At 41.2% G+C, this 60,948-nt stretch overlaps 3 protein-coding genes across 5 annotated transcripts; 1 reads left to right on the plus strand and 2 right to left on the minus strand.

Moving 5' to 3' along the window:
- Positions 1–5,359: 5,359 nt before the first annotated feature.
- prkd3 (protein kinase D3) lies at positions 5,360–45,686 on the minus strand. 2 transcript variants are annotated; one of them, XM_065966225.1, is made up of 19 exons: positions 44,705–45,686; positions 43,165–43,797; positions 23,126–23,264; positions 19,520–19,651; positions 18,941–19,098; positions 17,887–18,079; positions 17,726–17,803; positions 17,449–17,635; positions 16,979–17,102; positions 16,625–16,702; positions 12,434–12,710; positions 11,126–11,175; positions 10,631–10,703; positions 10,398–10,504; positions 10,062–10,223; positions 8,703–8,801; positions 8,348–8,615; positions 7,721–7,806; positions 5,360–7,071 (listed from the first exon to the last, which is right to left on the minus strand). In XM_065966225.1, exons 2-19 carry the CDS (start codon positions 43,435–43,437, stop codon positions 6,898–6,900), a joined length of 2,658 nt encoding a protein of 885 aa, XP_065822297.1. In that variant the 5' UTR covers positions 43,438–43,797; positions 44,705–45,686; the 3' UTR covers positions 5,360–6,897. The 2 variants fall into 2 exon arrangements, with proteins under 2 accessions (XP_065822297.1, XP_020500646.2); XM_020644990.3 differs by having other exon boundaries at positions 11,126–11,178.
- Positions 45,687–45,827: 141 nt separating this feature from the next.
- mocs3 (molybdenum cofactor synthesis 3) lies at positions 45,828–51,740 on the minus strand. 2 transcript variants are annotated; one of them, XM_065966227.1, is made up of 13 exons: positions 51,478–51,740; positions 50,510–50,642; positions 50,302–50,394; positions 49,699–49,819; positions 48,925–49,003; positions 48,673–48,786; positions 48,450–48,558; positions 48,308–48,370; positions 47,605–47,768; positions 47,400–47,447; positions 46,728–46,824; positions 46,528–46,617; positions 45,828–46,026 (listed from the first exon to the last, which is right to left on the minus strand). In XM_065966227.1, the coding sequence occupies exons 1-13, from the start codon at positions 51,568–51,570 to the stop codon at positions 45,869–45,871; spliced, it is 1,362 nt and encodes a 453-aa protein (XP_065822299.1). In that variant the 5' UTR covers positions 51,571–51,740; the 3' UTR covers positions 45,828–45,868. The 2 variants fall into 2 exon arrangements, with proteins under 2 accessions (XP_065822299.1, XP_065822298.1); XM_065966226.1 differs by having other exon boundaries at positions 46,510–46,617; positions 51,478–51,738.
- Positions 51,741–52,045: 305 nt separating this feature from the next.
- On the plus strand, positions 52,046–60,119 carry qpct (glutaminyl-peptide cyclotransferase). Its single transcript, XM_020645019.3, has 7 exons — positions 52,046–52,326; positions 54,251–54,397; positions 55,466–55,747; positions 57,130–57,297; positions 57,827–57,926; positions 58,701–58,817; positions 58,914–60,119. The coding sequence occupies exons 1-7, from the start codon at positions 52,195–52,197 to the stop codon at positions 59,093–59,095; spliced, it is 1,128 nt and encodes a 375-aa protein (XP_020500675.1). The 5' UTR covers positions 52,046–52,194; the 3' UTR covers positions 59,096–60,119.
- Positions 60,120–60,948: the final 829 nt, after the last annotated feature.

Genomic DNA, 60,948 nt, shown 5'->3' on the forward strand with positions numbered 1-60,948 from the left:
TTATTAAGGATATGTAGCATTAGGGTTGCAAGGTTGCGAAAATGACTTGAAAATGCATGAAATCCGTTTCATTAAAAATGATCAACACGCAAAAGTGCAAACTTGTGAATTTGAAATTGAGAAACACCTGGATGCATTTTGATAACCTTCATTTGAAGCTGTTTTATTTGCAGGCAGGATATCATACAGAAGTGGTGACCAATTGGATGCACTTTGAGAAACATTTCACTCGTTGTGGATACTTAGTTCTATATTTAACAGCTGGATTAAAAAAATGCAGATTTAAAGACAATTTAAAAGAGGTTCTATGATGAATAAATGAAGTCAAAATAAAAGCTTCTCATAGTTCATGCGGATTGTGACATGTACTTAACCAACTTTAAATTCTGACATGGATTTGGTCAGATGCCGTGGCTCGTCGTAATGTCTGAACTTTCCAAGCAACGTGGCTGGGATGTGTATTAGGGCCAAAAGATTTAATATCACCAAATCAGCACATTGTTATTCATTAGTGGACCAACTGCAGAGTCAATACACATTTAATCACAGACTGAAGGCAATTAAAACGGGAGGGGGGCCACTAGTGCTATGTTAATTAAAGTGCCGGGCTCCCATGGGAAGCTCTGAGTCTAAATATCACTACCATCAAGCCCACGCCATAATCCACGATGAGCTATTGGCGTTCACACCCGCTTGATGTGCTGTCAGATCTGCGTCAGGCTGGGCGAGAGGGCAAACCTGGCCTGCTGATTAAAAAGTTCTGTTTCTGTGTGATGGTCTTTCTAATCCTATAACTGACTCAAGAAACATGGACGCAACCTTTGAGCATTCTGTCCATGACACTCAAATAAACTGATCAACTTTTTAAATCTGATTTTGAATCAATGTGATATTAATTAATGGGTTTATAATACGGATATTGTAGAAATCTTTTATACAAATTTCCCTTTGAGCACCAAAATCAACCATTTCTTCACATCCCTGACAGACCTCATGAGAAAATACACACACATATAAATATATATATATACATCTCAGCTCTACATCTGAGAGAGCTCGGCTTTCCCCACATTTCCCTTTCCCATCAGTCTCTCACTCAGTCAGTGAGTGCGCCTCATATCTGCTCCTGTTTTATCTGTATTCCAGGCTGATGGGAAAATTCAAGTTTGGGATTACCTCTGACTGCTGACCCGAACCCATCTCACACAACTGGCCTGGCCTGCACTTTCATTATCCCCATGCTTCAAAGCGCCGTACAACAAAATCTCACACTCTCTTGAGCAGGCACACGTATCTGAAATCCCTCTGGCTGAATGTGCGATCCTTGTTTTGTATGCATGAGGGTAGAAATTAAAAAACGGCTGATAGTGGAGAATGTATATCTGGTCTACAGTGGAGGGGAGCCTATATCTTCTCCCTTCCACCGGGCGGTTGTCTCCTTCCTGTATGAGCTGAGGGCCCATCCATATGCAGATGGCTAATTTGTAGTGTTTACAGAGGAGCAAAGAGGGGGCGACAGCTCATGAAGAGGGCTGAAAAGAGGCTGCCTACGTGTCACCCCAGGAGCCCGGTGGTAAAGCCTGTCCTACCAGAGCAACAACATAAGTGTCCAATCTGTGTTTGCTTACCCGTGGACACCGATGACTGTGTCCTGGCCGGGGGCCTGTAAATTGTGCTTTTTTTACAGGCCCTGACAGCTAACAGGCTATTGGGAACAGGCGCCCAATGACACAGCCACTCAACAGATTAGCACCTCATCAGCCTCCTGCAGCTACGAACAAATACAGTCCCTGCCTCCTTAAAGACACAAAGGGGTTGCCACCGCTAAACAGCCCCCCGCCAACAGAGCCCCCACCCTCCTGTAGCCACAAAACTTCCTGGTCTGGTCTTTCTCTGAGGCCACAGCTGCATCAAGGGATCCATCCCTAGTCCCTGAGCCCACCCCGACCCCAATTGGAAAGATGTGTGTATTTCAGGTGAGCAAATATTGCCACTTGCCTGTGAGTTCAATGGCCAGCCCTTTCAGGAGGGGGGGGGGGTTGCGTATTGCATAGGGTACATGTGGCCTCACACAGCAACCAGTGCACAGGATGGGTCAGGGGAATTCTCTAGGCACAGCTGGAGTCAGCAAATCAAACATACCTATGTAGCTCATCTGCATTTTCCCAGACAGGGAAACCATTTCCAGCTTTCATTTCCTCTCTACTCCACTTTTACAACAAAACAATGTCCCCACACACACAGCGTTGACCTTTTCATCTGAAATACACAACTTACAGAGACATCCGAGGTATAGAGACATCCATTACCTCACCTATCGTCTCTTCAACAAAACTAAAATGAACATGACTGCACTGATGAAGGCTGTTAATATTATAATAAAAATGCAGGGTAGCTCAACACTTATTTTGTCAACCACATGCCATGTTTCTATTTCTCCAATACAATACATTCAAATATATAAATGGTCAAATACGGCTCAACGATTTGTTCAATAACACAATGTGAAATATTGATTCTAAACTGGGTATCATGGTTTTTCACAGCACATCCTGTGCAATGTCTCCACTGTTTTTTTGTGCACATTGCTATATTTATTCAATGATCTGCAATATTTGTAAATAGCTCTACTTCAAAACTCTACACTTTTGGATCAATTTCTGTATTTCTTAAATATATTTATTATGTCATTCATATTTATATTTACATTCGTTTATTTTCCTACTGCTATGTTGAGTAAGAGAACAGCTGTAACATCAAAATTTCCCCCTGGGGAGTACTTCTAATTGATGATTTCTGATCTACTGTAAAAAAAAAAAAAAAAAAAAAAGATTTGAGATGGCAGATTAAAGTCATCAAATAAACCCCTTTATTTGCTGGTCATGATTGAGGGACAGCATTGAAAGGATTAAAGGCCAGCAGCTGAATGCCACACCAACAGGCTCCTCAGGTAAAGAATCCAGGGCCAGCTTAGGTAAAGGCCACAGGCCCATGTCCGCAGCCAGCTGTGTATTGGGTCGGAAAGGTGATGTGTCAGCGAAGAGGACCACCTTGATCCTCCCCCCTGGAAGTCAAACAGAAGTGTGGGTCGCCGTGTCCTGGGAGGCCCTCTTTGCCATCACAGTGAAATGGAACAGGCCCAGAAAGCAAACAAGATCTCTCCCCATCTCTCTCCCCTCACAAGCCCAGGCCGAGCTTGTCTGGGTGATGGGTTTTTCTGTTGTTCTGTTTGTTTGCTTGTTTGGTCTGGAACCCATGGATACCCAGCGTGGAGTAGAGAGGAGAAGCAGAGGAATGGAGGACATAGAAGAGAGGAGAGGAAAGGTGGGAATGATGTGGAGGAGAAGGTGTGTGTGTGTGTGTGTGGGCGGGGGGGGGGCAGGATGTGTGACACACAGACCTCCCCTTGAGGTGATGAGAGACCTGCAGTGATGCTACCGGTCAAAGCTGCTTGACAAATACACACAGACTGCAGGATCAGGGCAACAAAGATAGATCGCTGTCTCTGATCCTTCACCAGATGTTATTTCTGACGTGCTTCTGACACCACAGGCTTTGATTACTTCAATTCTAGAAGGATCTTTATAAGCTCACAATATATTGGATTTATATCACTTGTTTCCACTTGTTAGGAGTGAACCCCTTTGTTTAAAGCTGTTTGTATTAGAAACTTCTATAAAATGAATCATTTTCCAGATCAAAAATGATTCCCCACCTATCCTGTGTCAAAAGTTTCTCCACATAACTATTTCACCAGTTAATCTCACAGACAGTGACACCTCCTGGCAGCACAGAGAACTGCTTTTTTTTTTTACTGGATGAAGATAAAGGATAGGTACACTTTGTCCCCATATGACATTATAGGAACATCAACATGTACACAGCGCCCTTTGTCAATCATTCAAATTCTAAGAATAATATTTACTGTCTTGCAGAGCCTGAAAGTTTTCCTTGTCCTAACATTCAAAGTATCTTAGCATATTTTTAAACATATGCAGAAAATGTTTACGTTTCTTAAAATGTTGTATTTTTGTGCAAAAATTTATTTTCTAAGTTGGCTACAAACCTTCTGTGTCCTACTTCAGTAACAAGTCTGTCATAACTGGCAACAATTGGCTTTTTTGTCAGTCATTGCACTGTAAAAACAAAAAAAGTCATGGTAACTTCACAGTCAATTTAACTAGAAGTTAGTGTTAATGTGATAATTCAATTTTGTGTTTATCTCATCTCAACTAATGAGAAGATGATCCAATTGAAATTAATAATTGATATGAGGCAAAAGGATATATTAAGTTGACCAAATGTAAATCTATAATTAAGAACACATGACAGCAAGTGGCTGCAAAGAGCAGAGGTTACCGCCGTTCACTGACATAGATGGTCCCTGGTTAACACAGCGGTTGGAAACATTGTGTGGTCAGCATGTAGTCTTGTAACTTTTATACCTCAGTGCAGCCAGATGAGGGAGACATTGCACTTATTTTGCCTCTGCAGCTTTGCTAAAATCTCCTTCCTTTGAACTGACTGTAGCTTCTCTTCTTTCTACATGACGTACAGTGTTTAAGAGCTGCGTTCCAATAAGAGACAAATTATGTTGAGTAATGAAGTTTTATTTGTTCTCTGCTGCATGTGTGGGGACCAACTCAGTGAACTCCTTGATCGTGCTGTTGTATTTAAGTCTGTTCAGTTTCTACATGGCTCCCCTGCAGGAGAGGTTAATGGGGTCATCTGGCCTGCAGAAAGGATTCACATCTTGAAACCATTCAAACAAGCAGATACACGAGAGCGCTATTGAGTACCATTTAGAGGAAAGGGGATATCTTCAACTTCACATCTGTGGCCATTTGATAATAGCATAGCAATAATGCTAGTCATGACTGCTAGCAGTGGTCAGCAACATGGGCGAAGGGAATGTACATGAAAGATTTTGGGGAAATTTAAGGCAGCTGACCTTTTATACTATCTCAAACAATAGGCCCATTCTGAAGCACAGTCCAGGAATTAGACTTTATTCATGTTTAATGCTAATCACACACTTGGTACTTGAAGAGATTCTATGATAGAATTTTGATCTTAGACAATTTCAAAGTCTTCCACAAACCCCCCACATCAACACCACCCTCTTTAACTACGCCATTACTCTGTTGTGGTGAGCGACTGGCTCTGCGAGCTGCATGGTGTGGTGCAACAATCACATCCAGCTGCTGAAAAATGGGACCTGACATGCCAAACCACAACACACACACTCACTCAGTCACACATCGTGATGCAACACACACACACACACACACACACACACACACACACAGTCTATGTGCTGCATTCAAGCTGAGAAAATAATATCGTTAAAGTCATTAAGTGAAGGAGAAAACTTTTGTTTTTATTTAAGAAGTTGACTTTTAATTCCATTGGCATGTACTGAAATATACAAAACACTGACACCTGCCAATCCAGCGGCAACAAAGACAGAGGAAGGACAACAGGGAACAGAACGTACTCCCAAAACACACCAATAGAAAAACTACAAATCTGTAGTACTTTAAACTCCCAGGTAACCAAAACGTCTTCATACTGAGTTTTTTCTTTGTCTACTGTCTCGACAATCGGGTTGTTGAAAAAGTCCAGACAACACAATAATCAAGACATAAAAAATGATTTGTTCAATGTATCCAAAGTTCAGTCTCTGTGGGTGTTGTAGCACTTCAGAGAAGTGAAGAGCAACATTATTCCAGAACTGGAAAAAATCACATTACTTCAAGAAAAACATGAGAAAGATACAAAGAAACATAATGCTCCAACATTGAGTCCTTGCTTGTTCAGCTTCACGATGAACAGAGGAAAAATTGGCTCCATTATTGCTTGTACTGAAGGATGAGAGATTTGGTCTCGCAGCGTGTCCAGCATGTTCATTCAGAAAAAAAAGTAAAAACATTTCAAAAACAAAAAGTGTGGGTGAACAAAATCAGTAAAAGTCTGTAGGTCACTTTGTTGAACGGGAAATGTACACAAATTGCGCACTACTAGCATGATACCCAAGACACATGTTGATTAGAAATAATTGTTTGGGGTTTTGTTAACACTGCGTAACATTGCATGAAATTCACTCTCTCTGCTGAATATCACTGGTTGAAATTTTGCCCCTTCACTTGACACTAAAAGTGTTCTCTCTCTGTAGCAGCCAATAGTGTCTCAATTCAATTGCTGTTGTTTAATGGTAATATAGTGCAAAGATCTACCACATTCACAAAAATACAATACAATACAAATGTGTGTGTGTGTGTGTGTGTGTGTGTGTGTGTGTGTGTGTGTGTGTGTGTGTGTGTGTGTGTGTGTGTGTGTGTGATAGTTCCAGTTTCATGTCAAAGGACAGTCTCACAAATGTTTCAGAAATGAGATTCAAACTCATTGTTGAACTTCTCAGGCTGAATATCCCTTGTGAAAAGTGCCCTTTACTCCTTCACTAAGCTCTCTCTCTCTCTGACCCCTCTCTCTAAATTAAAGAAAAGAGTCATATCATAACCACATTTGTGCACACCATATCTGATCTATTAAGTTTGCTTTGCATATTTTGGTTTGGGATTGTTCTTAAAAATGAACCAAACTTAAGCAAATCCATGGAATGTTTTGATATTGTGCAAAAAAAGAAGATGATGAACACTCTTCTCCACTGACAGTTTCTCAATCTATCTCCACCTGCGTGCTGCTTGTAGCAGTGGATCATGCTACAATCTCTGTCTGGTTTCTCTCCTTTTAAAGCCTTCAGAGAGTCATTGACCTGATCGGCTTCCCTCTCTGTTTCTAAAACAAACAGTCCGGGATGGAACATCCTCAGCTCTCGAAAGCTTCAGTGACAGTTCACGTCTTAAATACATGTGGTGTTGTTAGAACCCTGTGCCACTAGGGGTCCTCTTCCATGTCGTCCAGGTTGGGAGCCATGATGAAGTGTTTGGGGTAAAGGAGACTGTGCTCGTCTGCGAACTCCTCCCAGCGCGCGTCGTCGCTTTCATGTGTGATGTAGCGCTCGCCTCGCCGTGTCTCAAACTCCCTGAGGTCCAACCATGTCTGATAGTCCTGAAATAGACATGAGCACTGTCAGTACATTCTTCTTATCAGATGGGAGGTGTTTACGACATACAGTTATTGAATTGGTTCAGCCTTTTATGCTTGTCAGCTTGTGTATATAAAACCTAAATATAATTTTTTCTAAGATGGAAATTCTATTCATTTTGAGTTTACATAAAAAGCTTTGTTTTGCAATTTGTTATGCTTTGAGTCTGCATGTTCACAGGTTTTCAATAACACCTTCATATGCAATTGTTTAGTGAGGAAAGTGTTCGTTACCGAGTGATACAAGAACTTTGTAGGACATTCTAAGATCATCTATCATCAAAAAATGTACTGCAGCTAAATCTAAATTTGAATGGACTGGGGCACATTCATATACCTTGAAATGAGCATGAAAAGGAAATGTATTTTATGTCTTGTTTTGTTTGCCTTGTTTGGTTTCCCTTTTGTCTTTATGTGTTATTGGTATGATTTTTTTTAGTGGTTGATTTGAGTCCTTGTACATGTTTTGTAATTGTTATATACTGCTTGAAAGTTTCAATAAAATAGTTTTTGAAAAAAAAAAAAAGTACTGCAAACAGTAAGACAATATCCAAATCCTTTATTTACACTGATCAAGTCAACTGTGTCAAAGGTACAAAGAGAATAAGTTCACCTGTAACCACGGATGGCTGAGACACTTGTCCACGCTGTACCTTTTCCTCATCTTGACTTGGAGAAGGTTGTTGATCAGATCTGTGGCTGTAAAAACACAACATTCACTTCATTAATAAAGTGAATTCTAAAGACAGATCATCTCAAACATCATACTAAAGGATGTGACTCCTCTATTGCTGCAAGACTCTCTCAGCCAATCATAGTAAGATGAAGATCGTCAGCGTATAACAAGAGGAACACTGCTTCCTGTAGCCTTTCAGAGGAGTGGGAGGAGCTGCAGTTTGGGCAGTTCTGAAAGTGATTCATCTCAACCACAGACACAGAAAAGTCAAAGCAAAGCTCAGACGACCCAGACGAGTAGGTGGGGGGGACGCGTCAGGGGCTACAGGTCTGAGTATCAGTTTGAAAACAAGCTACAACAGCAACCGGCACTAAAGATCTGCCAGATAAGATCCAGTGTTGGTGATAATCTTCACATTGATTCATGTTGTAAAAATATTTCTTCCTAGTTTAATATTCCATCTTTATTGCTTGCACACAAAAGCAAAGTTAACTAGAGTGAATGTCCTTGTATGTGCACACAAACCTGGACAATAAAACTGAGTCTGATTCCTAGTCTTCTTACCCTCTGCAGAGATGTCCTTCCAGGGCGTAGGGGGGTACATGAAGGCAGCGTTCTGGATTTGGTCGTTAATGTCCTCGTCCTCATTGAAAGGAAATGTCCCACTCAGGCTTACGTACACGATGACTCCCACTGACCACATGTCTAAGGAGCGGTTGTAGCCTTTACTTCGCAGCACTTCTGGAGCCAAGTAAGCCGGGGTGCCCACTACAGACCGACGGAATGACTTCTCGCCGATGATGCGAGCAAAGCCAAAGTCACACAGCTTTACCTGGAGGAAGAAAAACATGATTATTTTACAAACAAACACTAAAGCAAAACGTATATGTTGACGTACGCAAACATGACTGCTGTTTACCTGAGGAAACGGTTCTGCAGAAGCCAGTAGAACATTCTCAGGCTTTAAGTCACAGTGAACAATGTTTTTGAAGTGCAGATGTCTCAAGGCCACCAGGATCTAGTGGAAGAGGAAAACAAAAAGCCCAGCGTTAGCCCAAAAAATCCAGATGAAATTGCTTTAATTTCCAGCGTCTAAATGCTTTATTGTTAGCAGTGTATGGTATAAACAGGATAATGTTTGTATAATCTAGGCAGTAGAATTTATGGAAAATGACAGCAATAATATAAGCATGCAAATGCCCTTAAATACTTCCATCCTGACCAGCACCTTTACATAAAGAAATATGATCTCATCTCATCATCCCATCTATATTCACGAGGCTTGTGGCATAAGCTTGCGCTGTACGCATGTCTGCCTATGGCCCTGAACCAAAACCACTGTGCGCCTGGCTCTCCTACCCTGACCCTGACTTTGACAGAAGTCCTCCGGGCCACATCAGAGCCAGGCCTGCCGCAGCTAATGGGGCTCTTGTTAATGGCCCCGCTCCTGTTTGGGATGGAGGGGGGGGGGGGGGGGGGGGAGGAGGGGCTCAGAGTCCTGCTGCTCTTTCTAATCAAGCCACAAAGCCACCAGCACACTGCAGGCTGTAATCCACTGCCAGGGAGGAGGCTGTGATGCCATGCAGACGGTTCCAGTAAACAATTCCCCCCAATCAGCTGACCACAAGAATAAACAGGCCCTGGAGCTGGAAAAGAGGCGCATGCACACCCCACAAAAAAAGAGGAGGGAGGACAAGGGGGGGAAGGAAAGCTACTTTTTTTTTTTTTTACATCAAGCATTTTTTTAAAGGTCATTTAAAATAAATGTATGTCCCCAATGAAAAACATTCAAAGCTGATTCAAAGTGAAAGTTAAGAGTTCACAGTCACCAACCGAAAAAGACGTGATGGGCGGAGGTAGATTCCATCCCATGGTGTCTACATATATAAAGCTCACTGCTTACCACCATCAGCCACCAAGAACTCTTCCAAACTGTTTGCCATCAACTCAGTCAGCACCCAGGGGTCTTTCTGTCTTTGAAGTCAGGACTACCCCGTGTATCAGTGCCTGCACAAACGTGGTTCTCCTTTCTTTTTCCTCTTGAAAATGCTCCCTTTGCAAACTCTCTGCACTATCTTGTGAATATCCCACAGCCCATGAGGAACCTAATGACTGATTTTTTAATATAAAATTGCTTAAAATTACATTTACAATGCTTACTGAAAGGTGAAGTGATGCTTGCATACACGCTGATGTTATTAGCATATTTTAGCAGATTAAAAGTGGTAGAAAAAGATGTCTTGGATGGACTGGAGGGAAGAGTGTCTGCAACACCAACCTGTGTGACTAAGAACTTGGTGATCCGTTCGGGTAGTTTGCTCTTCTCGCTGGACAGAATCATCTCCAGCATGTCGCCGTGCAGCTTCTCCATGACAACAAACACCCGCTCCGGCGTCTCGAACATACACTCCAAGTTAACGATACCTGGGTGATGCAGATTCTGTAGAGAATAGTACCATCAAAACACAACAAGGAATAGTGAGACAGGTGCTGACATGTTTGTTCAAAAGCAGTGAAACATCCTGTAGGACGTGCAACCTCTCAAACAGAAAGCCCATGCTCTCATTTGGAACATATTATTTAAGGGATATGATGAAGAGATTCAGTTCATTACCTGTAAAATAGCTACTTCGTTCCTTAGCTGGCTCTCCTGCTTTGTAGGAAATCTCATTTTATCAATAACCTTGATGGCCACATCTCTGCCACTTTTTCTGTGTTTCCCTGGAACATCAAGGGGCACAAGAAAGTGAATAACATTTCGTTAACTGTAACAAATTGAATACAATCCACAGTAAAGTTTTTGTTATATGAAATATAAGTGGTTCCATATGCATGAGCCAAACATACCTCCATACACGATGCCAAACTGGCCCGATCCCAGAACCTCATCAGAGAATATTTGGTAAACTGAGGCAATATCCTGCACAGAGATAATGTGCGCTGTTACTGTCGTGTTTAACTTTTACTGCTGTAACATTTGTGGAATTTTTCCATGTTGGCATTGGCAATAGATTGATATTTACAACATCAAAACCACAGAAAGAATAGTCCTCTCGCTAAATGTTTTCTGCTATTGCAAAAGGTTTCTTTATATTTAACTTTCCCTCAATGCAGAAATGAAAGCGAGACAAACATCCCTTGACCCGAAAGAAATGGGTCTGCAGCTTCCCCATTTTTTTGCAGCATGAAAGCTTCCACTGGGGTTTTTTGGTAAAGAAACAGTAGGATACGTGTCAGACCTAACCACCACAGGTTCTTTAATAGCTCATGAATGCATGCAATTTGAAGACCATTCTGGGAATTGATGCTAGCTTCTATTAGAAGAAATAAAGTCCCACTCACCACGTTCTCCTGTATCTGGCTGTTGGACACAGATATGCTGATGGACAGCTCTGCTAAAGAGAAAAACACGCTTCAACATTCAGCAAGTGGACAAACGACACTTAACCAATGCATTTCATAGCCAGTAAAACTTATTAGTGCAAGAGTATTACTTAAATACAATTTTTTTTTTTTTTACACAACCTTCTGGTTTTTCCCAGCTGCATGTAATAAGTCACAGCCCCAATAATGAAGCATCTCATTACACAATCATCTGGCTATAAATTTGATCAGGGGAGCTATGCATGACTGAATAGTGCAAGTATTTAATGCATTTCATAACTGGAAACTGGGGCAGCCACTTGGGCCAATTCTGCATAGCCAACGGAGAAGAAAGCCAGAGATAAAAGGAAATAGCATGATGGGGTGATCAATGATGTAATGCTACACACAACAATGTCCTTTTCATCTTGGGTGAAAAAGAACAACAGCGCAATGATAATTAACCGCAAAATTGCCCCAAGTGTTTGTGGACTACATTATTAATTAACGATTGGTTATCAATCAACCAAAATAAAATCATTTATGAGTTCAGATGTCAAAATGACGAGGATTATTGTGAACAGCTTATTGGCATCTATGAGTGACAAACGAGTTTCAAAGGTGATGTAATAAGTCATGTCTTTCAGTTTCATGTCCTCTGTTGTGACCACTTGTGTGATCATGCAAACGACAAGTTATGATTTGTCGCAAGCAAGCATGACTCTCATGTGGAACTCGGATCTTTGAAACGATTAATTACCAAATAAAAGCCGACAGCTTCCAAATTTATTGCCTCTTCTTTGCTGTTCAGGGCCATAAAAGAAAGATAATATCACTTCTGTCCTGATACTGTGAGTTAGTCTCAGTTTGTTCCACAGTCAGGTCCGTTCATTTGTGGTCCCTGCTTCACAGCTTCACTTCTGTCGACCCATAATCAAGAACACAAGATTTTTATTTTTTTCACTTTATCAAAATTTGGCTGGCTGACAAACTGCTGTTTTTTGTTTTTTTTAACCATGTGAGCCAAGAGAAGAGAAGGCTTTTCTTTCTATTCAAGCAAACCCCAAACGTATAAGCCCACATAATAAAGGTTTCCATGGTTATATTTGTTTATTCTATTTGCTTTTAAAAGGTTGGGGCCTAAGTTGATAACAATTTAGTCCTGTGTTGTGTTAGGAAAATCTCTGTTATATCACAAGTCATTACCGTCAGGGGAAACCCAAACTCAGTGCCCGTCACAAAACTGATGTTTAATGCAGAATTACTTGAGTAATTGTTTTTACTCACTATGATCTTTGCCCTGTCCAGCAGCACTGGCCACGCTGGGCTGAGGGGTGACGGGCATCAGGGCCTGTCTGATGGCCTTCTCCCAGCCCTGAGCCACCTCCATGCCCACTCCTGAGGCAGCCAGAGCCGGGCTGTGGTAGTGACTGCAGTTGTTCTCTCCTACATAGTACACCATGGTGGCAGTGATGATCTCAAAGCAGTGTGGGTTGCTGCCCTGGGCGAGATTGCTGTAGTCTCTGGACTGTTCCACCTGGAGGATCTCGGACAGAGGGATTTCCTGTGGGAGGAGTCAAAGAAAGGGATTACAACCATTACCAAAATATAAAGAACATCTCTGGGTTTCTAAAACAGAGATTCAGGAGATATTCATCATATGGGTGAAAGGGTTTTCTGCATTGTCAACCAAATTCACAAGAGGGTTCACCAATAACCAAAACTTCTGAACAAAGCACAGGACGTTTATCTGTCCAACAGTGGGCCGGACAAAAACATACAGTACATGTACCCATTTCTACAAGCATGCATTATTTATTAGATCAATCCTCAAATCTTAAAATGATACATAAGGAAAATAAAACAGAGAAAAAAATACAGAAATATTATTGATGAAGAAATAGTTAAACTATGCCTAGAAAAAAGGAGGTAAAAAAATACACAAAAAAATAAATAAAAAATTCTCTCTACAAATTCAACAAGTTTCCTTTTCCACTGAAAAATTGCCTATTTTTTAAAATTGTTGATCTTATCTAAAGACATGAAAACAGAAACACATGACACTTTGCATGAGGATAAACTGCACCGTCTAAAAAATATCATGACAAAAAAGACAGACACAAGTGGTAACACTCACACTCTAAAAGTCTCCTCGCTGGTTTGAAATCACAGAGATGATTAAATAGTCCAAAATCTAACTTTCTCTTCTACTCTTCTCTCTCTTGTGAGCACGCACAGAGAGGACAGTCTGAGCACACTTTAAAAACCCCCTTCTCCTTTACACTTACTGTCAAATCAAAGAGAGGAGGGAGGGTCGAACAATTTGAAAACACAAAGAAGTTCCAGCCAATGGGGGCTCACAGAGGCACACGCTGTCCCTTCCACGGGGCTCACCACAAGAGTATCAGATGAAGTGCTTGTGGTTAGCGGGGCCGGGTCACGTGAGCGGGTCCTGCGGCAGCTCAAGTGCTCCGGTTCCCTGATTACAAGGCAGGGCCAGCCAGAGGCCCCATCTGAGCACGAGCCGCTGGCGCTACCGCCAGCCACTGAGAAGAAAGACACGGCAACTGCCGTTCCCCCGTAGGGTAGCAGTGTGTGTGCATGTGTGTGTCTGTGGGTGCAACGTTTGAGTGTGACAGGACTCAATCTGGAGGAGACAGAGAGAAGCCCCTTCACCCCATAAAAGGGTCTTCAGAGAAAGCCACAAGTACAGGGGTCTTGTCTTCAAACGAGCAGCAGTTATGGCTTCCAAATGGTGAAAATGGCTGCCATGCCTGGCAAGCGGGCCACCACGCGACCACCACTAATCAGATTGGAGGTATAAAGAAAAAAGGCGAGGGGAGGACAGTGGCCACACACTGATGAGCAGCAGGCAAGAAATAAAAGAAACATGCCCAAGACAGACAGTTTCCCGGATACAGATTGCACATATGGAGAATCTGTGGTTTTGGAGAAGAAACCCCTCTGAAGGAACCCTTTTCTACAGGAAACCATCCACAGTTCTCTATCATGGATAGAAATGTGCAACTATGAAGCAACAGGCATGGGGCAAAAAACTCTGTATATTGAAAAGAAAGGCATTTACAGCCAGCCTTCAATTAGCCCTCTGAACGTCTTAACTGAGCCGAGTGCCAAGTTGATAATAAAGAACCACATAAAGCTGCCAGTAAACACACCCTGAGGAGTCGGTCCCTGCTGAGGTTTCTTTTGCAAGGCTTTAGTGGCAGGACATGCAGGGTGTGACAGAATAATTGGGAGAGAAAAGTGAGTGCATTAAGTCTTTTTTAAGATTGTGTAACAAGCAGCATAAAGAGAGAAGGTAAAAACAAAGGGGTTAAACAAAGAGCAGAGAAACCACCTGTTTGACACACACACACACACACACACACACACACTCTCAGATGCAGTCTGGAAACTCTGCTCCATCCTACACACCATCCCACTGCAGCACAACTCTGACCACAGCTCGAGGAGGTGTCAAAGTCTCAAAACACACACAGCGACATGAACAATAAAAAGAATGATATCCCCCACCCTGCACACACAAACACACAACCGAGCGAAAAAAACATGTGGAAGTCTTTACCTTGCAGGCTGTAGTTCCTTCCCTCTGTCCCCACTGTGTAATTACTGTGCTATTAAGCCCCTGCGGCAGTGTAATGACTGAGCACGATGCTGGAACTGAGGGGAAAGTGTCACACTCTCCAAAACGTATTTTACAAAACGAGCTCAAAGAAAATACACACTACTAAAGGAATTTCAAGTGAAACATGTGAATAATTCCATTCAAATTTGAGAATTGCGCACCTCATTGGCAACTACTCCTTTTGATTCCCTTCAAATCCCCCTAAAAAGTCCGATCTGATCAACAATCGTTTAGGAAAGTGAGACAATCCTTTCACTTCAGAAACGGAAGAGGCACAGATCGAGGGTAAAGAAACAACGCCGGGGAACTTTCAGTGGACTGAACTGACCTCAGCGCAAGTTTACAGTTGCAACACGGCAGCCCTCAGGCTGAGTCACACAGCTACTACTGGTTCAAGATGATTTACATACCTCTCATAAATGTGTCAGACAACCTGGATATGAAAATGACTTTGGCATCAACACTTTGTAACCATAACCAGGTAATGCAACAGTAATTTTTGATACTAAGGAGCTATTAGTACATATTAGTTATTGTACATATTACTCTTCGCTTAATGTGTTTATTGTTCATATTTAATGTTATACTTGTACATAAGACAGCACAATTCACTGAAGTTAAATTCCTTGTGTGTGTAAGCATACCTGGCCAATAAAGCTGATTCTGATTACGGGAGCCTTGGACACTTATGAATCAAAATACATGAAGCCGCTCACTTTTCTGACAATCGTCAACGACGTCTGTGGATAACTCCTGTAGTAATTTGGTGTTATAAGTGTGTTGTGCAAACTTGCTCAGTGTGTCATTCCTGATAGGTGAAGCAGTACTATTGTATTGTGGTTTTATTTACTTTTCATCTGATAAAATGATACCTGCACATTACTGTGGAGTGTTGGTGTTTATGCTCAGTGCAGCTAGCCACAAACCAGTATATATTTCACCAAAGTGAAATATGTATGTTGACAAGGTCTCTTCCTGATTAGAATGGTCAGGAAAATCACAAGAGTGTAACATCTTTCGAATCTTTAAACAGTAAAAAGATTTTATAGGTCAAAGCTGGCAACAGAACTTTCTGACCTAGTAGCTACTTAAAAATATGGATGTTATACGGCTGAGATTAAGCGCAAAATGACAGAGCGTGTGAAAGCAAAGCGAAGCTTAGAGGAAAAGTCCAAAAGTATGGTATGGAATACTGTGCGGCGACCTCCAACCCCTCTCCCCTCCTTCTAAACACCAAGGAGTCGAATGGAACGCACGGTAATTAAGTACCAATAAGCGCAAGCGGCGAACACAATTGTCCTTTGCTCGAGCTGCTATTGCCTGTGGCCAGCATTGTTGTGATAGCAGGCTAATGTTAGCACACTTTAGCTAGCTCGAAGCTTCACATTGCGTATAAATTGACACAGAATGATCGTGATCTAAAAAACGCTTTCATTCCAATAAGCAGTGAGTATGTTTTTCTTCTTTTATCTAGACCTGGACTCAAACAGCTTTTGTACACAAGGGGAGAAGCCGGCTGTACGCTCCATGTAAAGATGATGTAAACACAACAACACAGCCAGCAGGACTCGCTCATTGCTCATCTCCCTCATTGTAGACAGTCATGACTTAAATCCCTTGGTTAGGGTCTGTGTCAGTGCTGCTCTTCAAACAGACACTGACTGATTGCCATCTCCTTTAAGAAACATACTGTCTTTTGATTTTTACCTGAAACAACCCCACTTCAAAAGAAAGACAAACAATTCCTCTCTTAATAAAAGTGCTACTACGTATTTGATTGCTGAGGACAAAAAGATGATTTCCCTTCAGGAAGGCAGAGATGATTTGCTTACTTTATAGAACTTTGCCCCGGTGTCGTTCTGGAACAGACTCAGACTCTTGCTGTCCAGTCTCCAGTAATGTCTTTTCCGCTGTTAAACAAGGAAACAAACAAACAAACAAGTTTGTCCAAATGATAGAGCTTGCAGGACCCAAAAAAAAATAATATAATATATATAATATATATAATATATATATATATATATCACCACACTTTAAAGTTTAGTTTCATGAGGAAAATACCTTCTGTGCTGAATTCAACACATGTGAACAGCTTTGGAGAAGGAGTTTTCCCCTGCATACAGGCTAAGCACTGCCCATTTCTGACTGGGCTCCTCTGTTGGACTTTTTGGGGTTATCAGTCTTACCAGGTTGTCCCTGCTCGTATAATGAACCATCCAGCCCTCCTTCACCACAGTGGAGCTCCGCCTCTTGGTGTGTTTGATGGACTGGACCACCCGCATCAGAGGGATGTTGCTGCTAGTGGAAGGACTAAGCACACACAGAAGATAAATACATCGATTATTAAGACAATTTGTAACTCCTTTCGAAAAAAAAATAATGTAATGAAACAGACTCCATTCACCGACAGTGAACTTGTGAGATTTGCTTTCCCACCAACCTAGTTACTTTCAGAAATCCTGCACATGGCTTTCGTAGAATTTGGTAGCAACTTTCAGCAGGGAAGTGCTGGTGCTAGAGTAAACAGTGCCCCCTACACCTCAAAACTGTAAATCTGCAGCAGCACAGTACCAGCTATGAAACAAAAACAGCTGGAACTGGAACCAGAAATGAAAAGTGGAAACTGGATAACATTATTAAGCAAACATCCTCACACCTGATAGTCTTGATGGGCTCTTCATCTTTCTCTCTGTCCAACAAAGGGGAATCCATGTCGAACATCCTCTCGTCAGGGGTCGAGGATTCTTCTGAATCGTCCAGCCCTCTGCCTCCATCCATATCATTACTGTCCACCTCCATGGTATCCATGGTAGTGTCAGAGTCAGGGCCAGGGCTGGCTGGCTCTACAACAAGTGCATTTAACATATTGTAGGTTTATTTTAAATTGCGAGCGACAGAGATTAAGCACGGTGAGTTGGGATGGCAGAACCTACCTCCATTAAAGTCCACCTCGCCCAAACAGTCTCTAGGTACCTTCGACGCACATCGCTTATGGCAGTTGAATCTGCAATCTAGAAGATGGAATTGAAAAGATGATGCAAACTTTACAGAATAATGATAATTTCATATTCTGTATTGAACCCCAATCACCTACCTTTACACTGCATGCCTTGGCGAAAGAGCCCTTTGAGCAGACGCTTGCAGTACTGGCAGATCGTTGGACGAGTGTAGGTGTGAATGGCGAAGGTGTGTGGCACCTTGACCCGCCCCAGCACCATCTTCTCCATCCAGATGGGCCTACCGCTCCAGGACAGGATCCTCTTCCCTGCCTCCTGGTGAGACCTCTGCTGCAGGGGGTGGTAAAACAAAAAGAGAAGAATTAAAAAAGACAAAAAGTGGGAAAACAGCCCTGAAAGGAAGTCATTTACCAGATAGGGAAAGGCAGAGGGAATAATGACAAAGCAATAGACAGAGAGAATGGAGGTAATAAGAAATCTGTCGTATAGAGTTAGATCAACAAGTGGTCAAAAAAACGCTTATTGGATTTGTCACATTTGACCACACATGAGCATTAAGCTCTGGTTTAATTTCAATCACTCAGGCAGTCTGGAAGCTCCTGAAAGGATCGAGAAGGAAGAATGTTCCATATTTTTTCTCCCAAAAAAAACGTGAGTAGCAGATACATAAACTTGGACGTTCAATGTCATTAACATAATTACATTTTCCTGATGACCTTTGGTGGGGACCCAGACAAGAGAGGAATATTCCAGCACGGGCTTATGCAAAAAGTGTTTCATAAGAGTCGCCGAGGGTCTCTCCACAGAGCAATGTGCCGCTCAATTCAATTTTCTGCATCAGTGCTATTCGACAACAGGGCCCAGGAGATTCAGCCGTGGAAAAGAGCCAAATATGATAAGTTTAGACACGTTTAGCTGTTGAGACAAAGCTTGTGAGCAGCATATAATTGACTGCCTCACATTCTTGGCAAATTCATCTTGCTTTAGTCTGAATTCTGACGACGTCTCAAACTCCAGCAAGCCCACTTTATCCATGAGGATAAGAAAAGTCATAACTTTATCCCCCTTCATTCAGAGGATAAGCTGATTCTGATGCCTTTCCTGCCTTTGACTGGTTACTTTGCATGCCGCGGTTTTCTTCATTTCTGTCCGGGGGAAAAAACCTTCGAGCCTCGACCAATCAGAACTCACCTCATCCAGGACCACCACAGCATTTTCTGCAGGTGCCGGTCGAGGGACAGAGAGGGAGGGTCCGGGCAGGGAGACATTGGACAGTCGCCTCTTCCTCACACCGGTACAGTTATTTGGGATCTTAAAGGCACAGCGCTTGTGGTAGTTTAACCCACATCCTGAAAGCATGAAATCACAAACATCATCAGTTAAAGGCATTCAAAATAATTGAAGCTATAGCTATGAATGATTCATTGATAAATAATCAAATAGTTGAGCTGAATCAAAAGTAAGAGAGGAATTCACTTGACAATGACATGAGGATGAAATTAGTATAATTCAAATCTGACCCAGCAGGGACGGAAGAAAGGCAAGCTGACAGGCCATAATTCCATTGCAATCGGATTGTCAAGCCTTTTACTCGCTACAGCCCTCAGACAAATGTCCCACTGTGATTGTGTATGGGCACGGCAGGAAAAAAGCTGGATTTCATTACTAAAGTTCAATAAGTAGGTGGTAATGACACACATGTTTCTTTACTAGTCTACAAAGTGTGTGAGTGTGTGTGAGTGTGTGTGTGTGTGTGTGTGTGCATCAGACCTTCACATTTGAGCCCTTGCCGGACGAGACCCCACAGCATCTCCCCACAGTAGTCACAGAAGGTGGGGGCCTTGTACGAGTGGACATAAAGGGCATGGGGTCGGATCTGGAAGTCTTCAACGGTGGCTTGAGCTAAAAGAAAAACACAAGGGGTAGAAGTTAAACTCAGTAAAAGCAACACAAATGAAGAAAGGCGGTAAAAAAAAGAAAGAAAGAAGAAAATGATGAGCAAAGATGACAAAGGGAACAAAAACAAAAGAAGAGAGCAGCCATTCTTCAAATTTTTGGCAACTATTGCACTAATGTGTATGTAATTAAGAAAAAAACTGTGATTCTATCTGGGGTGCAAACAAATGCATGTATGACTTTATGTAAGAGCTATGTCTGGATCACTACAGTAGAGGGCGCCAAATCTGCAGAAACAATGTCTTTAATCAGTCTCAAAGTGACCGGGCACACCCAAAAACACGATAGAGAAATTCAGAATGATGCTGTAATATCACTTAATTGTATTAATATCACAAACATGGCATCAAAAGAGGATTCAGCTGTGCACGATCTTTTTTCCATTTCTCTCTTCTTGTTTCCAACATGGCTCTGTTGTTTTGAATCAAACGGACACAGTGAGCTCATTGTTGGAAGCCAGAGTTGGTTAATCACGGCTGTGAGTCACCAGAAGACGTGAAGATGAGTAAGATATGGGTATGATTGCCAGATCTGAGGCTCCTCGTCTCTGATTTGCATTGGAAGTGTGTCCCCTGTGTGTGCAATCATTTATGCGGCCACAGTGACCGACAAGAGAAATTGGTTAATCTTCACATCGGAGGTTAAGCAACAAAACCTGTGTGTCGCCGATGGTAATGTCATAGTGTGTGTGTTACTGCGTATTCTATGAAGCGATCCAATCATCAAACACGTTCTTTTCTTTTGGATTACCGAGGACATTCTCAGCTGTTGTGGCTGTGATGAGATACAGAACCATCAATATAACAAAAGCACATTCCCTCTCCGTCTCCCATCTTCACATGCTCCTTATAAAGAAATATGAAAACATCCTTAAAGCATGACAACATCAGATTTTTTCATTTAGATTTCACAGGACTACTAACATTCAATTAAAAAAAGCCTGTCTGAATCTATTTGGTGTTATAGTACTGGAAGCAGAAAATCTATTTTCCCTATTATTTGGACACTTACTGGGAAAACTGCTGCTAAATCCTCGGAAGGTATTCATATCATTTCAGACCACACTCAGGCAACTCCCCCCCCCCCTCCATTTCAGAGAAATAGATAGCTTCGTTGATCAGTGTTTGGGTTTGAGAATAAAGAACTCAAAGCAGGTCACATGTCACAGAGTGAACATAGCTCCCTGGCAGCTACATATGAAAGGCAGCATTCAGGAGTTTTTGCACACACGTCTGCATAACAACTGGCTGCTTCTTAGCAGTCATAAGAGTTATGTAAGGCTTGCCGTGCTAATTAACTTCAAACAACACCAAACATTAAGCTGGAAGGGATGTTCTTCATAGGCACTTCACACGAGCAGAGGGGAGCTCGCATGAATGCAGTATCTGTTTCAAAGGTGGTGAGTTTCCATTTCAAGGCCACAAGTTTCCATCCGACTCCAACATATTTATGACAAACAGAAGGTGAAATATCAATTTCCCTGAGCTTGTGACAGTGGGTGGGAATTTCAGGGAGTGAAAAACAGAACAAAGGGACAACCAGTCAGGTCAAACATCAAACCTCCTGGGCCGAGATGGCCCGCACTGTGTTCCCTGTGTCCAGGGCCGCCCTGCACATCAGAGCGTGTTTACACTCCACGGGTTCTACTACAATCACTTACTGCAGGAAAAACAAGCTGACTTCTTTGAGTCAGCGGCCAAGAAAAAGCCACTTCTGCCTCCTTCTCGCAGCAAGACAGAAATTCAGAATCTTCTCTCTTCCACAGCCACAGAATCCAACAACAGGTTGGTTAAGGAAAAACTGAGGGGAAGATGATAGGAGACAAATTGCCGGGGACGGAATAGCTTCATATTTTTTCAGCACCAAATGAAAGGCTTGGGAAGGTTGATCTTTCAGCTCATGTTTCTCAAAACAGTCATCAAGAGTCTGACATGCAAAGCTCACCTCAAGAAGAAGGCCAAGTTTATTGAGTGTGCGATGAAGGAAAAGAGACTGCATGTGCTACACATGTAGCAAATCTAAGATCCTACTCTTCTTCTTTCTTGAGAGTATATCTCGGGCAGTAAACTGTCAGGCTTCACTGCTGAGGCTTACACCTGCAGATGGATTTGTTGTGGTAGGAGGGATTAGAAAAAGAGAAAGCGAGGAGGGAAAGAGAACAACAGAGGCTGACACAAAAGAGAGCACAAGACAAACACAGACAGTGCGAAACAAAAAGAAGGAAGTTCTCCAGTCTTTAGTCGACATTCCTCAGCCCTGCTGCCTGAAGTATCCTCAGATCCTGAACCTATACAATCATCCCCTGCATAAATCCCTGCAAACAATGCTCCCAGCCCAGGAGAGAGGGGGAGATATTCAGCACAGGTGGTGTCAGGTGCTTCCCATTGGAGATGGAGCAGATGGAGCAGGAGAACGGATTACAGCAGAACAGATACTCTAAGCCATGTGAAGGTCTCAGCACCGCACAGGAAGCTGATTCATTCATGGCAGGAAGTGACAAAGAAAAAGACCAAACACCTGTGTAGCTGATTAAAAAAAAAATAAAAAAGGTGCATATCTTCTGGAAACTTTGATGGTAGAAGAAAGAAATGTATCACAACATAGAAATGAGAGCTTGTATGAGGAGTGTGGGGTAATTTACGTGCACTCTTTCAACCGTCTACTTAAAGTTACTCAATAACATTTCATCTGAGCTGCTACATTTAAGTGAGTACACAGACACAAGACATTACAGGCTGTGTTTACTGGAATGGGTGTCAAGTATGACAAGGCACAAAAAAAAAACCATTTAGCACATTAAGTTTCCCCAAGTTTACAAGTTGAAGACCATTGTTTAGAGTTTAAAACTCTTGGTTTATAGTGCAGGGTGGAATTTATGACCTTTCTTCTCCTGTTTTGAAAGTCGAGGGAAGCCAAGAACTTTCATCTCTTTCTTTGGACAATTTCTTTTTTTTTTCCTTCTTTTTTTTTTTGCTGACTATTCAGTTACAATAAGCTTTCAGATTAATAAAACACTGCCAAAGAGACAGCTTCTATTCTCTAAATTGTAGTAGTGCACCACTGGGACTTCTACTGGGCTTCTGTCCCACAGATACAAACAAAAACCTTTTATAAAAGTTATTCAACTGAAAAATTCTACTTGTAAGTGCATATTCCCCCCAGACTCCCTCCTGACAACAAACCTCCATGAAGAGTAAAAAAAAAGCTACCTGACATGCATTTTAAAATATCCAAGAAAGCGATGGCAAAATCTTTTCCATTCTGCACTTTTTTTATTACCTAAAGCAGCAATTTCAACAGGTCTGTTGAGCCAGTGTTTTCTATTTCCTGCACAAAGACAGTAAAGTACAGTAGCAGTTCATATAAGTGCCTCTCAACATATACAAGGTAAGACAAAACAAGTCACCTCAGCTAACTTACCAGAGAGCACCACCTCAATAAGGTCTCCTTCATGGATGTCTTCTGCTGACGTCAGCCTCTGCAGGATGTTCTCGTCATTTAAGTCGTGGCGGAACAGCAGGATTTTGTCGTACATGCCGAAAAAGCCGCACTCTGGGAACTGGAGAGATGGGAAGATACAAAGTGAAGATGTAATGGAGTTAAGTAAAGCTATTAGCTAAGTTCCAAGCTCGATGACTAATGATAAAGAGTCATCTGTAAGCACAGTGTCAGACATTAACGATGAGAGCACTGTGGTGGGTCCACGTCTGATGCAGCTACAGGGACAGAGAAAAACAAAGACATGCAGATAAAACTCATTACTTTGACTTACATTCACCATCACTTCTATAATCAATCTCACAGGAATACATACAAGCACACTCACTTATGTCATTTCCAAAGGCTTACATCACCCTGAGTATGGGTAATAATGTACTGTGAATGCAACCAATGACTCAAGAACATAGCTCTACATAGCGGACTCTCTGTAGAATGTAAAGGAGGAAACACCCTCCCAGCAGTGTCTAGCTTCAGCGTACACACAATATTCAATGACAAGAATTTCTGTAGATTTCAACCGCTCACAATTATTAAACATAAATGGTGCCGTTTGGACCTAAGATGGGAAAAAAATGTCATCAGTTTGGCAACATCACAAACAACGACCGTACAAAAGTTGTATTTGAAAGTAGGCAACAGGTTTGTCTTCATTAGCGGGGTAATTTGGTTCGAACTGTCCTTCCGTTTTGATGGCTTTATGATTATCCAGGTGCAGGACAAGAACTGTACTAACTGCAGGAAAAAAAGCTAAAAGGTCCGCACACTGTTCATTTCCAAAAGGGCAACCCCATCCAAACAGGGCAACACCTCATCAATTTGATTTTCAAATAAACAAATGCACTTTTTATTATGTGTCTGTAAGTCATTTTCTGATTTTACACAGACTTTAACTGTACAACAAACAGACAAAAGTGGCAGCATAAAGTCCTTCAGGATAGTTGACTGACATCCCACAGCAATGTGACTATTATGCATGTGCACATTGCATTTGCAATGGTAAAAAGATGTATCGTTCAGCCCTAGTTGAAGTCTTCATAATCTACAGAACGACCCACTGTCATAGGACAGTGGTTCCCAAAGTGGGGGTCGCGAGTCACCCAGAGGGGGATCACCAAATACCTTTAAAAAAACAAATTAAGATAATAATGATTTAAAGTAACATATTTTACCAATTAATGGTATGACTGTTTTTTTTTATTTTTACATTGCCAGTGTTTGTATAGGCCTCTGAGTGTGTGTGTGTGTGTGTGTGTGTGTGTGTGTGTGTGTGGTTGTGTAACATAACAAAGAGTAAGGTCTTTTATCTGTTTTTCTAAAGTGTCACGAGATAACGTTTGTTATGAACTGGTGCTATACAAATAAAGATTGATTGATAAATAAAGATTGGCTGTGCACAAACTTATACTGTATGCTTTAACCATTTCCAGGGACTGTTGGGGTCCCAAGTCTCTGTATGTCATCTTTATTCAGGGGGTCTCGTAAAGCTTGGGAACCCCTACATATCTCCTTTAAATTAAAAGCACAGCCACTGAAAATGGCTACACAACCCACGTTTGGGCCCCGACCCACCAGATCAGAACTATGGCCTTTTAGGTTCCTCCAGTGAAGAGTAAAATATTTCCCATCACTACAAAAAAATAGTTTCATCAAGTCATAAAGCCCAGATTTATTTGACTTTATTTTAATGAATACAGACATATCTGGATGCAAAGATGAAGTAATCTTGTTAAACTACTACAAAGTCCCATTGCAGCCAAGAACCTCAACTCAGCTGTCACAGACGATGTTTGGGGACAAGCTGAACCTACACGGGCCAGGTCAGACTTTGAGCTTAGTGCACTGACATGAAGTCACGTGATCAAGGAAGGGGGCTGTGAGAAGGGTGGTAGAGGGAGACCGAAAAGGAGGAGGTAAACATCCTGAGAGGAGCAGAGGAGAGTCAGTTCACAGGAAGTGCAGCGCCAGTTAATATTTAGTCACTTCCTGTTCCGACGGCAACCTAGAGCCTCTTAAAAGGGTGACAATCTTGACGCAATCAATGCAAACACAAACGATATATACATACGCCCACAAAGATGAACAAACAAAATGGAAATCCATCCAATGTTTTAAGCTCTCACTCTTGTTTTAAGAAGGTGACTCCACAGTATACAGTGCAACACTTTGTCAAACTGACAGTACTGAAGAAGCTGATTAGCAGTAGATGGAGTCTCATGTTATCCTTCATGGTTTGTATCAAAGGCAGATTTAGGACACAGAAGTTTTACACTCAGGATTGAGCTCAGTCTCAGTGCCAAGCAGGCTGGTACTGGAGGATCCACCAGCTGTTTCCCCCTGAACCAGGGTCACACACAATGGGTCACATAGAACAATGTTGCTACAGCCCAGGAGCACCAGAGTTGGCAAATCGTCTAGGCACGGGACACACAAGACACCTGGAGCTTTCCTACTGCCAAGAACCACAGATCCAGAGACACAGCAAGACAGATTGATGGCTCAGGAAAACATGGGTGTATCGGATGACTCGTGTCGCCAAAGCCAGAAGAATGATCTGCGAGAAGGCGAAAATGTAATTCTGCACAGAAACTGATTACTAGCTGAGGGCTGTTCCGGCCTTGAGGCAGCATTGCGGACTAGTGGTTGGCGAAAGACAATCCAAAAAAAGGATTGTCCCCATGTCCCCATGATCCCCCATGTCACCTCTCTGATCTGCCAATGGAAGAGAACAATTTCCCAGGGATCAGAAAGCTACATCATAACACAAAGCATCACATGCTTTGCAAGGTTTGCAGAGATCACAATGTTTTCCTAGGAAGACCCGACAGGCACCGTGGGCTAAGAACAAAATTGGTGAACCGCCCTTAGGTCCATCAGTGCATCAGTGTTCCTTTGTGTGCAATAAGCCAATAGAAGCAAGGGATGCATAGTGAGTCACACTGGACCGAATCAGCAAGTAACCAGATCAGTTATCTGGGGGATGCACTGCTGTTCAGGACTCCTAAAGACACACAGTACTGATGAGCGGCACACTGCAGAGTAAGGTAATGAGAGTACCTGAATATTGAAATGACTTAAAATGACCTTTTTTCTGTCCTGGGTTAAAATGCATTGGCAACCTTTCTACAGTGCACATAGTGACTGGATAAAGTCTCTTTAATCTTATGAGATTTAAGCAGGTGCTTCACTTACCACTCTTAGTTAAAAGAACTGCATGCATGCAGGTCAATGTATGTGTGTGCATGTATTTGTCTACTGTCCACCAATGGATGACCTATTTGTTAAAATTGTTTTGGTAAGTGAATTTGAATTGGAAAAAGCTGCACACAGATCTGACATCTATAACCACAGAGGCATCGTCCATCATGTCATACATGAATTAATAATGCTAGGGGAGAGACTAGATGTAAGTAGGAGTGGGTAGCTCAGATACTTCACCCACGATACAGTAACAAACATGAAAAGGCGATTCTGAGACTTTCATGCAATGATACATCAGGATATCTAATTACCTGAAGAATATAAAATGCAGCTAAAAGGGTGAAGATTTAATGTGGGTTTTTTTTCACTGCAATTTACTGTCTGTTCTCATCTTGACTCCACCTTTTACTTTTTTGAATTTCTTTTAACTGCTTCTTGCTGTACTCTTCTTTTATCCTGCTATTAACTTCTCCTTTGGACACTTTCCTTTGTTCTTGTCTACCTGCATTCATGTCATGAGCTCACCCTTGAAGAGTCATGAAGTAGTGATGCAGTCAGTCAAACTGGCAGGGAAATCTGTTTATAACCGCGTATTTCTTTTTATTACAATATCCATATTTGGAACTTACAATACGATAATCATAACACACAAGTCAGGACAACGATACAATGCTATATCAATATTTTGTCCCAACACTAGATTTAATCCTTAGGAAAAATTGAGGAATAAAGTCGTGTTTCTTTGTTTGTATGTTTCTGCCTAAAAGGTTATTTTGTGGCAATAATTTATGGTATAGATACATCCTCTCAATCAATATGTCACATAGGAGTCAACCATCAACCAATACTTGTATGGACAGCTTTTCAACTGCATTAAAACAACTGCCACACATGAGGCACTAATGTTTTGTGAGGCGCGTGCCAGTCTAATGGAACATTTCCAATTCGCCCCCTCCCTCTGACATAACGACATCCTAAACTCCGTCACCCTTTGAGGTGATTAATGTGACATGGATCAAACCAACACCACCACAGGCAGCGGGGGGCATCCTTCCTGCGCTGGGTGCAGTTTCAAAGTGAGGTTTTCCTCCACTTGCCTGCTTTGGAACCCTCCCGCACATACACATTGAAAATTATACGATGAAGTCCAAATCTAGCCAGCTGGAGTCACCTCCTCTTGGCAGGCCTGCTCAAACCTTTTCCACTGTACATACCGGGTCCCATTCCCGAGCAGCAGCATCTGCACGCCGGCACGCAAAGGCTGCAAGGGCAGAGGACACGTTTTTTTTTTTTTCCTTGCCCCATTAAAGCAGCAGGAAGCCAGTGATACAATAACAATAGATTGGCAGGTTGAGAGCATATTTTAACAGTATGTTGTTCAGATCACACAGATTAAGTGATAATTGATGGCTAACCTGTGAGACCAGGCAGGCTTAAAGCAGAAATCTCAGCATACATGCAAGACAAAATAAACCTCCCCTGCACTCCTGTACACTTAATGCACCCTCACACACCACATCCCACACATGCTACTGCATACATCTCAGAAGCCCGTAGTGACTTAGCATGTCTTTTGTCATCTTCAAACGCAGATCCATTCAGCCGGGCAGCCCCGACCACACACGCACACCAAAGACCCCGGTGCCGAGGAGCTGTGTGTGAGGTCCACAAGTCAGACTGCAAAGACGAGTGGAAAGGGGCTTTGCAGTAGTAAGCTTTTGTTAAACGAACTAATCCGCCATTGATATGCTAAATCCTGTTATAAGGACAGAAAGTTGGAGGAAAGAGAGAAGGGGGAAAAGAGGAGGGAGATGATAGGGGTAGAAGGCCAGGGTGCGGGGCAGACCTATAATATTAGCCCATTTCATTTGGAGCCCAAAACAAATGAGCTCAAGACAGCTATGAGAAAATCTCTGGTTTAAATAACAGAGTTTGCCGTTTGGCATTGAGCAATAGTGATGATTTGTCTTGCACTATCAGTTGCACTGAGAAGCTCAAAATGATACATTAGGGATATGAGTCATGAGTCATAACCTATCCATGTTCTTCTAATGACGACTGTGACATTCAAACTGAAAACAAAGCAGCGGCTTGTGCCGAGTGTTCTGCTGAATTTCTTCAGCATCCCTGGAAAATGACACAAAACCAATGTGTTAGGGCCCTCAGTCATGTAGGAAAATAACTGTTTTTGTCGAACGAGAACAGTGTTCACATGATTACGTGGTTAGACATTTGAGTTTGTGTGCGATGAGTGGCAGAGGTGGGTGGCAAAAGGGAAGCAGTGTTGAGAGTGGTGCACAGGCTCTGACAGATGGCCGTGTGATTACAGTAAGGAAAAGTATGCTGCTTGACCTCATGCTGCCTCACACCTTTATTGGTCTGGCAGCAGGCCAGACAGATTGGGGGAGGGGGGAGTTACAGTAAAGTATCTTTGTAGAGATAAGCCTTCATTAGAGAAAGACTTACATGCATGTGAAGTGAAGTTCACAAAGTTGTACGTAAAAACAGCCAGCTCCATGCCCGCTCTCTGAAGATTCATGATAGATTATAGGTTAGTAAAATGGCTGCTAAATGTCTCCCTTTTAATCAATCATTCTAAAAAAATAAAATAAAAAAAAAGATCTACAAATAAACAGAAACCTAAAGTTTAATTGAATCATCACATAAGGGGAGAAAAGAAAGAAATGCTCATATTTGAAAAGCTATGAGTAGTACTACTTTGGCGTAATTATTCCTTAAAAATATGTTGTCAAAGCATTTGAAGATTATATTTATCGAAATCATTAAATAGATGAACCTGACTGGCTGATTTGTTCATCTCATAAATTTCCTTTCAGTTTTTTCACAGTCAGCCTTTCATTCATACTTACATAGGGTTTGGGATTTGAACAATGGGTCTTTTCACAAACACTCCTCAAAGTGGATGCTTTTGAAAATGCCAGTTTTGTAATTCTGTATGATAGACATGTGATTTCTGGCTACACATTGTCATGTGATTTGTTTTTGTTTTTTTATCATGCTGGCCTATGCATTCTTCAGTTTTCCTCTTTGAACAACTTATCCAACATGGCTCTTGTTGCATGAACCTGGAATTCATCCTCAGATGTTTTTGGCTGCTGCTGGGCATTTTGAGGAGGAAGAGAGAAGAGCAGAACGAAGACTAGAAGAATTAGAAAGAAAAGAGGAACAGGAAGATGACAAATGAGAACAACAGGAGGGGTTCAACAACAAAATCGTGAAACCTGGAAGTTGTGTATCTATACATCATAAAGATGTAGTTGGAATAAGGTATTGAACATTGTGAGCCACCCAAAGAAATGGAAAACACAGATGTGGTTTCATAACAAGACTTCTGCAACCACAAGGGTTGTAATAATAGCTGGCTCTGCATGAAAACACAGATTTCTAAATCGTTTCAAGTATACAGATATGAAGACAAAACATATCTGCTTAATTTGGCATGCTTTTCGCAGTAGCGAGAATAACCCTTTACACGTTGCGATTCTAGAAAAGAACCAATCGTTACGCCTTATTACTAATACATTGCACATGCAACCAAACAATATTGGTGTCCGAGTGGGAGCTACACACACACACACACACACACACACACACACACACACACACACACACACACACACACACACACACACACACACACACACACACACACACACACACACACACACACACACACACACACACACACACACACACACACACACACACACACACACACACACACACACACACACACACACACACACACACACACACACACACACACACACACACACACACACACACACAGCATCTATGTCACACATTACCACCGCCCCTGTTACCACTCTATGACTACCTCAGATGGTGTAACATTGGCAGAACCACTTTGCCCCACCATTCTGCCTCTGTGTTACACAATGCAGTTAAGACATATTTAATTATCCCACCATCAACTGGCAACATGTTTAAGGGTCATAACGCTTGTGTATTAGCTCATGTATTATTTGTTATAAATTATCAAATTGTTAAATTTATGACATACTGGGCATACCATCAGGACAAATAGTCAACAAGCAGAATGAATCCATGCCGCAATTTAGTGGTAGAAAAAAAGGCACAAACACATAAATAATAACATATCAATTTAAATCGAGAAAATGACCAAATGTCGCTTTTTTTCACCAATTATCAGCCAATTAAAAACCAGTCAATTAAGTGAAAGGCCAGGATTTAAGCTTTGCAGCATTTTATTTATATTTGATAATATAACCCTTAAAAACACCGTAAATGCTACACTGTATGAGAGACTTGATATTTGAGATATATCTTTTCAATCAGACATTGCACCTAGAGAAATAAACTTGAAAAATGCCTGCATGGAGAGAAAACACAAGATTTCATCATGATGCTATTGGGAAGAAAGGGCAAACCCTTTGCAAGGAATCTTTATCAAGGTATGCTGCGAATGAAACTTTGAACCACAGTCAGGAGGTAGATGGCCGTTGTTCATTTAGCTTGAGGTGGCAAGATTAAGACTCTCACAAGATCAGAAGGATACAAGTTTCTTTGTCTTACCAAATAAATAACTCCATATACTGATCATGCTGTAATTATATAAAAGTGCCAGAAATGGGACCACACATCCTCAGAGACTCAGCAAAATAAAAAGAGGTTTGGATCAAATGGCGTTAATTTTCGAACTTGGAAAATAACTCCAAACAAAGCTTGATCATTTTTGACGTACATCCAGTTTAAGAGAAGACATGTGCAACATCGACACACTCCAGTAAATACTTGAAACCATGACTTCTAATGAGCTATCTTGAAAGTTTCACAAATAGGAAAGTTTTTATTTTATTTTTTATGTTAAGCCAATGGTGAAGCCATTGTTTGCCTTTGAGGTGTATTTTTATGGCCACAACAGAGAAAATATATTTCAATTACTTGTCAAACGAATGCACTGGAAAATCCAATTATGTTCTCATATGAACCTTCGGGGGGAAAATGTGTAATTACTTTGTTCAAATCACATCAAGCAAGCTGTAGAAAACTGTTCAAGTCAACAGTGGAATTGTATTTGTTTTCATTCGCTATTAAAGTAATACCAAGGTTTCCAACAGCATATAAGAAAACCCAAAGTGCAACCAATGTTTCAGTTTCTAACTGTGGGTAGGAGTTGTATTCATTTACCATGAAGACCGTCATCAAAAGTCATTTTCCAATGTTCAGTTAAACATGAAGTGTTTCTGCTTCTCCATTCACAGTTTCCATATCATTTGGAAATGTACTTGTCCTAATTGAGCTGTAAGTGTGACGTACATTCAACTTAAACATAATGTGACATATTCTTAGGCAATAATATCCAATTCAAGTGTTTTAATAACATCATTATTATTATTATTATTATTTTCTGCTTTGAAGAGGAAATGTTCCAAGGGGAATGAACTGAGTGGAATAATTACATAAGAATTCATCAAATAAATACCAGATTAATAACTCACCTGCATGGACGTCTAGAGATAAATTATAAATAAAAAGCAAAGCAAAGCTTCAAAATATTGCCTTATGGTGTCTTTGTTATATTAGGCACAAAATGACAATGTTGTTCAAACAGGATGATATACAAGAGACATTTTTTGCAAGGCAACACACATTAAACGAACAGTTTGACTTTCAAGACAAAGTGTATATCTTCTTGCTTGCCAAGAGTTAAATAATACTCTTGATATCTGTTTATTCAATTTATCTAGAGCAAAGAGACTGTTAGCTTAACTTAGCTTAGCTAAAGGAACCTTGTTAATTCAATTCTGTACAGTCATTGACATTTACAGGAGTTGGGTAGTATCACAGCACAAGTAAAAGAAACTTGGATTACGCATTCATTGGGTCTTGATAACTACCAAAAATGAAAACTTGACCAGACCTATGTAGCTGGTTTCACATCTCTACTTAAGGCTTAAGATGCTGCGGACCACATTAGTCATTACTTGCATAAAGTAGGCACTATATTAAGAATAAGTGGAATAGAAAAGAGCGTTCTTGGTTCTGATGCTTTAGTTTTGACACTTTTGTAACTGCCTATTTTGAGTCAGACAGTGGAATGTGAAATGGTGTGCAATGATTAGCAAGTAGAAAAAGCTAGCCTCCAAAGCTAACAAATATATCCACTTACATCCGGAAGCTCACCATTTAGACTTGGATCTTGTTTTCTTTGTTTTGCAATAAAAAAGGGAAGTATTCGTATAAAAAGTCGCTCTTTTAATATGGGTTATATGCGAGAGTGGTTCTTGGCTGGGAGCAGTCTGTGCTGGTTGTCTGGCAACTTCATGGTAACGCCCAGACTCCAGGAAGTCACTGTGCCTTGCCAAGAGAACAATTACTAATTTGGTAACATAATGAATAACAAAGTTTCCCAACATCTTTGGATATTCCCATATAACCCTCCCAGACCAAATAAATCTTGGTTAAAACCAATCTAATACTGTCATTAACATTTATTTGATATCTGGATAATCTTGTTCTTCAGTTTTCTAATCTCAATATCACAACATGTTGTTTTTACAGGGTTGTGACTATAATATGTACTGAATGGGACCCTAACCCAACAAACTGTTTCTAAAATGCATGTCTTACTTTTTTTCTTATGAGCCATACACCATTAAACTGTTTATCAGTATAGCTCTAAATTTCATAAACTCATCTTACTTGCACTGAAGAGTTTCATTCTCTTGAAACAGTTCTTGAGTATTTTCACTCAGAAAGCTATCAGAGAACATTGTGATGCAAGCTGTCATCTACAACAACGGTCAACTACAAATTACTTTGCAGGTATTCTACCAGGTACACAGAGTGTTACCCTAAATAGTAAATGGACTTGAGCTTGTTTAGCGCTTTTCTAGTCTTCTGACTACTCAAAGCGCTTCTTACACCGCAGGTCACACCTACACATTGACAACCATTTACACACTGATGGCAGAGGCTGCTATGTAAAGTAGCCATCAGTATTTACTAATCTCATTCATACACATTCATAATCTGCAGATGAAGCAGCGGGAGCAATTTGGGGTTAAGAGTCTTGCCAAAGGACACATTGGACATGTGACTGCAGGAGCTGGGGATCGAACCCCAAACCCTTCAGTTGAGAGACGACAGACTCTACCAACTGAGCCACAGCCGCATAAAATGTTTTTCCCTCCTGCTTTGCAGCCAGTGCATGAAAAAGAACGGCTGAGATGCTTTATTTCAATGATATATAACAAAAAAAAAACAATTTGCTCCTCTGTTTGCAGGACTAGGCCAAGAAAAACACACTACAGCTGGAGGCAGAAAGAGAGAGAGGGGGGGGGGGGGTCTCTGTGTAACTGACAGACAAAGTACTACCTCCATATGGTTTATATTCAAACAGGCATCTTTGTACACTATAGCAGGATCAAACAAACTCATCCTATCTCTCTCCACAATATACACACGTTCATAACATGTGCTCCTCCTGAAGTCAAGTAAGCTTCTTTTCCGCTGCAAAAGGAAGACTCCACTTAGAGTAACTGACTGAAGCAGCCACACGCAGCGGAAAGGAAACTCATTTGGTGTGAGTGTGGCAAGAGGAGCTGTGACTTTCTCACTCTAAGCGCTGACTAACCTGTTTCCTTCCATGTGGCAGGCAGAGTACAGCTCATTGTTCATTCATTGGTTTTTCTGTATGAGGCTGTATCAGTGTGGAACGTGGAATGCTATTCCAAAGCAGATCCAGCCGGAATGACATCTGATGCTTCTCAGGGCTTAAAACCTTTCAGCCGAGCGTGGAATACAGCTTTACTTGAAATACATCTGGCGTTACAGTCAGTTTCACTGTGCATCACAGCATAACATTGCACTTTCAGAGCGGTAATACACAATACACAAGCTGTGAATCTTCACCATCACTCATCTGTAACTCTACCTTTATGCAGCTGTTGTAAACAAGGCAGCAGAAAGGCAAATACACTTGTTGTTTTTCAGCATCTCAGAGCCCTTCACTATATCTAACTTCTTGTCTTTTTCCTGCATATTTCAGAGGAGTATGGACACTGCATTGATTGATAGGTGTAGCTTGTAAAATGAGAAACCCAAGGGTCTGAAAAATTGCTCATGCAATAAATACACTTTTGGTTTCCTTCCTACTGTAAGGTAAGAGCTGTGTATGTGTCTGTATGTGTGTGTTTCTGCATTTCTGGAATCACAACTTTAACCACTGAGCTCAGTTCCAGGCACTACCCAGATCACAGTGTGTTCTTAGACTCTACACTTGTCACCCTATAGATTCCTTTCAATAATCAGAAGACTAACGCAGCTATACATCTCACCCAGTTTAAACCACAATCACAAGCCGTTTCAAGCCGCGATATTTACGCCCCTGTGGCATTTCACCTCTGATCTGAACGAATGGGGGATGAAATGAGGGGACCCCTTCTGTACCATCTTCAGAGGGAGTAACAGAGGAGAGGTGGTTTCAGCTGAGCCAGCGGGTGGGAGCTCAGCGCTGTGTGTGCGTGCGTGCATATCTGACTGTGTGTCTATGTGGCGCTCCCGCTGTGCAGGGCTTCCGCAATGCCAGAACACAACGTGAATTCACAGACAATATTACCCTGTAATGGTAAATGGATGGTAAATGGACTTGAGTTTGTATAGCGCTTTTCAAATCTTCTCTCGACTCAAAGCACTTGTACATCGCATGTCACGTTCACACAACCATACACACACTGATGGCAGAGGTTGCAATGTCAAGTAATTAATCACATTCATACACATGCACACACCACTGACAAAGCAGCGGGAGCAATTTTGGGTTAAGCGTGTTGCACACACATCGGACAAGTTGCTGCAGGTGCTGGGGATCGAACCCCCAACCTTCCAGTTGAGAGACAACAGACTCTACCAATTGACCGACAGCCGCCCTGTCCCCTGTCGCGGAATCAATATGAGTGAACAAAGAAGGGAGCTTAGTTACGACCCTTTTGCAAGAAAAAAAAAAACGCAGTCTGAAATGGGCTACTGTATGTGTGCAGCTAAATCTCTTCCATGTTTTACAAAACTCACTCAAAGAAAATTCACTCAACAATTTTAACACAAGTTTGATTATTTGTATAGAGAAAAACAAAACTCTTCTGTCATAATTTGGCCTAATGTACAAAAAGGCCATGAAGAGGAGTGGAGATAATGGTGATGAGGTCACTGTTTGGTTTCTAGCCACTGTATCCCCGATGAGAGCCAGGTGGCTTCTGGCCTAATCACACCATTTTCTACATACATGACAGAAACTGTCTCTACCTCCTATGATGACGATGTCCTGCACATCTGGGGGTGTTTGCTTGTGTGCATTTATGTATGAGTGTGTGTGTGTGTGTGTGTGTGTGTGTGCATCAGTATCACATGTATCAACAGTGTCCAGAACCCAAGTAGAGAAAAGGAAGGCTGAGTCACAGGATTTAAGGCCTCTCAGGAAGAGAGCAGTGTGATCTAAAACATGCTTGGTCTCGGCCCCCGCACGCTGCTGATGAGTTATAGCCCCGCTGCGATCCTCCACCAGCACCTCCGCCAAAAGACATATACTGCAATACATACTCCATCTTCCCTTGCTGGCCAGGAGAGGCAAAGAACAGGCGCCGGTTTCACCTCCACACGGGGCAAATAAACAGGTGAACCATGGTGGTGGTGCAGGGGGTTTACTTGAGATTGATGGTGACTGCACTGTCTCTTCGTTCTGTTGGAGCATGAGGTAATAAGGTGCACAGGATGTAGGAACACGATGCTGTTGCTCAACAGAAACATTATTAACTGCTGAGGAGTTTTTTCAGAACGTGAGCAGGCACTAACTGTTTGTGGTTTTCCCTTTCTCTGTGATAAATTATAAGGAGTAACTTATACACAAGATCTTGTGATAAATTTGTATTTTCAGAAAAGTAAAGTTGTAAGTTACTGGGTGAAAGAACTTTACGGAACTAAAATGAATGCTTATTAAGACCCAAGCTGTGCTCTTTCATTCAAAACATAGACCTCAAAGGCAATTTCTCCACAGATGTAAATACAACGACTGGAATAATAGCAAGTGCAATGTGTAAACAAAGTCATTTGAACACATCAAACTGAACAAGCTTTGCTGCTCTGCCGACCACAGCAGATTGAAGATCAGGAGCAGGGAGAATATGGAAACAGGGAGTGGCTCTGAGGGGAACTAACAGAACAGCCTGGAGAAAGACATACAACGACAAAAGGAGCCATGCTAAGAGGGTGACTGTTTCCCTTGAGTTTGAAAAAAGCTCAAATAAACCATTCAAACGAAAGCAGGGTTGTAATAAAACTACTTATCTTCTAATTTTTCCTGTGGTGCTTTTCATTGGGGGCAAATTTAGCTTTTGAAATGAGCAGCATTCAAGCCCCTTTTCAGGCCTTTCCAAGACAACACAGTAGGTTTCTTGTTCTATTCTGGCTGTATCGACATGTAATTGCACTTCCCCAGCCACCTTCCTATCAGTTTGACGAATCACTCACTACGATGAAAGGCAGGAAAGGAACACAGTGCTGAGAAAACAACTAAGAATAAGACATTCTGCAACCTGCTACTGCTGCAGGGATCAATAATGCCACACTGATATGACTGTAGCTACAACAGAAAGCATGTTGTTTTCACTGCAGAACACTGAAACATTGGGAGGAGAGAGTGGGGGATGACATTCAGCAAAGGGCAGAGTCGGACTCGAACTCACTGCCGCTGCGACGACTACAGCGCCCCTGTACTAACTTTTTTGTTTTAAAATGTTCTTCCATTCAGAAAAAAGGGACATAAGTGATTAACCAGGTCAAATACATAAAGGTTAATATCTTGAAGAGGGCCCGGTTAGTGTCATTGGACCCCTGCTCTTCAGCATTTGTTATGGTTGAGGTCCTTCAGTCTGCTGAGTTTGTCAACCCTGTGCGGCCCTTTGGAAAGAGTCTAAAGAGAGAATACACCCTGGTGGTTAATAAGTCAATTAATAAAGGAAATGTGATGTCCTGTTTCAGTTAACTGTTTTATGCAACAGTTAAAAATGTATGAATGGAAACTAGTGGAGACTCTTAGGAAGTAGCTCTTAAATCACTACAAGTGGCTGGCTTCAAAAGGACAAAGTCACCAGGATTCCTGAGTATTAAATGATTCCAGTTTTCCATGTGTCTACCACTTCAATATAATCACAATCAAAGCCCATTCAGCCTGTAATAACAGAGACCGGAGTGATGAAAGATTATCCCCGGTCACCGACATGAGTCGAGTATGGTGAAGTGCACTTTGACGATATAGAAGAGCAGAATATATCCAAAGCGGAGGCATACTTGGTGGCAGGAGTGGCCTGCTTTGGACGGTCTGGCACTGCCTTTACATCAGGGGTACATCAGCCACAACCTTAACTGTGCCCCATGTAAGGCCTGCCAAAGGGCCCGTCCCAGCCTCCCTTGCCCCCTGTTCCAAAGTAGGACCACACTCTTCTCCACTCTGTCATTGGCTCACTCTTGTGGCCAGGCCCTGTGTTCTGCCTTGCCACTTTACATTTAGAGGAGAGCAAGGCGGCAGAAATGTGCACTACAGATGGTAGAAATTACTTAGCTCACTTAACTTCAGAGATATTTTTTCCCCTTTTTCTTCTCTCTCCCTTTTCCACAAATTACTCCAAGACTGGGGAAATTGATAGATTCCTTGTGCAAGCGGGCTTTTGAGTTGTAAATGGAAGACTTCATACGACTACTATATGGCTTTTGAAAACATTGGTATGACAGCATTTGAACATTTAAAACCATCTTAAGTTGGAAAAAGGCAAAGGCCATGACAGTGTATTCAGAACCCATACTAGCACTGAATATTCTGACCTGTATTTTCTTGAGAAAGAGCTGAATGTGCTTTCCAGGAAACGTCTGGCCTCATGTATATCACACATAAAGCCCTGTGCTGTTGAGACGTCCTCTGGGGTGAAATGTCTGCCAGCTCCATAAGGAACATGCAGATGTGGGCTTATACTGTTGAAGGGAGGGAGTGAGGGAGATGGTGGTGATTTATTTCTCGTGTGTTTCAGTTAGTTTTGGTTGATGTGAACTGCAGTCTCCATTTTCCATTTGCCTTTCTTGCTATTTAATCTTTCATTTGCTTGTCCTTGTAAGTCCATTTTCCATTACTCACTTCAAGATTTTTTTTTTCTCAGACCAAACCGGCCTTTATTACAAACTTTGGGTCTTAATTGCAAAGTCGGCATTGATCTTGTATTTTAAAGCTTAATCCCCAAAGTCCCTCAAAATAATACAATTAGATACTTGAAAAGTATATAAGTGTCTCTGCCTTTTGAACTCAAAGTAATGAATCTTGAAAAAGGAATGCTGACCTAATTTATATTCCCTGCCAAGTGTTACCTTGCAACCCAAAAGTGACATTACTCAACAGTTAAGAACAGTCCAAATTCCTCTGTTTTCATTATACTTTGCAAGTCTACCGTATAGTGTCCATAGACTGTTTTCTGACTCAAAAAGGTCTTTGTCTCGCTAATTACAGAGGCAGCTGTACAGACCTCAACCAGAGGCCGGGAGTTAAAGCACTGTCAAAACCAATGGGGAAACCTGTGGCTGAGGCAGATGCTTTTCACCACATTTCCAGCTGGACTGAAAAAGCAAAACTTTATAAAGGACAATTGCTAAAAGTTAAGAATTCAAAAAACAAACATTTGAAGTTTTTCATGTTTTGTTTTTCATTACCTATGCCAAAAGCACTTCAAATGTACCTCCTTCTGCAGAGCTTTAGCATCATCTTTGATAGCTAGAGAAACTTTCAACTGATGCCAAGCCACACTGTAAATTCTTTGTTTATATTAAACAGATTTGCCACAAACATTTAAAAGACAGCACCCACAGTAAAAAATATCTTATATACTATACGGTACCATTAAGCCTGAAAGCTAAGCTTTATTATATCATTCCAATTACAGCATCTGTCATAATTTGTCAGATGTTCATGTACCCTAACCCTACCACCGAAGCAAGTGTTTAGCTTGAAATATTTCAGTTTCTAAGCCGTCTAATCCCACCCATCTCGAGCAACATCACATCATCCTCCAAAAATGCCTGGCTGAAGAGGAATGTTCTGTAGCAGGCTGCCTGGCTGGCTGTCCAGGCTGACCAGCTGGCTAACTGGGAGTCATTCTCAGGGAGTCGTGAACTTTTGTCCCGCCACTGCTCCCCTGCTTGCTGCACCCACCACAGAACTTGGGCGACACCAAACAGGAAGCGCTCAACAAGTGGAAGCTATGGATGTTTATCTCACGCCATTCATCAAGCCCGAAAACCAGACAGAGAAGTCAGGACCCGACCAGTGAAACAAGGCTGGCCTGACTTGGAGTTGCATGAGGCTATGAGTGGCTGTCAATGGGCCATCATGGGTTAGATCTGGACTGGATGGTACCCGACTGGGAGGGTCTCCACCACCCACTGGCTGGCTCCATTCATCCTTTCTCACAGTCTTCAAGGAGCCTTGCTTTGACTTGATACCCTCGTGCCTAGTGGTGACACTAAAACAGTCATATTTTAGAGTATTCGGTAAATTGCGGCACTCGAAACCACAATAACTTCTCTAAATGACTGAGACTGAACATGTCAAGATCAGGTTGCCCTGGACTATCGTTGACTTTAACCACTACTGTTGCTGAATGTGGTCCAAAACCACTACTATCAAAATGCTCCCCAGATCAGCACAGAGTAGAGAGAGAAAGCAAATCTATCCTTTGGATGATGGCCAAGTCATGTGGTCGAATCTTTAGCAGGAAGAGGAATGAGCCATACAAAATCTATACAATATACAGCTATTATAACAGAGTGCATGACTCCCTGTCAAACAATGAGAGCGATTCAAAAGTAAAGAGTTCAGGAATGATGTGAAATGTCAACTTTAAAGCTATTACACATTATATACTGTGAAAGGGAGCACATGCATCTGGAATCATTTTCCAGCTGTTCAACTGCATACAGAGTGCTTCTGCTATAACGTAAGGGATTTGGGGGGTGGAGTGAATTTGTTTGTGTTTAAATGCTAAAGCAGTATAGAATACTGCCAAATTAGACGATTGTAGTGGAAATCCAGTATTTAACCCCTTATGTCACCAATAAATTAAGCGTTGCCATTTTCAAAGATTCCCAGACTGGTAGAAGTCGAGGTCATCTGGGTTCTTACAGGGAATAGCCCAGAGCAGTTAAAAGACGCAGTTGGGGAACTCCAACTTTTAAAATGCCGAAGAGAAATCTGAGATGCCACAAAATAAGCTACTGAGAAAAACTGAGTTTAGATTCTTGGCTTGCTTGCAGACTGACCTAGACCCAGATAATCTGCAATTTGATGAACTAACTGCTCAACCACAAGGTCTTATGCTTCCAAGATATCCATCTGGCTGATATCATGGTTCACATACAACGAAATCCCCTCTCTGGAAGTTCACTGACACAGCAGAAAAACTTGACAATGACTGGACAGATTTAAAGTCAGGATAAGCATCCCTGTTTGTTGGATGGCTGAGTGGTGAGTCACTTTTTTTGTGAAACAGGCCAGCTCTCAGCGGAGGAAACAGCAGCACCAAGAGGGGGAATACACCATCCAAAATCTGTCTTCATGCAGATATCCCCCCATGAAGACAGAAACGTTTTCCTGTCTCCCCTCTGCTGACAGACACCTGAGGTTCTGCTGACTGGAGAGACATCCTGGGACGACTGTCAACGGCTAAGCCAGGGTCAGAGATCCTCAGCTGTAAAAGTTGGCCAGGATGAGCAGACTTTGTAAGAGGCTCACCATTGTCATGCATATTTTAGAGCAGGGATGGACTGGAGGGAGTAGAAGGCCCACAGTCATATTTTCCATTAATATTAAAGCCATATGGCTGAGTTTCATGGAATAGTTTAGGCAGTACACTATGTTTGGCAGTGTTTAATAGAAGAAATACACAATAATGAGGATGAACAGGCTGAATGTGTTCAGTGGTAATAATGTACAGTATAAAATGAGGAAAAGAGGTATGATATGTTCAGATATTTATTGTATACATCCTAGACAGTAACCTGCTTTTTATTATTTTATAAGAATACATGTGTTAAGATGAATGAATGTGATATGAAATGATATAAAGTAAGGGGATTCAACAGAAGCAAATGGCAGATGGCAGATGATCAGAATCCACAATGAATGAACTGCAGTCATTTTTTTAAAAGGTTGTCTTCAAAGCTTTTTTTTTTTTGGTATTCCCACCCTTTCCTGTTACAGATGTTTGCCACTACGCCAATATGTTACAAGATCCATGTAAATATGCGCAGTGATGAGATTTTCTGCTCTGCGGACCAGAACTGTTCATAACTAGCAAGTGAGAATCAGCAGACCTCGTAAAGAACAACAACATTACCAAGCTCCTCTGGAATGTCAACTTGGACAACATGGAACCAGAGGACACAGGCGCAATACAAATAGCTCCCTCACTATCTTCCTCTTGTTTGTTTCCCATTTGTTTTTTCCTTATTTCCATTAACTGCATCTCTCGCACAAATATAGCTCTGTCTGACCTCAATGTTCAGATCCTGGTGGCTGATGAAAGTGCTCTGTATAATCATCTTTGTGTTTAGTCAATGATAATTACGGACACAAATGGAGTAATCATCATTATACACAAGAGGTTTACAAAAAAACAGCAAGTTGCAGATGCACACAGGAGCCATTTCATTATTCAAGCAGGCTTTGCTCACTATTAATCCCACACACCATGCTGAACACATCTACTGTATGTGCTTAAAGAAGTTCATTTCTGAGGAAAAACTGGCCTATGTCAACAATATTCTTAATTGAATGAATAAAAACAGATTTGGTTAACTCTATCTGCGTCGCAGTAATTTAATTACTTTCTGTTAAAATTAACAAATGATTATTGCCAGGCCCAGTGATTTACTTGTTCGGCTATTTTGCAGTTGTAGTTTTCTATCTACATTTTATGACCTAGAAAACCATGAAATCTGTGGTCTTATTCTTTCAACGAAAACAAGCATGAACCGCTAAATTAAAGCTGGCGCCGTTGATTGGCACTGACATTATTCTCATGCAACGTAATATGAGATGGCAAACGGCAGAGAATAATGCAGCCAATACTCGTGTGAAAAGCTACTTCTTTGTGCTGAGGCCACACTTCAGTGTCATTTTAACACATTAACAATGTCATGGAAAATAAAGTAGGACCCGACATCACACAGGCAGAGAAAAACCACAGAGTCGTTTTTTTTTTTTGTTGTTGTGTGCGTGTGTGATCATAAGCTCATGCTCATGTGCATGCACCGCGTTAGTCCAGCAACATTATACCACAATGTAAATAACTGGTGCTACTTGACGGTGCCCTGAAACTGGAGGAGCACCAGTGCTGTTGTGTGCATGCTTCTGCGGTGTTTGACTCATTTGAGGGCACGCGGCCCAGAACTTTGGAAAACAAAACCAAAACAGATGAATATGGTAGAAGATGGTGAAACACATGTTGGTGCATCATATTGGCCCTCTGCTACCTTTGGCATAACTGCTACAGTTTGAAAGCAAGCTAATGCAGTAGTGTAACGTGTTTGTGGAAAACATTTCCCTTCAAAGGACACAAAACAATTATGAGAGATATCCTTTTGAACTTAAAATCAATTAAAATGGAAATCAAACTTCTTTTTTTTTTTTTAACAGTGCACGACAGAGACGAGACTCTTACCTTCTGATCCACGATGGAGCACACCAGGTCTTTGACAGAGGACAGCGACAAGTCACTGGGCTCCAGGTTCACAGTCTCTCTGGTCAGTCCTATCTGCAGCAGGAAGGACACCCCATGGAACGAGCTGCGGGAGTTTGTGGGGCTGGGGACGCTGTGACTGCCGTTGGACAGCCGTGTGTAAAGCGGTCCAGGCGGGCTCGTCGAGGATGGGTGGTGCGGATGGAGAGAGTGAAGGAAGGCTCGAGGTAAAGATGGGGGAGAGTAGGCAGACATTGGGTTTCTTCCAATGGCAACGTGAAATGCTGAATAGTGTAGGTTTTTTTTTTAGTGAAGGCTGGTGGGGAGAAAATCAGATTGAGATCTCTGTAGATAAACGCTCCGAAGGGCGATCTTTGGTCCTCGTCAGGCGTAGTGAGTCAGCAGTTTATTTTTGATCAAATTAACATTGCTTTCATAAATTAGGAGGATAGTAGCCAATCCAGCTGACAAAACAAACGCTGACTCTCAAGACTGGCAGGTGATGGATCGAAAGTCTCCAAACAATCCGCAGACTTCACTGCAACAAACTTCATATCCCGGATTGGTGCTTCTTCTCCTTTCTGAGGTCAGTAATCCACTCCGACCACAGGAAGCCTGTCACCACAAACACACACAAAGAGAAACACATAGTCCACTGCTTTTATTTTGTTACGATGAAATAAGTAATACTATTCACCTTTGTGAGAAAATAAGCTCTGGTGGGTCATAGCGCTCATTTTGTTGTTTCCGAGGGGCGGAAACAGTTACCTTTCTTCTAGTTTTGAACATATTTTTTCTCTGAAATGAATAAAATCCTGTCTCAGCCATCCTACTTTTGCAATAAACACACTCAAAAAAAAACTGTTCAACCACCCACATACAGTAGGCTATATTAAAAAGAATGCATCAATTTTAAATTAAAACCATCACATCTTCATCCCAATATATAGCATATACATTCCCTGAAACGTGAAATGAATGTCCACAGAGAGCATCCCTTAGGTTTATACTTGAGTTGCCTTTGTTTTGTTTCTCTGAGTTAGCTTGAAGCTAACCCATGCAGCCTTTGACCGTCCAGCAGGAGCCACAGCCTAAAAGTTGGTGCACTGTGTCACTTTGTTTTGTACTTTTTTTTTTTCTCTTGGCCCTTTTTGACAACTTACACGTCACTTTTGCAACACCATTGGCCAGTGTGGTCGTTCGGACAACATTAAAATAAAAGTCCCCCCAAAAAAAACAACAAAAAAAAACACGTAAAAAGTTGTTCAAGCGTATCATTTCTGTTTACAAGAATTCAACCTCCACAAACATCTGGAACCAGGGCTTCTGAACATCTGCACCCCTCCCACTTAAGACTGGCTTGCTGGCAGAATACAACCCGATTTAAGAATGCCAGCAAAACAAGTTATACAAGAGCCGAATTAATACATTCAGATGAGACTTTGCTGTACTTTAAACTGCAGCTTCACATCATGCCTGTTTAATCCAAACGTGGCTGAACACACTCTCTGTAATACTTTACCTTTACAGTCAGCGAAGGGCGCTTTTCTTTCCATTGTGAGCAGACTGGAGAAACTTTGCAACTCCATCAACTGAGGAAAGCGGAGTCTGAAGTGTATTATTCCGCACTTCGTTGCACAAAGACGTCCCGTCGTTTCCCTCATCGAACTTACAACTTCACTTTCACATACAGACTTACCCTGCGGTCCATTTATGTTCTGTTATCTTTTATTCCAGATTGTAAATTCATGCGCATCTTATTATCCTTCCAGCTGTGACTACTCCCCCCTGCTCGTTGAAGGAAAAAAAAAAAAGAGCAGCGACAGTGTGCTGGGGCTTGGAGTCTTTTTATTATCTCTGCATAGCTGAGTTTCCATGTGTGGAGAGCAAAACTTGAACTACAGTCTCTGTGAGACAATGGCGCCTCCGATGGAGCCTAAACCAATGCGCATGTGCCTTTCTTTTCCGTTATTTCAACTTTACCATGCCAAAAAAAAAAAAAAAAAAACTTTATTCAACAACACCAGGTTCGGCTGCACACTAGTATTCAAAGTCAGACCTGGGAGAGGGGGTCTTGAAGGGATCCTTATAAATCCCCGACAACATAAATCATATCTCTAGAAGTACTCTATACTTAAAAAAAAAAAACAAAGTAGCAGCTTGCTTTCAGATTACTACTTCCAGACTCTACTCTGCCGTTTCTCAATCCATAGACAGTTGATCAGAGATAATAAGTGTTTGCCAATGTGTGGTTTTAAGACTATTATATGGTAAATGGGTTAATTTAATGCCCAAGGAGAAACTATCTTTAACATAAACTTTAAGGGCTTGAAAGAAATAAAAAATAAAAAAACAGGAAGAGAGACTTGATTTTGCCAGGATGCTTACATGTTATCTAACTGCCAGCTCATGTCTTTGACGACCTGATGCACTTTAGGTTGCACAACAGATTTAAGGAACTGCCCCCATTGTTATACTGACTGTGAGATTTTGCAACTCAAGTCTTAATATTCATGACAATTGACCCAAAAGGAAGACTGTCATGCACAGATTTCCCCCACGGGGGATCAATAAAGTTGATAGAATAATCTTTATCAGTACACAAATACACAAGAGCAAATTTACAAGGATGACTAACAGGTTGAAGAGTTTATTTATTGATTTATTTTAAAAATGTAAAAATGTGTTAATACTGAGGAAATGTGGGATCTATTTTCTTTGCCCAGGCCATGAGGCCTCCACTGATGTCTTTCACTGTGACACGGTCCATTTCTGATCCGCTTATCTTCTCCAAAACCTGCACCGCCTTCTGAGAGTCGTTCCCCAGCTTACAGATCACATACACTGGAGGGAAAACAGCAGAGGAGGGAAGAGGGAACACTTTGAAATGATTGTAGTGACACCATGTATTCTTAATGACTAAATTGCATGAGACAGATCATTTTGATAAATGATATTACAATAAGTTAAAACATGTTTATGATCCTCATAGAGCCCATATAAACAACCAAGACTTCATGAAATGCTAAGCTACAGCTCCAAAAAGCTAAATTTAGTTCAAGGAAGCACAACACAGTGAATATCCAGAACATCACCAAAATAACATATTTAATATTCATCTCTCTGAACCAGGCCAGCTGCTCAGGTTGACCAGACTTGTTTTGGAAAAGGAGTCACTTAGCAACCCCATTACAATGTGCTACTAGCTGTCCAAAACAAGCCTCCATCCAGCAGTGTGAGTGTACACGGACGACTGTGAATATGCAGGAGTGGCTCTACGTGTCTGTTCATTTCAAACAGACCTCGGGTGGTGTTTTGACATGCTACCTGAAGGCTGGCAGTCACCTGCCATCTGCTGTTTCAATTGGCTGATTTTCTCCTGAAGTAATCGGATACCGTCACTCTTCCTCTCCTCTAAACTTGAGAGGGGAATGTCTGGTTATTAGGATAAGGAACAGGATAAAGAAATGGATGAAAATGAAAAGACAGTATGGAATCATGACAAAAATGAAGCAGATGCTGTGGCCTCATCACTGAAAGGATACTGAGAGAGAAAGGTAGGTGGCATATATCCACCTCCACACGAGGGCGCACATCCAACAGGAGATGGGGCTCTGCGTTGTCCATTAAGGATTTATAATCCTGGAATAGCATCATAACAGTCTTAAATGCACGCATACTAATAGCTTAATAATTGAAGAGGTGTGGCTGTTATCCTTTGAAAGAAAAAAACATTGAGTTATAGCTTTAGTTAAACAGGGAAACCAAAATGACCCTCAGCAAATGTTGAAATGATTCCTGTATTAGTACTTGGGGAGTAATATGAACATCTTAACTGCTTTTCCTGAAATCACAGGAAACAAAACTGTTTCTAACTGGAGCCCCTTTCACAATCTCCGTTACAGCCCAATCAATCATGATCCCCATCTCTGTGCTTAATGACTCAGCGGGTTTGAAAGCGCCAATTCTGCAGAAACATAAACAGATGCAATCCACTGCAACTTCTCTGAGTGCCAAGTAGAACATATTATTCTTTCCCATAGAAAACCTACAGGCACATTTTCTCTCATTTCCCATTTGGGGCCGGGTCAGCACTGAGATGTAATCAGTTTATGAATGCACAAGAAAACGGAGAAAATTGTGACTAATCATACAATAATCAGCACTAAACACAGGGAGTCACGCAAAGGCCAACTGTTGGAGCTTGAGTTCCCTACCTGTACAGTGATCCTCTGATCTCTGGAGAGCAGGTTGAGTTTGCGGCACTGGAACATGTAAAAAAAAAAAAAAAATCAGGCAAGGACATTTCTGAACTGTCATATTAAACGATAAAATCCTCTCATAACCCTTTGAAAATGTCTTTGAAATTCCTGTGTATCCCCATTGTATGATCTGCAGTCAGCTCAATTTTTTTTGACCAACCTTATCTGTGGCAGCAGACCCACAGAAAGCCTCATAGTCTACTAACTGGGTCACCCTGGGGTTCTCTCCACACACAGCACACCCAGCTTGCTTGGGGCGCAGCTTGATGGACCTGAATCTGGCATCTTGGGCGTCAAACATCATCAGCTGCTGTCTGCAGGAAGCTGTCGCACCGGGTCAAGGAAAGGCTACTTTTTGAAATTTATCACCATGTTGCCGTATTCAAAGAACAAGCTGGCACATCATCCCTTGGTGTACGACAATCCAAAGCTTTTTGTTTGGAAAAACAATAAAAAAAAAACTTTACAGGATGACACATTAGAGCCAGGTGTTAGCATGGGGATTACAATGTAAGACAGGCGGGCAGGATTGGGCAGAACTACTCAATGAAGCGAGTCTTAATGTCAGCGTGAGAAACGTTGCTATCAGAGCAGCTTCATAATAGTTCTCATAGGAATAACAAAAGCAGAGTCAGCAGAGTCCAGGCGGTGCAGACGGGAATATTTCTTTTTTGCTTAATTTTATCAGACAGCCACAAAAACACCCTTACCATCCCTGACTTTGCTACTATGAAAATCATTTCAGCAGTTCTCTGTTGATTTATCCAAACGCTTTGGTGGAAAATTCTCATTGAAGAAACAAACTAGCAAAAAAGGGGGAACTGTACGTGATGTATGGTGAAGAGTGTAAAATCAAAGGATACAGCCTTGTCCAGAAGCAATCTTGAGGACCTCCAGTGCCTGAAAGCAGCCCATTATCCCTGGAACTTAAAGAGAAGAAACCGGTTTTAGAACAGCTCAGTAGAAAGTTAATGGTGTCCAGGCAGGTGATGGGATAATACTTACCCACTCCTAACACCCCTCCATCAGAACAGTTGGTCACTGTCTCTGCGGGGGGAGGGACTGGGTACAGACATCTGTAGCAGGGGCCTCCACAGTAGTTATATACCGTCAACTACACAAAAACACAACCAAAGAAACATTTTAACAATAAGGTTACATGAAATTATCTAGAAAAGCTGATAAGACTCTTGCCACATTGATGCAACAAATGGCTTTTCTACCTTACCTGCCCCTCCATTCTCAGGGCACTAGCTGACACCAGAGGTTTGCCACTAAGCACACAGGCATCGTTCACCAGATAACGTGTAGGGACATTGTCTGAACAATCAGCCACAATGTCATACATGAGATCAGGAAAGTCAAGGTGTCATCACTATATGATTTCATGGGCACATTTACAAACTGTTTACAGTGGTTTTAATGCAATATAAGCATGAATGACACAAGATTGATCCATGCTTCATCTCTTTGCAGAAGGATACTGCTGAATGAGTTGCAAGGCATTCTCCGGCGAGAGCTGCAGGTGGTAGGGGATGCACTCCACTGATGAGTTTAACCTGGAGAAATAAGTACATACCTTTAGAATTTAAATGAATGGGTATTTGTAGTCACTGTTTCAAAACAAATATCATAGCTGGGGTTAGTAGTTAGAGTGAACACCACCTAAGATTAAAAGTGTGTTGCAACTACACAAGAAAAGTCCAAAACAACAAACAAATATCTTTTACAAATGATTCTTGTAGGTTTAGTAGTAGCGTGTGTGTAGTTATACACCATTAATAAATGTTTATAAATGTGTCAGCAATTTTGTGTATGAGTGTCAGCATTTCATCGCTGTCAAAAGTTATTTGTTGGTCAGAGAAATAGCGCCCTCATGTGGTCAAGGCTGTAAATATATAAGTTAACCACAGTAGCCCCACTGTGAGGGGAAAGGCACCAAAAACAGCCGTCTCTAAAATAACATGTTTACACAACATTTGTAGACCAGAAGAAAATGCACAACCAAATATAACCTGTGGTGAGACTGGAAAGCGCCAGCATCGTTATACAGCAACCAAAGGGTTACACACAAAACACACAGACTCTAGTTATCATAGTTACAGAATATTTACTAATTATATCAAAATACTAACATCTGTTTAGGCAGGAATACAGTTCTTAATTGCAGTCAATTACTGTTGTTGTTGCTTTTGACCTCGCTATATTAAGAGGAAAATGTTTTTAACCAATGTGTTCAGGCTCCAATCGGTACCTTGTAACTGCATTGGCAGCAGACAGAGCCTTAGCCTGGCCCTGGTTCTCCTCCCCATGAAGCACCTGTCTGTGCAGGTTACTGAGCTCCACCTCGTCATAGTCCAGCAGGCCCAGACGTCCTGCGGGGACACAAAGACAAACAGATTAGACATAATGACTTTTAAATGATTGTGATAACCTAATACTGGTGGCTAACACCAAGTATTAAACTCTATAACCCTGAAAGAAGATTATCATTTGCAACTACATAAGCATCTATACTTTAGCCCGATAATTTAAAGAGCCAAAGTGTAATTGGGACTGCACGGTAGTTGTGTTGCCCCACAAGAGGAGGGTCCTGGTTCGAACTTCAACCATACTGACTTCTAAAGAGAAAAATACTCTAAATTCAAAAAAGTGGTTTATAAATCAGAGTTATATACCCCTGTCTCCTTTGCCAAGTTTGCCAGGTTTTATAAATTGAAAATCATAAAAAAAATAGCTGAAGTAAAGTATTTTGGGGGGACATGTACATTTTTTTGTATTTACTATTTTTAATATACCAAATATATTAATTATTTTACTCAAGGACATGCTGAGCATATGCAACAGGATTACCTACCAATTCCTGCGGCTGCAAGATACTGTGCCAGGGGGCATCCCAGTCCTCCACAGCCCACAACCAGTACTGAGGTTTTGGATAAGTTTAGCTGACCTATGGAGAATCAAGATGCACAAAATTGTCTTCAGTCAAGACATATATTTCACTTGCTACAAGCATACTGTACTCAACTGCATATCAGACTATCACTGTCCGTAGCCATACATACCTTGTACACCAAGCTCAGGCAGTAGGAGCTGTCTACTGTACCGCATGATGTCCTCATTGCTGAGGGTTGCTTTGGCCTTCAGGGGGGTCAGGGGTATCACTTTGTCATGCAGTTCCAATACAGAGGTAAAGCTCTGTAACACAGCAAGAGGAAATATAACTAAGTGTATGAAACATGTTGCTTTGTTAGGAAAAGACATCATTTAGACTTAAGTGTGACAAACTATTCAGATTTAATTTGGACTTTTAAATATGCCTTTTTCTGGGGTTACTGTTTTTCTCCTTTTCCAGCAAAGAATGGATCTTTGTGTTTCTGCATGTTTGCAACTGATATGTTTTGTCTCAAATCATCGAAATCTGAAAATATCAATATACGTACTTTAACATTAAATGCATGCATTTGTTGTGGTCTGTAAAGTAATCAATGTCTGTATCCATATACTGCTGTTCTTCAAGTGCAGTGCTGAGGTGATTTTTTGGATGCTTACTGTATTGGCATTTGGCAACTGTTATGAAGTGGAATTATCAGGCATGTTTTCTTCAGATACTCTATACAGAACACAGATTATTTGAGCACATGAAGATGTAAATGTCCGCCTGCTTCCTGATGACTGACACTATAAGCAGCTTTTAGATCTGGAGTGTATGATCTTATTTATTTCATCTCACAATGACCTTTTCCACATCAACACAGTATGTAGGTAGAGCTTGTTCGATAGCCTGGGAACTTCTCATCAAGTGGTCTGACTGGGATAATTAAAGATTGTGTAACCGATTTGTAAATTTCATGTTACCCAAGATTCATAAATCAAATTATAGTGAGCTGTACAATAACTACTAGTTTAAAATATTGGACTGGTTTGAAATGTAAGCCTACTTCTCCCAAAGACACAGCCTGCAAATATGGCACAACCCAAACTAATTTAACTGTCATTAATTGAAGGCTATCATTTATGAAAACTTTCGTACCTTTTCCAGATGTGCCAGTTTATTTTTCAGAGCAGAAATCTCCTTTTCCTTCTCCTCTAGCTGTGCTTTCAAGCAGCACACGTCTTCAGCCATGGTTCACGACAGAAAGACGCACACGCACTGAAAATTGTTTATTCAGACAGATCTTGAGACTCGGTGAAAAAGTAATAAATATTGACAGTCTACGTGTGTAACATTTTCAAATACTTGCACGAGTAGGCGACACTCGCACTCGAGCACACGAACTTCCGCGTTGACCACGTGACAGCGAGACCACGTGGTCGGTGACGTAGCGCTGGTGTTAGTTTCACAAAATAGTTCACCGGTTGATAAATATTTTACACCATGTGATGGATTTACTATTAGGAAAGCAGAAAAGCAACATTAAGGGTCTGCATCGTTATGACGTATTGTTTTTATTTATTTAAAAAAAAAAAAAAAGGGTTAGGCTACATACATTATATGACCGGTATTATGGGTATGGCTCTGTCACGTGACCTTCATTCTATAGGTATGCATTAGATATGGTTGTCTGGGATTGATAATGACCAATCATCAATCTAAGATAAGGAGTCACTCTGTCTCCCATGGTAAGCACCACTTAACACACACACACCGCAACATACAAACCAGCACTGTGACGCGCTGGTCCTCCCATGGTCCTCCCTCCTCCTGCTCTTCACATGATCTGTGAGCCTTAACCGAGGAGAGACAGGAATGTTGAGAGACGCGTCAACACCGGCGGCTGAGCGGAGCCACGATCTCTCCATAATGCGTTTACTTTACTCTGTGGCGATCTGGCTGACAATCATCCACTGCACCAATGGAATTCCCTGGACACAAGAGAAGGTCAGTTCATCAAGATGATCTCATTACGTTACATGTTGTGAAAATATAACCAACCAGTCATAATTGCATGTTCACATGCCACGACCAGTCTGTAAAAAGGAAGCGACTTACAAAACAAACAAAAAAAAAACCCTTGCCACATGTTTGTATACAATTGAGTTGCTTATTAATTAGCCCACTGGGTTCAATTGAATGCTTGCAATAATGAATGTATCTTTACTGAAACTTATTCTATTGTCTCAAAGCACCCAACAGCTTGATTTTTTAGTTAGGACATTTTTATTTACATGAAAAAAACAATAATTTCAAATTAGTTCATACTGTGTCTTCTTTATTCAGGTGTTTTCCTTTTAAATGATTATTGGTACTTCCTATGGTAGTGAATGAAAGGGAAACTAAAAGCTCTCAAATTCAGTTTGGACATTCATAACCTTTTCAGTTCCTGTTCCTTGACACTGTTGTGCAACTCTCCCGAGATGCACCTAGGTAAACCTGGCCATTTATGTCCCTCATCTATGTTGTTCTTCCCCTCTCCTCTTTGCCTAGTTGCTATGGCAGCACAGCCATCCTCATTGATCCTCCAATTGCAAGTCTTGGTATTTATAGACCTTAAATGGACCCCCTTTTAACCCTCTGTGAGCCTGGTGCACCCCAGCTCTTTGGATGACTACTCAGTCTGGTTTACCACATGATTATACCTTTTGTGCTGTACACTGGCTCTCTTTGATTACAGGGCTGACAAGCCAGTGACTCAGTGTTGGCCTGACCTATACTATGAACCGGTTTTTCGAGTAAACATTCTTCTGATGAGGTTGATTTAAACTACACAACAAGCAAAGCATTACAAAAAGATGCACACTTATCAAATGATATGATTTGTTGAACTGTGATAGATGTTTGGGGTTTCGGATTCAAACAAAACTATGAAGAAGTAAACCTTGGATTCCGTAACTCTAGTATGCCTCTAATTTCCATTAAATCCATGGCCTATAATTGGAGAGCTTGATCAGTGTAATACATAGACTATACAAAGACAGTGCTCTGATATTCTCTTACACCCTGGTTACTTTCTCTCTGTTCAGTTTGTTACCAGGACAACTATGGTTCTCTGCAGGTGAACTTTGAGACCAAATGAAAAGGACACATGGGATCAAGGGGAATCAATATGTTTTCTTAACCCGGGACTGTAATTTAGCAAGCGAGAATCAATCCTCATAGTCTGAAACCAGAATCCGAAACCATTCTGTCGTCCTTAAATTGTTAACTGGTTGATGTGCAAGGCATGTTAATGGGCACACTAGATCCCTGCTTTTCTAAAGGAAAGCTTGTGTGTATTTGAATCCATTCAATCAATATCTATTCATACAGGTCTAATTGGCTCTTGTGTTTCTCTGAGGAAGCGTGACAGTGAAATTCACAGCTTGTCTGAAACACAATGTCTGATAATATGACACTTAAACAACCGTCACTTTCTGTGTTAGCATTTTCTATGGGGTTTTAGACATGGCTGGATATTATAGTAAGACACTTTGGAATTCCTTTAAGGATGGATTTTCTGTTCTGATCTCATTCAGAACTTAACAAAAAATGGATTTTTTTCCACTGTTGTAAGATTGAATGACTGTTTCCCCTTCTGCCATGTGTCATCCACAACATTGCTCAATTTGCTAACGTCATAGCAAGACTTCCCCTCCTGTGTCAGGGCCACCCTGGCTGAAAGTAGGAGCAATTGACCTGATATAATATATAATATTCTATGTTTGCAACACTTCAGTTACTATTAGCCTCAGATCTGATCACTGACCTGATGTTTATTTGTGTTTATTTGATAGAAACTGATATATACTTGTCATTAAATTACCACATGATGCTATTTCCCATCTAAATTGTGTTATCTTGGTTTGTTTCCTCTGGTTCTGTTCAGCTCTATCACAGAGCTCTCACTCTAACACAAGATGAAGTCCGCACAGCCCTGTCTCACACTGACCTGGAGCAGATGTGGCAGAGGGACCTGAGGCCACTGCTGGTTACCAGGTACCCAGGCTCTGCAGGCAGCCAGGCTGTGCAGGAGGTGAGTTTATATGCCAGGTAAAGTGTCATGGCAAGATGACTTTCAAATTTCAGAAACACTCTTTCAGAGATGATCCCACCCAGGAAAAATGCAACGTCATGATGCAAAACAATGTGAAAAATTATGCAATCAAAATGCCAAAATCCTCTTTCTTGTTGCTAATGGGAAATACTACTCTTGTGGCCACATTATAGCAATTAGATGCATGAAAATAAATCTCACTGGTTTACTTGTCAGGAAGTCCTTCACACTTTTTTTTTCTTTAGAAGTTTAATTGCCACAAACGTAAGTACGCTTATAATTAAGGATGATTAGGAAAGCTACATCATAAAAGCTCTTTATCAACTGTTTATCTTTGTGTCTAAAAAATCAGTCAGACAACTGCAGCTGAGCCAGAACGCTGCTGATCGAGTCCTCACCAAACCCAAGAAAATGGATCACATCAGTCCAGTTCTGAGTTCTTTACACTGGCTCCCAGTCTGTCAGAGGATATATTTAAAAATTCTGCTGCTGGTTTATAAAGCACTTAATGGTTTAGGGCCAAAATACATTAGTGACCTCCTGATTAATTACAAACCATCCAGACCGCTCAGATTGTCTGGGACAGGTCTGCTCTCTGTCCCCAGAGTCAGAACCAAACACGGAGAAGCAGCGTTCAGTTTCTATGCTCCTTATATCTGGAACAAACTCCCAGAAAACTGCAGGTCTGCTGAAACTCTCAGCTCTTTTAAATCCAGGTTGAAGACACACCTGTTTGCAGCTGCCTTTCATTAAACAGCTTTAATTAGATTTTAAACTTTCACTCTACACTGTAATTATTATTATTTTTTAAACTCTTTTAATTTCTTTACTTTTGTTTTTATTTTTTATTTAAATTAATTTAATTTAAATTATTTTTATTTGAACATATTTTCAGATTTAATCATTTCAGTGATTTTTTAATTTTCTATTTTAATGTTTCTTTTCTTTCCTCTGTCATGATGCTTTTGATGTCTTGTGTGAAGCACTATGAATTGCCTTGTTGTTGAAATGTGCTATATAAATAAACTTGCCTCGCCTTGTTCACAGCATATCAAAACAACACTCAGTTCCCTCGGAGCAGGCTGGGAAGTAACAGAGGATAAGTTTATGTCACAAACACCCTATGGCTCCCTTCCCTTCACTAACATAATTGGCACCCTCAACCCATCAGCCAAGCGCCGTCTGGTCCTGGCCTGCCACTATGACTCCAAGTATTACCCTCCACAGTGGCATGGGATGGAGTTCCAAGGTGCTACTGACTCGGCTGTACCCTGTGCCATGATGTTGGAGCTGGCACGAGCCCTGGATGAAGAACTGACAGCTCAGAAGGTGATGATCCAATTATAAAAAAATATCATACTCTAAATCATCTGTTGTATTAACATAGAAAAACATGGTTGAGAACTACTACTTTAAAGGGTAAATTGCACAATACTGCTCAATCTGTAGGAGGCTGAAGTAAGCTTTTCAAGGATGACCGAGACTGTCGTAACATTGTATTTACCTTTTGTAGTTCTGGCTAGCACAGACGTGTTGTGGTCATGAGTCACAGGGACGTCAAACAGCAACAACATCAATGGCAGTAAACCTCAGGAAGAATAAGACAAAACAAAGAAAATACATTAGTCATTAGTCCATCTCTGAATATTTTATACTGTATTTCCTGTCCATGGCACAGTGAAGATGTTAAACCTTTTGTCAGTGTGATTTTAACACATTTCTATGCCCCTTTAAGACGACAGTTAAGACATAGTGGTGCATTGATTACGGCCTACTTTTAGCTGCAGATTAAATCGTCTTTGTGGTATCTGCCCTACAATCAACTGTGTTCCCAAAGGTGACAGCAATGAAGGGTTGACATGTTTTTTTAACAAACATAGGGCTCTATGGCAGGTAAACATTCTGTCTCAGGCATCAGCTTCAAGTAAAAAACACGTACAACTTTTTTTGTTTTGCTAAAAAGGACACAAATGTTAAATTTGCAAAATATAAGTGGTTTTAATTATTTCTGTTCAAGCACAAAATAAACACGAAATCATTGTCTCCTGCCCAGGGACTGCAGATGTAACTTAGCTCATAGCTAACTCTGGCACAGCTAATTTGCTGAACACTGCCCCTGTCAAAATAAACAAATAAAATAAAGTAATAAATCATTCTCAGAACAAATGCTATCATTGTTGCTTCTATTTTATAAGAATTAACACAACTATGACAACAACAATGGTGATTTTGTCCACCATGGTTTATAAAAAAAAAAAAAAAAAACATTTAGTATTCATGTAGCTTGCTCCTCTGGCCTTCTCCTGTTTCAGAGTTGAGCTCAGACTCCTGTCTAGTGGGTAGACAACATCAATGCCTGTGACAGGGAGAGATCAGCCAGGGGACATGTTTATCAGACTCAGCTGTCTGTCACAAAGGTCATTGTGGGAATAGATGACACATTGAATACAAAAACATCAACTGCCAATGAGGCATATAGATTCTAAATATTCTAGTTGATACAATTGAGGATTTGTAGAAAATTTAATTTCCCCAAGACAGAATTGTATTTTTTTTTATAACTGTGTGAAACTAAATAATTAACTGCCATGTTTTGTTAAAAACAAACGCATTTGTGTCACTGTAATCTCAGAACCACTAGGTGGCAGCAGAACTCTGGAAATGCAAAACTGCTGTGGCACATATCTTTGTTTTCTTTACGTCCCATGTAGAGCTCTAGTCCTGACCTGACGCTGCAGTTGCTCTTCTTTGATGGCGAGGAGGCTCTTTTCCAGTGGACAGACTCAGACTCCCTGTACGGCTCTCGCCACCTGGCCCAGAAGATGGAGAGCACCCCTCATCCCCCTGGAGCCACAGACACCAACCAACTCCACGGCATGGTACATCACAGTTTACTCATTCTTCTCTCCCTAAACCACCTGAGATTAGCATAGTCGCATGATGACAGTCAAGATCATCCCTTTGTTAGCCAGTATCATCTTCAGTGCAATCTCCTTAACCCTGATCTCTCTTACACACACGGACCACACAGAGACTGAAGCGAGGAAGATGAATGTCTTAAATAGTTTTGTATTTCAAATAAATCTTAAAGCCAAATATTTGATAATCTGGGAGGTTTGGGTGTCTTGATATCAAACACCATTTGTTATACCTTCTCGATAACAAGACACCACATTAATTGATTTAGGTTTGTATGTATCCTAGCTTTGGAGAGACAGTGTTACAGTTTAACCACAAATTCAGACATTCCTGAGTGGACAGTGAGAGATAAGGCAGGCTGTATCTTGAAGAACCTAGAGTGTGTGGTTGATGCTTTGATGTCAGTGGGTTGCACCACGACAGACTCAGTGCAGTGAGTTTCTAATGAGACCCTCCTTACCCGTCCCCTGTTTTTTGTTTCTTCTCCAGGATCTGTTTGTGTTATTGGACCTGATCGGGGCCCCTAGCCCACGCTTTGGAAATCAGTTCCCCAACACAGTTCACTGGCTCACCAGACTGCAGAACATTGGTGAATAATCAAATGTTTTACTGATTCTGTTGACCTTTAATGGATGCCTGAGCGGCGTTCCAAACATTTGTTATTAGAGGTAAATTTGTATACTGTGTTAATACAACAGATATTATTATATATAAGATTATGTTTCTTCAAACTACAGTATAGTGCTGTAAAGAAATGGCCAAAAAACAATGTCTGAATAGCTTTTTCTCAATCTGCAAACATTGTTTTCCTGTCTTGATTAGAAACATTTTGGGTATTCATTCATTCATTCATTTTTTGATTATTTATGTTCTGATCAATCCCTTTTTTTCCCCCTACTTTTTATTATATTTTGATTTGTTTCTTATTTGAGGTAATATCACGTGCTTTGGTGCAACAGTAAGGATTCCTGTCTGATGAAGGGCGAGGGCCCGAAACGTTACATGTGATATTCCATTCAATTCTATTTCATTGGAGCAGCTTCTGGTGTGCGGACTCAGTACTTTTTCTATGTTTGGAAGCTCTTTGTCCAGCACCCAGTACTTAAACTTTCCCAGATGTGCGTGCCTTTTTGACATTTTTGTAGCAACAGTTAGGATTCACCATGATTGGAATGTAAATGTGATGACAGTTTTTGGGTTATTTGCTTATGTTGCCAGCACTTGTGTTAACCATTAACTGGACTACGTGAAGAAGTAAATTTATATATTCGTAAATGATGAATTACTTAAACTTAAAGTTTTTTTTAGATCTGAAATAACAGATGTAGTTTTCCCGTCTTTGTCCTCTGCCTTATATCCTCAGAAAGGCGTTTACACTCCATGAACCAGCTTGTGGATCATCCTGACAGCGTGGAATATTTCTGGCCTAATCGACCTGTTGGCACCATACAAGATGACCATGTACCATTCCTAAACAGAAGTATGCATGACAGGAAACACAGCTATGACACTCATGATCGATTACATACCTTGCTTTGTACTATTAGATGATGCTCATCATGTGCTTTTCTGTCAGGTGTACATATCCTCCACCTTATCCCCTACCCCTTCCCATCCGTTTGGCACAAGTTTAATGACAACGAGCAGAACCTGGACCATTCCACCATTCTGAACCTCAACAAGATCCTGCAGGTTTTTGTTCTGGAGTACCTCAATGCCAGACCCACTGTTGCTTCAAACCCACAGAATGCCCCATAGAGGAAAAACAACAGCGTTCTTTTGCTGTTTCAATGGAAATTATTCCAGTTCAAGTTTTATAGACTAAATGGATACGCTGTATTTGAAGCTTCCAAAACACACATATTTTCTTGACCATATACCTGAGTTGTAAAGTTCAGATATCAGATTTATGCCAACTGTAGGGAAAAAGGTGTACATGTTTACAGTATGTTAATGCTTTGGACATACAGGTTGCTTGCATAACTGAATGTTAAATTAATAAAAGACTTGGATACTCAGAGCCTTAGTCCTAAGTCTGCTGCAGCAAACATGGGCCACAGAATCGAATGTGTGTCTTTAGACTACACTGCTCTCTTTATGTCCACCTTAAACCTTCATTTACACTGTGAGGAAGCATCTTAGTGTCCATACAAAAGTCTAGAATCCAGAGCCGCAAAGAGATGGTAGCATTGTGGAGATGAAAAATTAATGTGAGTCTTAAATGCCATGACATTTTATTTTTCACAAAATTCCAAAGCAACTTTAAAATACTTTTGTATCTAGTACAAGTTCAATGTTGCCAATAGTTCCATTATGTATTGCTCTGGTATGTATCAGCTGTAGCCAACTCATGCTTACATACATGTTATGACATCCCTAATCTGTTTTAATGTGTGATACTATATGTATACAATAGATTGCTTTTCACATGAGGGTCACTAGATAATGATGCAAAGTATACGGCTGAGATTTTTTTCCCCACTGTGTGTTTTAATTACGAGTTAAGAGTATGCAATATTTCCTCCTCCGTAGAAAATCTGTTCAGTGTTTATAGAGCAAACTTGTCAGCTACATGTAGTGAGTTTATTTGAACACTTACTACATCGTCATCCCTTCATATCCTGACATCTTAGAGAGTGGAGTGGATAACTTCCTGTGCTTGTGTGCCTGTCTTTGTTTGTATGACTTTGTAAGTCTGATATTTAAGGTAGATTCCAGAATAATATACAGTGCCAAAACTGGACTTCCTGTATTATGAGGCTAAAATAAATGATCATGCAGAGTTTGCTTATCTTCTCATTCTTTGTGTTACTGTGGATACACATGTTGGTCTTACTCTAAAGCTTTGGCTTTGTGGTTATTGAAGTTGATGAGGAAGTGTGAACGATTTTCTGTTATTCTAACCTTTAAAAAAAAGCCAAGAATAGCCAATAACTTTCTTCCAACTTTTGCACCCCCCCCCCCCCCCCCCCCCGCTCACTTCCTCAACAGACCAAACACCCCTTTCATCCCTCCGCTTCACCTCGACAACAATCCCATGATTCATTTAATCCTATCAGGGAGGACCTCCCCTGAATTCCTCACCACCCAAAATCCCTTTCAATTTAGCCCACTCCCATGAGAACTGAACGGGGCTCTGGCTCTCCCGTGAGCTGCAATCTGAAATGTTTGTGATGCCTGGCAACAAAGAACACCAACATTTGATGTATCTTATCTTGAAGAAGATTGTAAATTGAGGCCACTGTGTAAATTCTGGAGAGCTGTTTTTCACCAGAATCTGCAGTGGGTTATATCATTTAACCTTGAAATCTGTGTTTCTGGCATTGATTAATTTGTAAACGGGTTGTTTTTGTCAGCTTGGTGTTCATTTCATTTCATTTTTTTGTTATTCATCACCATAATTAGTTGAGTGTGTAAAGAAAATATCTAACAACAATTCAGATTACAGCTTCACAAAGACAGAGAGACAACTCAAAAATGTCCTAAAGTCAGCATCTCTAAACATGCATGGCAGCCATTCTATTCCAGTGTCTGTTGAGTTTCAACACAGGCACCAACTCAGTGTACTTACTAAGGGAATTAATGTGGCGATCATCTGACAAGCCATTAAA

This window comes from Labrus bergylta, chromosome 18, assembly GCF_963930695.1.
Source record: "Labrus bergylta chromosome 18, fLabBer1.1, whole genome shotgun sequence".
Classification (NCBI taxonomy): domain Eukaryota; kingdom Metazoa; phylum Chordata; class Actinopteri; order Labriformes; family Labridae; genus Labrus; species Labrus bergylta.

What these genes read in the sequence shown, in the direction of transcription:
- prkd3 (XM_020644990.3), bottom strand. Translation starts at nt 43,437, where the DNA reads ATGTCTGCCTACTCTCCCCCATCTTTACCTCGAGCCTTCCTTCACTCT. An exon ending in TATTGAGGTGGTGCTCTCTG is followed by an intron (nt 19,652 to 23,125) that starts GTAAGTTAGCTG and finishes TTTTTCTTTTAG; the next exon opens with CTCAAGCCACCGTTGAAGAC. An exon ending in ACGAAGTAGCTATTTTACAG is followed by an intron (nt 10,224 to 10,397) that starts GTAATGAACTGA and finishes TATTCTCTACAG; the next exon opens with AATCTGCATCACCCAGGTAT.
- mocs3 (XM_065966226.1), bottom strand. Translation starts at nt 51,570, where the DNA reads ATGGCTGAAGACGTGTGCTGCTTGAAAGCACAGCTAGAGGAGAAGGAA. An exon ending in TGGAGGGGTGTTAGGAGTGG is followed by an intron (nt 48,371 to 48,449) that starts GTAAGTATTATC and finishes CTTCTCTTTAAG; the next exon opens with TTCCAGGGATAATGGGCTGC. An exon ending in GGTCTGCTGCCACAGATAAG is followed by an intron (nt 47,448 to 47,604) that starts GTTGGTCAAAAA and finishes TACATGTTCCAG; the next exon opens with TGCCGCAAACTCAACCTGCT.
- qpct (XM_020645019.3), top strand. Translation starts at nt 52,195, where the DNA reads ATGTTGAGAGACGCGTCAACACCGGCGGCTGAGCGGAGCCACGATCTC. An exon ending in TTCCCTGGACACAAGAGAAG is followed by an intron (nt 52,327 to 54,250) that starts GTCAGTTCATCA and finishes GGTTCTGTTCAG; the next exon opens with CTCTATCACAGAGCTCTCAC. An exon ending in GCAGCCAGGCTGTGCAGGAG is followed by an intron (nt 54,398 to 55,465) that starts GTGAGTTTATAT and finishes CCTTGTTCACAG; the next exon opens with CATATCAAAACAACACTCAG.